Source organism: Scatophagus argus, chromosome 20, assembly GCF_020382885.2.
Source record: "Scatophagus argus isolate fScaArg1 chromosome 20, fScaArg1.pri, whole genome shotgun sequence".
Lineage (NCBI taxonomy): Eukaryota > Metazoa > Chordata > Actinopteri > Scatophagidae > Scatophagus > Scatophagus argus.
The window spans coordinates 16,810,274-16,882,026 of NC_058512.1; the positions used below are offsets into that span (position 1 = coordinate 16,810,274).

Consider the following 71,753-nt stretch of genomic DNA (forward strand, 5'->3'; position numbering starts at 1 on the left):
ACAATACTGTTGCTGCAAGCCCAATTTTTCTGCACAGATTTTTCGTAGATGGCATGTCTGTGACATATTCGTGTATTCATGTATATAAATATATAAGTATAATGTTGCAGGTATGATGTCCCAGCTATCCTCAGATCATTATCATGTTCGATTTTTGCTGAGATCTGCACACAGTATGAAAAAAAAAATAGGTGACCGTCCTCACTCACAGCGTCTTAAATATGGCAGTCCAGTGAGTGCTATCTTATTCATACTTTATTCAGGATGGGCGTTCATTCCATCTTAAGGTAGCAGAGGCACATCCTCCTCTAATATCTCATCACAGATCAGCAGAAACATATGCCCTTCTCCATCTTAAAACCCAGACACACACACACCCATCTCCTCCCTTACTGTTTTCTGCTTTGATACGATGAGGCTTGAAATGAATTCTCTCAGAGCAGTTTTGAAGTTGAAGTGAATTGTCACATCCCTTTAAGTAGTCCATAACTGAATATACATTCATTTAATATATATCAGCCATAGTTACAATTTTGTTTTCAGGATTCGGATTTGTTAAAAAGTCTGCTGTAACACTAGCAGCTCTGTGAGACTGTATTTAAGCACCCCACTGTGCTTTGAGTTAAGTCACACCAGCATGCTGACATGTTCACAATGACAATGCTCCAAACAAGATCATTTGTAGGTTACCATGTTGATAAACCCTAACTTAGTGTTACTGGGAGAACATAGCATGTTTGGATGCTAAAATTTGCTGAAAGTTCAGAACACAAAGTACACGTGAGTCTGAAGGGGATGTCATTACTTTTTCACGTATTTGGTCAGCTTGGTAAGATAGTCATTATACTTTCATTAGTTATACCAAGATCTTCAACATTGTAATTAATATACATCTTTTGATTTTGCAGGGCTGATTTTCTGCTGTCCATCAACAGGACATACGACAGATCCAACTGTCTCATCAACTCCATCATCAGAAAGAACATCATTTTCAAGTGAACCACCAAATTCTCCTCCCATACATGCTGATCATTTGAAATATCCCTTTGGATGTTTCCCTCTTTTATTAGTTTTATAAATGGAATCATGGTCGATATAATTTGGCCTCTTTGATAAAAAATAGCAAAAAAACTAATGTCAAAGTGAAAACATTTTTCGACAAAGTAATGTCAAATAATAAAAAAAATCTACAAAGTAAAGTAAGTAATGGCGTTTCTTCACCTCCTTCAAGTCAGTATTTAGTAGATGCATCTTGGGTGCACATCTGGGCACTGCAGTTTTTCCCCACTCTTCATTGCAAGACAACTCCAGGCCATTCCAACACTTTGTTGTCTTTAAACCATTTTTGTGTAGCTTACGCTGTATGCTTCGGGTTATTGTCTTGCTAGAAAATAAATCTCTCCCAGCTCGGAGTTCTGTTGCACACTGAAACAGATTGTCCTCCAGGATTTCTCATATTTTGCTGTACGCACTTTACCCTCTACCTTTACAAGCCTTCCACGACCTGCTGCCGAGAAGCATCCCCACAGCATAATGCTGCCACAGCCATGCTTCATGGTGGGGGTGGTGTGTTTATGGTGATGTGCAATGTTTCATGTCCACCAAACATCACATCTAGTCTAATGGTGAGAAAGCTTCATTTTGGTCTCACCAGACCAAAGAACCTTCTTCCAGTTGACCTTGAAGTGTCCCACATGCCTTCAGGCAAACTCTAGTTGAGATTTAACACAAGCTTTCTTCAACCGTGGCTTTCTCCCATAAAGCTTTGACTGGTGAAGAACCTGGGATATAATTTGCAGTCTGTCTCATCTCAGCTGCTGAAGCTTTTAATAATTCTGAGCACCTGACAACTCTCACATTCCTAAAACACTATAAAAAAATCAACATTTTAGGCATTAATAAAATCATTTATTTGGTCAGTGCATAGTCTGTCTTGAGCTTCAAACATATTCAAACCGAAATTCATTTCACAATGTATGAGACGTTTGATCAAGATTCTGGAGATGGTTCTGTGTTTCAGTTAGAAATTTGGAATCAACGACCTGTGAAACTCAACTGTGCACTATGTTTGTCCAGTCAGGTGTGGGAAGTATTTACACTAATGATGGATTCTGAGTCTGAAACAAACATTTAAAAGTATTTTAATTATTAATTAATTATTTATATTGTATTTTTTAAATATCATGAGAATACAATGTCTAAAGTTTTTTTGCATATACACATGGAACACCATAAACCACCTCCTTGTTGTATTTTTCTACTATATCCCCAGCTACCACAGCCAAGCCCACAAGCTCTGGTTCAGGGTCTGACCCAACATCTGTGACCCAGTCCACGCAAGCCGGCATCGCAACCACCATAGCTAGCAGCATCAACAGCAGCTCTTTGAACAATGAAACTGTCTCTGCCCTCCATACTCCCCCAGGTAAGTGGTCAAGGCCAAAAGACTTCTGACTGACAAGTCTGAGAGTCTACATTCTTGCTAGGCAGCTCTGTAAGGCTGTACTAGCCACAGAGATTCTTTGGCTAATTGGCAGTTCCAGTGCAGGCCACTCCAAGACTTCGTTGTGTAGCTTACGCTGTATGCTTCGGGTTATTGTCTTGCTAGAAAATAAATCTCTCCCAGCTCGGAGTTCTGTTGCACACTGAAACAGATTGTCCTCCAGGATTTCTCATATTTTGCTGTACGCACTTTACCCTCTACCTTTACAAGCCTTCCACGACCTGCTGCCGAGAAGCATCCCCACAGCATAATGCTGCCACAGCCATGCTTCATGGTGGGGGTGGTGTGTTTATGGTGATGTGCAGTGTTTCATGTCCACCAAACATCACATCTAGTGTAATGGTGAGAAAGCTGCATTTTGGTCTCACCAGACCAAAGAACCTTCTTCCAGTTGACCTTGAAGTGTCCCACATGCCTTCAGGCAAACTCTAGTTGAGATTTAACACAAGCTTTCTTCAACCGTGGCTTTCTCCCATAAAGCTTTGACTGGTGAAGAACCTGGGATATAATTTGCAGTCTGTCTCATCTCAGCTGCTGAAGCTTTTAATAATTCTGAGCACCTGACAACTCTCACATTCCTAAAACACTATAAAAAATCAACATTTTAGACATTAATAAAATCATTTATTTGGTCAGTGCATAGTCTGTCTTGAGCTTCAAACATATTCAAACCGAAATTCATTTCACAATGTATGAGACATTTGATCAAGATTCTGGAGATGGTTCTGTGTTTCAGTTAGAAATTTGGAATCAACGACCTGTGAAACTCAACTGTGCACTATGTTTGTCCAGTCAGGTGTGGGAAGTATTTACACTAATGATGGATTCTGAGTCTGAAACAAACATTTAAAAGTATTTTAATTATTAATTAATTATTTATATTGTATTTTTTAAATATCATGAGAATACAATGTCTAAAGTTTTTTTGCATATACACATGGAACACCATAAACCACCTCCTTGTTGTATTTTTCTACTATATCCCCAGCTACCACAGCCAAGCCCACAAGCTCTGGTTCAGGGTCTGACCCAACATCTGTGACCCAGTCCACGCAAGCCGGCATCGCAACCACCAAAACTAGCAGCATCAACAGCAGCTCTTTGAACAATGAAACTGTCTCTGCCCTCCATACTCCCCCAGGTAAGTGGTCAAGGCCAAAAGACTTCTGACTGACAAGTCTGAGAGTCTACATTCTTGCTAGGCAGCTCTGTAAGGCTGTACTAGCCACAGAGATTCTTTGACTAAATGGCAGTTCCAGTGCAGGCCACTCCAAGACTTCGTTGTGTAGCTTACGCTGTATGCTTCGGGTTATTGTCTTGCTAGAAAATAAATCTCTCCCAGCTCGGAGTTCTGTTGCACACTGAAACAGATTGTCCTCCAGGATTTCTCATATTTTGCTGTACGCACTTTACCCTCTACCTTTACAAGCCTTCCACGACCTGCTGCCGAGAAGCATCCCCACAGCATAATGCTGCCACAGCCATGCTTCATGGTGGGGGTGGTGTGTTTATGGTGATGTGCAGTGTTTCATGTCCACCAAACATCACATCTAGTCTAATGGTGAGAAAGCTCCATTTTGGTCTCACCAGACCAAAGAACCTTCTTCCAGCTGACCTTGAAGTGTCCCACATGCCTTCAGGCAAACTCTAGTTGAGATTTAACACAAGCTTTCTTCAACCGTGGCTTTCTCCCATAAAGCTTTGACTGGTGAAGAACCTGGGATATAATTTGCAGAGTCTGTCTCATCTCAGCTGCTGAAGCTTTTAATAATTCTGAGCACTCACAGGTGTCTTGGTGGCCTCCCTCACGAGTCTCCTTCTTGCATGGACACTCAATTTATGAGGATGGCCTGCTCTATACAGATTTACACATATACCATATTTTTAACTGAACTGCAAGGGATGCCAAATGGAGTGTCAGCATGTTAACAGGTTTGCAGCAACAATGTGAACATGCTGAAATTTAGCAAGTACAATTTACGTAATATCAGGTTAGCATGTTAGCATGCAAACATTTGGTATTTAGCACAACAGCACCAAAACCAATTATACATGAGGTGTAATCGATCTTAATTAGTCACTTTCTCATTTTATTCTTCTGCTATATCCCCAGCTACCACAGCGAAGCCCACAAGCTCTGGTTCAGGGTCTGACCCAACATCTGTGACCCAGTCCACGCAAGCCAGCATCGCAACCACCATATCTAGCAGCATCAACAGCAGCTCTTTGAACAATGAAACTGTCTCTGTCCTCCATACTCGCCCAGGTAAGTGGTGAAGGCCAAAAGACTTCTGACTGACAAGTCTGAGAGTCTACATTCTTGCTAGGCAGCTCTGTAAGGCTGTACTAGCCACAGAGATTCTTTGACTAAATGGCAGTTCCAGTGCAGGCCACTCCAAGACTTCGTTGTGTAGCTTACGCTGTATGCTTCGGGTTATTGTCTTGCTAGAAAATAAATCTCTCCCAGCTCGGAGTTCTGTTGCACACTGAAACAGATTGTCCTCCAGGATTTCTCATATTTTGCTGTACGCACTTTACCCTCTACCTTTACAAGCCTTCCACGACCTGCTGCCGAGAAGCATCCCCACAGCATAATGCTGCCACAGCCATGCTTCATGGTGGGGGTGGTGTGTTTATGGTGATGTGCAGTGTTTCATGTCCACCAAACATCACATCTAGTCTAATGGTGAGAAAGCTCCATTTTGGTCTCACCAGACCAAAGAACCTTCTTCCAGCTGACCTTGAAGTGTCCCACATGCCTTCAGGCAAACTCTAGTTGAGATTTAACACAAGCTTTCTTCAACCGTGGCTTTCTTCCATAAAGATTTGACTGGTGAAGAACCTGGGATATAATTTGCAGTGTCTCATCTCAGCTGCTGAAGCTTTTAATAATTCTGAGCACTCACAGGTGTCTTGGTGGCCTCCCTCACGAGTCTCCTTCTTGCATGGACACTCAATTTATGAGGATGGCCTGCTCTATACAGATTTACACATATACCATATTTTTAACTGAACTGCAAGGGATGCCAAATGGAGTGTCAGCATGTTAACAGGCTTGCAGCAACAATGTGAACATGCTGAAATTTAGCAAGTACAATTTACGTAATATCAGGTTAGCATGTTAGCATGCAAACATTTGGTATTTAGCACAACAGCACCAAAACCAATTATACATGAGGTGTAATCGATCTTAATTAGTCACCTTCTCATTTTATTCTTCTGCTATATCCCCAGCTACCACAGCCAAGCCCACAAGCTCTGGTTCAGGGTCTGACCCAACATCTGTGACCCAGTCCACGCAAGCCGGCATCGCAACCACCAAAACTAGCAGCATCAACAGCAGCTCTTTGAACAATGAAACTGTCTCTGCCCTCCATACTCCCCCAGGTAAGTGGTCAAGGCCAAAAGACTTCTGACTGACAAGTCTGAGAGTCTACATTCTTGCTAGGCAGCTCTGTAAGGCTGTACTACTAACTAACTAACTAACTCGGAGTTCTGTTGCACACTGAAACAGATTGTCCTCCAGGATTTCTCATATTTTGCTGTACGCACTTTACCCTCTACCTTTACAAGCCTTCCACGACCTGCTGCCGAGAAGCATCCCCACAGCATAATGCTGCCACAGCCATGCTTCATGGTGGGGGTGGTGTGTTTATGGTGATGTGCAGTGTTTCATGTCCACCAAACATCACATCTAGTCTAATGGTGAGAAAGCTCCATTTTGGTCTCACCAGACCAAAGAACCTTCTTCCAGCTGACCTTGAAGTGTCCCACATGCCTTCAGGCAAACTCTAGTTGAGATTTAACACAAGCTTTCTTCAACCGTGGCTTTCTCCCATAAAGCTTTGACTGGTGAAGAACCTGGGATATAATTTGCAGAGTCTGTCTCATCTCAGCTGCTGAAGCTTTTAATAATTCTGAGCACTCACAGGTGTCTTGGTGGCCTCCCTCACGAGTCTCCTTCTTGCATGGACACTCAATTTATGAGGATGGCCTGCTCTATACAGATTTACACATATACCATATTTTTAACTGAACTGCAAGGGATGCCAAATGGAGTGTCAGCATGTTAACAGGCTTGCAGCAACAATGTGAACATGCTGAAATTTAGCAAGTACAATTTACGTAATATCAGGTTAGCATGTTAGCATGCAAACATTTGGTATTTAGCACAACAGCACCAAAACCAATTATACATGAGGTGTAATCGATCTTAATTAGTCACCTTCTCATTTTATTCTTCTGCTATATCCCCAGCTACCACAGCCAAGCCCACAAGCTCTGGTTCAGGGTCTGACCCAACATCTGTGACCCAGTCCACGCAAGCCGGCATCGCAACCACCAAAACTAGCAGCATCAACAGCAGCTCTTTGAACAATGAAACTGTCTCTGCCCTCCATACTCCCCCAGGTAAGTGGTCAAGGCCAAAAGACTTCTGACTGACAAGTCTGAGAGTCTACATTCTTGCTAGGCAGCTCTGTTAGGCTGTACTAGCCACAGAGATTCTTTGACTAAATGGCAGTTCCAGTGCAGGCCACTCCAAGACTTCGTTGTGTAGCTTACGCTGTATGCTTCGGGTTATTGTCTTGCTAGAAAATAAATCTCTCCCAGCTCGGAGTTCTGTTGCACACTGAAACAGATTGTCCTCCAGGATTTCTCATATTTTGCTGTACGCACTTTACCCTCTACCTTTACAAGCCTTCCACGACCTGCTGCCGAGAAGCATCCCCACAGCATAATGCTGCCACAGCCATGCTTCATGGTGGGGGTGGTGTGTTTATGGTGATGTGCAGTGTTTCATGTCCACCAAACATCACATCTAGTCTAATGGTGAGAAAGCTCCATTTTGGTCTCACCAGACCAAAGAACCTTCTTCCAGCTGACCTTGAAGTGTCCCACATGCCTTCAGGCAAACTCTAGTTGAGATTTAACACAAGCTTTCTTCAACCGTGGCTTTCTTCCATAAAGATTTGACTGGTGAAGAACCTGGGATATAATTTGCAGTCTGTCTCATCTCAGCTGCTGGAGCTTTTAATAATTCTGAGCACTCACAGGTGTCTTGGTGGCCTCCCTCACGAGTCTCCTTCTTGCATGGACACTCAATTTATGAGGATGGCCTGCTCTATACAGATTTACACATATACCATATTTTTAACTGAACTGCAAGGGATGCCAAATGGAGTGTCAGCATGTTAACAGGCTTGCAGCAACAATGTGAACATGCTGAAATTTAGCAAGTACAATTTACGTAATATCAGGTTAGCATGTTAGCATGCAAACATTTGGTATTTAGCACAACAGCACCAAAACCAATTATACATGAGGTGTAATCGATCTTAATTAGTCACCTTCTCATTTTATTCTTCTGCTATATCCCCAGCTACCACAGCCAAGCCCACAAGCTCTGGTTCAGCGTCTGACCCAACATCTGTGACCCAGTCCACGCAAGCCGGCATCGCAACCACCAAAACTAGCAGCATCAACAGCAGCTCTTTGAACAATGAAACTGTCTCTGCCCTCCATACTCCCCCAGGTAAGTGGTCAAGGCCAAAAGACTTCTGACTGACAAGTCTGAGAGTCTACATTCTTGCTAGGCAGCTCTGTAAGGCTGTACTAGCCACAGAGATTCTTTGACTAAATGGCAGTTCCAGTGCAGGCCACTCCAAGACTTCGTTGTGTAGCTTACGCTGTATGCTTCGGGTTATTGTCTTGCTAGAAAATAAATCTCTCCCAGCTCGGAGTTCTGTTGCACACTGAAACAGATTGTCCTCCAGGATTTCTCATATTTTGCTGTACGCACTTTACCCTCTACCTTTACAAGCCTTCCACGACCTGCTGCCGAGAAGCATCCCCACAGCATAATGCTGCCACAGCCATGCTTCATGGTGGGGGTGGTGTGTTTATGGTGATGTGCAGTGTTTCATGTCCACCAAACATCACATCTAGTCTAATGGTGAGAAAGCTCCATTTTGGTCTCACCAGACCAAAGAACCTTCTTCCAGCTGACCTTGAAGTGTCCCACATGCCTTCAGGCAAACTCTAGTTGAGATTTAACACAAGCTTTCTTCAACCGTGGCTTTCTCCCATAAAGCTTTGACTGGTGAAGAACCTGGGATATAATTTGCAGAGTCTGTCTCATCTCAGCTGCTGAAGCTTTTAATAATTCTGAGCACTCACAGGTGTCTTGGTGGCCTCCCTCACGAGTCTCCTTCTTGCATGGACACTCAATTTATGAGGATGGCCTGCTCTATACAGATTTACACATATACCATATTTTTAACTGAACTGCAAGGGATGCCAAATGGAGTGTCAGCATGTTAACAGGCTTGCAGCAACAATGTGAACATGCTGAAATTTAGCAAGTACAATTTACGTAATATCAGGTTAGCATGTTAGCATGCAAACATTTGGTATTTAGCACAACAGCACCAAAACCAATTATACATGAGGTGTAATCGATCTTAATTAGTCACCTTCTCATTTTATTCTTCTGCTATATCCCCAGCTACCACAGCCAAGCCCACAAGCTCTGGTTCAGGGTCTGACCCAACATCTGTGACCCAGTCCACGCAAGCCGGCATCGCAACCACCAAAACTAGCAGCATCAACAGCAGCTCTTTGAACAATGAAACTGTCTCTGCCCTCCATACTCCCCCAGGTAAGTGGTCAAGGCCAAAAGACTTCTGACTGACAAGTCTGAGAGTCTACATTCTTGCTAGGCAGCTCTGTAAGGCTGTACTAGCCACAGAGATTCTTTGACTAAATGGCAGTTCCAGTGCAGGCCACTCCAAGACTTCGTTGTGTAGCTTACGCTGTATGCTTCGGGTTATTGTCTTGCTAGAAAATAAATCTCTCCCAGCTCGGAGTTCTGTTGTACACTGAAACAGATTGTCCTCCAGGATTTCTCATATTTTGCTGTACGCACTTTACCCTCTACCTTTACAAGCCTTCCACGACCTGCTGCCGAGAAGCATCCCCACAGCATAATGCTGCCACAGCCATGCTTCATGGTGGGGGTGGTGTGTTTATGGTGATGTGCAGTGTTTCATGTCCACCAAACATCACATCTAGTCTAATGGTGAGAAAGCTCCATTTTGGTCTCACCAGACCAAAGAACCTTCTTCCAGCTGACCTTGAAGTGTCCCACATGCCTTCAGGCAAACTCTAGTTGAGATTTAACACAAGCTTTCTTCAACCGTGGCTTTCTTCCATAAAGATTTGACTGGTGAAGAACCTGGGATATAATTTGCAGTCTGTCTCATCTCAGCTGCTGAAGCTTTTAATAATTCTGAGCACTCACAGGTGTCTTGGTGGCCTCCCTCACGAGTCTCCTTCTTGCATGGACACTCAATTTATGAGGATGGCCTGCTCTATACAGATTTACACATATACCATATTTTTAACTGAACTGCAAGGGATGCCAAATGGAGTGTCAGCATGTTAACAGGCTTGCAGCAACAATGTGAACATGCTGAAATTTAGCAAGTACAATTTACGTAATATCAGGTTAGCATGTTAGCATGCAAACATTTGGTATTTAGCACAACAGCACCAAAACCAATTATACATGAGGTGTAATCGATCTTAATTAGTCACCTTCTCATTTTATTCTTCTGCTATATCCCCAGCTACCACAGCCAAGCCCACAAGCTCTGGTTCAGGGTCTGACCCAACATCTGTGACCCAGTCCACGCAAGCCGGCATCGCAACCACCAAAACTAGCAGCATCAACAGCAGCTCTTTGAACAATGAAACTGTCTCTGCCCTCCATACTCCCCCAGGTAAGTGGTCAAGGCCAAAAGACTTCTGACTGACAAGTCTGAGAGTCTACATTCTTGCTAGGCAGCTCTGTAAGGCTGTACTAGCCACAGAGATTCTTTGACTAAATGGCAGTTCCAGTGCAGGCCACTCCAAGACTTCGTTGTGTAGCTTACGCTGTATGCTTCGGGTTATTGTCTTGCTAGAAAATAAATCTCTCCCAGCTCGGAGTTCTGTTGCACACTGAAACAGATTGTCCTCCAGGATTTCTCATATTTTGCTGTACGCACTTTACCCTCTACCTTTACAAGCCTTCCACGACCTGCTGCCGAGAAGCATCCCCACAGCATAATGCTGCCACAGCCATGCTTCATGGTGGGGGTGGTGTGTTTATGGTGATGTGCAGTGTTTCATGTCCACCAAACATCACATCTAGTCTAATGGTGAGAAAGCTCCATTTTGGTCTCACCAGACCAAAGAACCTTCTTCCAGTTGACCTTGAAGTGTCCCACATGCCTTCAGGCAAACTCTAGTTGAGATTTAACACAAGCTTTCTTCAACCGTGGCTTTCTTCCATAAAGATTTGACTGGTGAAGAACCTGGGATATAATTTGCAGTCTGTCTCATCTCAGCTGCTGAAGCTTTTAATAATTCTGAGCACTCACAGGTGTCTTGGTGGCCTCCCTCACGAGTCTCCTTCTTGCATGGACACTCAATTTATGAGGATGGCCTGCTCTATACAGATTTACACATATACCATATTTTTAACTGAACTGCAAGGGATGCCAAATGGAGTGTCAGCATGTTAACAGGCTTGCAGCAACAATGTGAACATGCTGAAATTTAGCAAGTACAATTTACGTAATATCAGGTTAGCATGTTAGCATGCAAACATTTGGTATTTAGCACAACAGCACCAAAACCAATTATACATGAGGTGTAATCGATCTTAATTAGTCACCTTCTCATTTTATTCTTCTGCTATATCCCCAGCTACCACAGCCAAGCCCACAAGCTCTGGTTCAGGGTCTGACCCAACATCTGTGACCCAGTCCACGCAAGCCGGCATCGCAACCACCAAAACTAGCAGCATCAACAGCAGCTCTTTGAACAATGAAACTGTCTCTGCCCTCCATACTCCCCCAGGTAAGTGGTCAAGGCCAAAAGACTTCTGACTGACAAGTCTGAGAGTCTACATTCTTGCTAGGCAGCTCTGTAAGGCTGTACTAGCCACAGAGATTCTTTGACTAAATGGCAGTTCCAGTGCAGGCCACTCCAAGACTTCGTTGTGTAGCTTACGCTGTATGCTTCGGGTTATTGTCTTGCTAGAAAATAAATCTCTCCCAGCTCGGAGTTCTGTTGCACACTGAAACAGATTGTCCTCCAGGATTTCTCATATTTTGCTGTACGCACTTTACCCTCTACCTTTACAAGCCTTCCACGACCTGCTGCCGAGAAGCATCCCCACAGCATAATGCTGCCACAGCCATGCTTCATGGTGGGGGTGGTGTGTTTATGGTGATGTGCAGTGTTTCATGTCCACCAAACATCACATCTAGTCTAATGGTGAGAAAGCTCCATTTTGGTCTCACCAGACCAAAGAACCTTCTTCCAGTTGACCTTGAAGTGTCCCACATGCCTTCAGGCAAACTCTAGTTGAGATTTAACACAAGCTTTCTTCAACCGTGGCTTTCTCCCATAAAGCTTTGACTGGTGAAGAACCTGGGATATAATTTGCAGTCTGTCTCATCTCAGCTGCTGAAGCTTTTAATAATTCTGAGCACCTGACAACTCTCACATTCCTAAAACACTATAAAAAATCAACATTTTAGACATTAATAAAATCATTTATTTGGTCAGTGCATAGTCTGTCTTGAGCTTCAAACATATTCAAACCGAAATTCATTTCACAATGTATGAGACATTTGATCAAGATTCTGGAGATGGTTCTGTGTTTCAGTTAGAAATTTGGAATCAACGACCTGTGAAACTCAACTGTGCACTATGTTTGTCCAGTCAGGTGTGGGAAGTATTTACACTAATGATGGATTCTGAGTCTGAAACAAACATTTAAAAGTATTTTAATTATTAATTAATTATTTATATTGTATTTTTTAAATATCATGAGAATACAATGTCTAAAGTTTTTTTTGCATATACACATGGAACACCATAAACCACCTCCTTGTTGTATTTTTCTACTATATCCCCAGCTACCACAGCCAAGCCCACAAGCTCTGGTTCAGGGTCTGACCCAACATCTGTGACCCAGTCCACGCAAGCCGGCATCGCAACCACCATAAGCTAGCAGCATCAACAGCAGCTCTTTGAACAATGAAACTGTCTCTGCCCTCCATACTCCCCCAGGTAAGTGGTCAAGGCCAAAAGACTTCTGACTGACAAGTCTGAGAGTCTACATTCTTGCTAGGCAGCTCTGTAAGGCTGTACTAGCCACAGAGATTCTTTGACTAAATGGCAGTTCCAGTGCAGGCCACTCCAAGACTTCGTTGTGTAGCTTACGCTGTATGCTTCGGGTTATTGTCTTGCTAGAAAATAAATCTCTCCCAGCTCGGAGTTCTGTTGCACACTGAAACAGATTGTCCTCCAGGATTTCTCATATTTTGCTGTACGCACTTTACCCTCTACCTTTACAAGCCTTCCACGACCTGCTGCCGAGAAGCATCCCCACAGCATAATGCTGCCACAGCCATGCTTCATGGTGGGGGTGGTGTGTTTATGGTGATGTGCAGTGTTTCATGTCCACCAAACATCACATCTAGTCTAATGGTGAGAAAGCTCCATTTTGGTCTCACCAGACCAAAGAACCTTCTTCCAGTTGACCTTGAAGTGTCCCACATGCCTTCAGGCAAACTCTAGTTGAGATTTAACACAAGCTTTCTTCAACCGTGGCTTTCTCCCATAAAGCTTTGACTGGTGAAGAACCTGGGATATAATTTGCAGAGTCTGTCTCATCTCAGCTGCTGAAGCTTTTAATAATTCTGAGCACCTGACAACTCTCACATTCCTAAAACACTATAAAAAATCAACATTTTAGGCATTAATAAAATCATTTATTTGGTCAGTGCATAGTCTGTCTTGAGCTTCAAACATATTCAAACCGAAATTCATTTCACAATGTATGAGACATTTGATCAAGATTCTGGAGATGGTTCTGTGTTTCAGTTAGAAATTTGGAATCAACGACCTGTGAAACTCAACTGTGCACTATGTTTGTCCAGTCAGGTGTGGGAAGTATTTACACTAATGATGGATTCTGAGTCTGAAACAAACATTTAAAAGTATTTTAATTATTAATTAATTATTTATATTGTATTTTTTAAATATCATGAGAATACAATGTCTAAAGTTTTTTTGCATATACACATGGAACACCATAAACCACCTCCTTGTTGTATTTTTCTACTATATCCCCAGCTACCACAGCCAAGCCCACAAGCTCTGGTTCAGGGTCTGACCCAACATCTGTGACCCAGTCCACGCAAGCCGGCATCGCAACCACCATAGCTAGCAGCATCAACAGCAGCTCTTTGAACAATGAAACTGTCTCTGTCCTCCATACTCCCCCAGGTAAGTGGTCAAGGCCAAAAGACTTCTGACTGACAAGTCTGAGAGTCTACATTCTTGCTAGGCAGCTCTGTAAGGCTGTACTAGCCACAGAGATTCTTTGGCTAATTGGCAGTTCCAGTGCAGGCCACTCCAAGACTTCGTTGTGTAGCTTACGCTGTATGCTTCGGGTTATTGTCTTGCTAGAAAATAAATCTCTCCCAGCTCGGAGTTCTGTTGCACACTGAAACAGATTGTCCTCCAGGATTTCTCATATTTTGCTGTACGCACTTTACCCTCTACCTTTACAAGCCTTCCACGACCTGCTGCCGAGAAGCATCCCCACAGCATAATGCTGCCACAGCCATGCTTCATGGTGGGGGTGGTGTGTTTATGGTGATGTGCAGTGTTTCATGTCCACCAAACATCACATCTAGTCTAATGGTGAGAAAGCTCCATTTTGGTCTCATCAGACCAAAGAACCTTCTTCCAGTTGACCTTGAAGTGTCCCACATGCCTTCAGGCAAACTCTAGTTGAGATTTAACACAAGCTTTCTTCAACCGTGGCTTTCTCCCATAAAGCTTTGACTGGTGAAGAACCTGGGATATAATTTGCAGAGTCTGTCTCATCTCAGCTGCTGAAGCTTTTAATAATTCTGAGCACTCACAGGTGTCTTGGTGGCCTCCCTCACGAGTCTCCTTCTTGCATGGACACTCAATTTATGAGGATGGCCTGCTCTATACAGATTTACACATATACCATATTTTTAACTGAACTGCAAGGGATGCCAAATGGAGTGTCAGCATGTTAACAGGTTTGCAGCAACAATGTGAACATGCGGAAATTTAGCAAGTACAATTTACGTTATATCAGGTTAGCATGTTAGCATGCAAACATTTGGTATTTAGCACAACAGCACCAAAACCAATTATACATGAGGTGTAATCGATCTTAATTAGTCACCTTCTCATTTTATTCTTCTGCTATATCCCCAGCTACCACAGCCAAGCCCACAAGCTCTGGTTCAGGGTCTGACCCAACATCTGTGACCCAGTCCACGCAAGCCGGCATCGCAACCACCAAAACTAGCAGCATCAACAGCAGCTCTTTGAACAATGAAACTGTCTCTGCCCTCCATACTCCCCCAGGTAAGTGGTCAAGGCCAAAAGACTTCTGACTGACAAGTCTGAGAGTCTACATTCTTGCTAGGCAGCTCTGTAAGGCTGTACTAGCCACAGAGATTCTTTGGCTAATTGGCAGTTCCAGTGCAGGCCACTCCAAGACTTCGTTGTGTAGCTTACGCTGTATGCTTCGGGTTATTGTCTTGCTAGAAAATAAATCTCTCCCAGCTCGGAGTTCTGTTGTACACTGAAACAGATTGTCCTTCAGGATTTCTCATATTTTGCTGTACGCACTTTACCCTCTACCTTTACAAGCCTTCCACGACCTGCTGCCGAGAAGCATCCCCACAGCATAATGCTGCCACAGCCATGCTTCATGGTGGGGGTGGTGTGTTTATGGTGATGTGCAGTGTTTCATGTCCACCAAACATCACATCTAGTCTAATGGTGAGAAAGCTCCATTTTGGTCTCATCAGACCAAAGAACCTTCTTCCAGTTGACCTTGAAGTGTCCCACATGCCTTCAGGCAAACTCTAGTTGAGATTTAACACAAGCTTTCTTCAACCGTGGCTTTCTCCCATAAAGCTTTGACTGGTGAAGAACCTGGGATATAATTTGCACAGTCTGTCTCATCTCAGCTGCTGAAGCTTTTAATAATTCTGAGCACTCACAGGTGTCTTGGTGGCCTCCCTCACGAGTCTCCTTCTTGCATGGACACTCAATTTATGAGGATGGCCTGCTCTATACAGATTTACACATATACCATATTTTTAACTGAACTGCAAGGGATGCCAAATGGAGTGTCAGCATGTTAACAGGTTTGCAGCAACAATGTGAACATGCTGAAATTTAGCAAGTACAATTTACGTAATATCAGGTTAGCATGTTAGCATGCAAACATTTGGTATTTAGCACAACAGCACCAAAACCAATTATACATGAGGTGTAATCGATCTTAATTAGTCACCTTCTCATTTTATTCTTCTGCTATATCCCCAGCTACCACAGCCAAGCCCACAAGCTCTGGTTCAGGGTCTGACCCAACATCTGTGACCCAGTCCACGCAAGCCGGCATCGCAACCACCAAAACTAGCAGCATCAACAGCAGCTCTTTGAACAATGAAACTGTCTCTGCCCTCCATACTCCCCCAGGTAAGTGGTCAAGGCCAAAAGACTTCTGACTGACAAGTCTGAGAGTCTACATTCTTGCTAGGCAGCTCTGTAAGGCTGTACTAGCCACAGAGATTCTTTGGCTAATTGGCAGTTCCAGTGCAGGCCACTCCAAGACTTCGTTGTGTAGCTTACGCTGTATGCTTCGGGTTATTGTCTTGCTAGAAAATAAATCTCCACCAGCTCGGAGTTCTGTTGTACACTGAAACAGATTGTCCTCCAGGATTTCTCATATTTTGCTGTACGCACTTTACCCTCTACCTTTACAAGCCTTCCACGACCTGCTGCCGAGAAGCATCCCCACAGCATAATGCTGCCACAGCCATGCTTCATGGTGGGGGTGGTGTGTTTATGGTGATGTGCAGTGTTTCATGTCCACCAAACATCACATCTAGTCTAATGGTGAGAAAGCTCCATTTTGGTCTCACCAGACCAAAGAACCTTCTTCCAGTTGACCTTGAAGTGTCCCACATGCCTTCAGGCAAACTCTAGTTGAGATTTAACACAAGCTTTCTTCAACCGTGGCTTTCTTCCATAAAGATTTGACTGGTGAAGAACCTGGGATATAATTTGCAGTCTGTCTCATCTCAGCTGCTGAAGCTTTTAATAATTCTGAGCACTCACAGGTGTCTTGGTGGCCTCCCTCACGAGTCTCCTTCTTGCATGGACACTCAATTTATGAGGATGGCCTGCTCTATACAGATTTACACATATACCATATTTTTAACTGAACTGCAAGGGATGCCAAATGGAGTGTCAGCATGTTAACAGGTTTACAGCAACAATGTGAACATGCTGAAATTTAGCAAGTACAATTTACGTAATATCAGGTTAGCATGTTAGCATGCAAACATTTGGTATTTAGCACAACAGCACCAAAACCAATTATACATGAGGTGTAATCGATCTTAATTAGTCACCTTCTCATTTTATTCTTCTGCTATATCCCCAGCTACCACAGCCAAGCCCACAAGCTCTGGTTCAGGGTCTGACCCAACATCTGTGACCCAGTCCACGCAAGCCGGCATCGCAACCACCAAAACTAGCAGCATCAACAGCAGCTCTTTGAACAATGAAACTGTCTCTGCCCTCCATACTCCCCCAGGTAAGTGGTCAAGGCCAAAAGACTTCTGACTGACAAGTCTGAGAGTCTACATTCTTGCTAGGCAGCTCTGTAAGGCTGTACTAGCCACAGAGATTCTTTGGCTAATTGGCAGTTCCAGTGCAGGCCACTCCAAGACTTCGTTGTGTAGCTTACGCTGTATGCTTCGGGTTATTGTCTTGCTAGAAAATAAATCTCTCCCAGCTCGGAGTTCTGTTGTACACTGAAACAGATTGTCCTCCAGGATTTCTCATATTTTGCTGTACGCACTTTACCCTCTACCTTTACAAGCCTTCCACGACCTGCTGCCGAGAAGCATCCCCACAGCATAATGCTGCCACAGCCATGCTTCATGGTGGGGGTGGTGTGTTTATGGTGATGTGCAGTGTTTCATGTCCACCAAACATCACATCTAGTCTAATGGTGAGAAAGCTCCATTTTGGTCTCACCAGACCAAAGAACCTTCTTCCAGTTGACCTTGAAGTGTCCCACATGCCTTCAGGCAAACTCTAGTTGAGATTTAACACAAGCTTTCTTCAACCGTGGCTTTCTTCCATAAAGATTTGACTGGTGAAGAACCTGGGATATAATTTGCAGTCTGTCTCATCTCAGCTGCTGAAGCTTTTAATAGTTCTGAGCACTCACAGGTGTCTTGGTGGCCTCCCTCACGAGTCTCCTTCTTGCATGGACACTCAATTTATGAGGATGGCCTGCTCTATACAGATTTACACATATACCATATTTTTAACTGAACTGCAAGGGATGCCAAATGGAGTGTCAGCATGTTAACAGGCTTGCAGCAACAATGTGAACATGCTGAAATTTAGCAAGTACAATTTACGTAATATCAGGTTAGCATGCAAACATTTGGTATTTAGCACAACAGCACCAAAACCAATTATACATGAGGTGTAATCGATCTTAATTAGTCACCTTCTCATTTTATTCTTCTGCTATATCCCCAGCTACCACAGCCAAGCCCACAAGCTCTGGTTCAGGGTCTGACCCAACATCTGTGACCCAGTCCACGCAAGCCGGCATCGCAACCACCAAAACTAGCAGCATCAACAGCAGCTCTTTGAACAATGAAACTGTCTCTGCCCTCCATACTCCCCCAGGTAAGTGGTCAAGGCCAAAAGACTTCTGACTGACAAGTCTGAGAGTCTACATTCTTGCTAGGCAGCTCTGTAAGGCTGTACTAGCCACAGAGATTCTTTGGCTAATTGGCAGTTCCAGTGCAGGCCACTCCAAGACTTCGTTGTGTAGCTTACGCTGTATGCTTCGGGTTATTGTCTTGCTAGAAAATAAATCTCTCCCAGCTCGGAGTTCTGTTGTACACTGAAACAGATTGTCCTCCAGGATTTCTCATATTTTGCTGTACGCACTTTACCCTCTACCTTTACAAGCCTTCCACGACCTGCTGCCGAGAAGCATCCCCACAGCATAATGCTGCCACAGCCATGCTTCATGGTGGGGGTGGTGTGTTTATGGTGATGTGCAGTGTTTCATGTCCACCAAACATCACATCTAGTCTAATGGTGAGAAAGCTCCATTTTGGTCTCACCAGACCAAAGAACCTTCTTCCAGCTGACCTTGAAGTGTCCCACATGCCTTCATTATGGAGGGGATTACCAACAAACATAAGGGTCATTCCAATACACTAATCATAATAAATAAACACAAAAAAAATAAATACTGCATTATATAATTTATCCACACACCAAATATTTACACACCATACAATAATTTTACACAAACACCACATAGCCAACACCATAAGAAAATAAAAACCCCCTGAGTGCAATGGGCCGTGCCCCCTTGCCCTGTGCCCAATAAAGTCCGCCCCTGCAGCCGCGCGCGCTTCCGCAGAGGAGCAGTGGAGCTGGACCGGGAGTGCAGGTGGCTGTGTGAATGTATGGCAAACCAGAGTCTTTACAAACTGAAATGAAGAGGTGGACGAGTAGTGGGTACCTCACCACACGCCTGGATGCTAGACCGGGGAGAAAACTGACACGGGTGAGTTGTGGTTGTAGTGAGTGAGCGATGCAGCGGGCTGAATATTCAGCGCCGAAGCGTCCATGGCGTACGCCACGCCAAACATGTCAAAAATTAAGCGTCTGGCCAGTAAAGTACAAAAAGCTATACTATGTTGTGCTTCCCTTGTAAAGGCGTTAGTCTGTGGAATACCAAAAAGAGCTGGTAAAGGGTGGGGGTCAGCTCCCACATTATAGGCTATGTGGAGAGTATCAAATATTTTAGACCAAAAGTCTATCAGCTTTGGACATGACCAAAACATGTGCATAAGATCGGCAGGAGACTGGTTACATCTATTACAGATGTCTGCGACATTGGGATAAAATTTTGACAATCTATGATTAGTGTAGTAGATTCTGTGTATAAATTTGCATTGGATTAACCCATGTCGGGCACAGATGGAGGAATGGTGTACTAACTCTAGAATGTTAGCCCACTGGTCTTCTTCAAGAGTCATTCCTAGATCCTGTTCCCATAGATTCTTTGTTTGTTGGGGGAAGATTGCAGTGATAGAATCAAGTGCTCTAAAAATATATGAAATATTCCCTCTCTGATTGGGGTTTAACACAAGAAGTGAATCTAGCAAAGTTTTTGAGGGGAGATTTGGGAAGTCAGAGTAGTTTTTCTGAACGAAGTGTCTAATTTGAAAAAAACGAAAGAGATGGGAAGGAGGGAGCTTAAATTTGGTTGACAGATCAGTAAAGCTCATGAAAGTACCATTATCAAAAAGATCATTAATAGAGGTTATACCCCTTTCAAACCACAGCTGAAAGGCAGGGTCCATAATTGATGGTTTGAAATTATTGTTGTGTAATACTGGAGCATAAATAGAGCAATCTTTCAGGCCAAAATGCCTCCTGAATTGCAACCATATTTTAAGGGACTGTTTGACTACTGGGTTAATGCTTACATCAGTGGTTGACACAGAAAGTGAAGAGCATAGCCATGACCTCAATGAGACTTGAGATGAGGAAATTTCAATTTGGACCCAGGCGGGTTGATTGGTAGTGGATTTGTCAGTCCAATACAATAGTTTATAAATATTGGCTGCCCAGTAATAGTGCAAAAAATTGGGGAGAGCAAGGCCCCCCTCTCTCTTAGGAAGTTGCAATATTTTTTTCTGCATGCGCACAGGTTTACTGGCCCAAAGAAACTTTGACACTGATTTGTCCAATTTAGCAAAAAACTTTTTTGAAGTAAGTACGGGAATATGTTGAAAAAGGTAAAGAAACTTTGGCAAAACAGCCATCTTGATAAGGTTCACCCTGCCAGCCAAAGACAAAGGCAAGGTGGACCATCTGGTAAAGTCTTCCTCAACCTTACCAAGCAAGGGAACAAAATTTTTACTTAAAGTATCTGCCAGGGGCCTTGTAACAAATATCCCTAAATATTTAAAGCCTTCATTTGCCCTCCTAAAAGGGGCGATGTTGTTTGGGAGATCCCCAACCAAGTTATTTATTGCAAATAGCTCACTTTTCCCAAAATTGAGTTTATAGCCAGACAATTGGCCGAACTGATTTAGAATATCTAAGACATAAAGGAGTAGATCGTCTGCATATAATGATAGCTTATGCACAGTACCATGGCGAAAGATACCTTGAAATCTAGGTTCAGATCTTAACCAGATTGCCAGAGGTTCAATGACTATGGCAAACAATAAAGGGGACAGTGGACAGCCCTGTCTAGTACCACGGTGGAGCTGAAAAGGGGGTGAGATGGTATAATTTGTTTGTACAGATGCAACTGGAGATGAATATAACAATTTGACCCATGAAATAAAACCTGAACCTAACCCAAATTTATCCATTATTTCAAAAAGAAAGTCCCATTCCACCCTGTCAAAAGCTTTCTCAGCATCCAGCGACACCACAACCTCTGGGGTGCTGGAGCTGGGCATGTTAAGTATATTAAATAGTCTTCTGGTATTGTGAAATGAGTGTCTTCCTAACATGAAGCCTGTTTGATCCGATGAAATGATTCTTGGTAAAATCAGCTGGAGGCGAAGAGACAAAAGTTTGGCTAGAATCTTGTAATCCACGTTTAGGAGAGATATGGGTCTGAAACTACTACAAAGTAAAGGTTTGTCTTTTTTCAACAAAAGAGAAATAGTGGCGTTAGTTAGGGTTGGAGAGAGTCGACCAACAGACAGTGCCTCATTATATACATCGCAGAGAAGTGGGGCAAATTTCTTATAAAATTCTACCGTGAATCCATCTGGACCCGGTGATTTGCCACTTTGTAAAGCCCTAATAGCATTTGCAACCTCATTTGGTGATATTGGGCTGGCTAAATTTTCTACTAACTCACTCTCTACTCTGGGAAATTCAATAGTATTGAGCAGATTGGTTGTATTAATCTGTGGATGATCTGATGCATATAGATCAGAATAAAATTTAGCAAATGTTTCATTTATATGTTTTGGGTCAGTAAGGGTAACGGCAGATGGTGACTTAACACTTGGAATAAGCCTAGAAGCAGCTGCAGATCTAGACTGCTGGGCAAGGAGTTTGCCAGCCTTATCTCCTGACTCAAAAAAACGTTGTCTAGATTGGAGCAATTGTCGTTCTGCTTCATTAGTAGTTAGACAGTCAAACTCAGATTGAAGTTGCAGGCGTTTTTTGTATAGTGCAGGGTCTGGGTTTGTAGAATAATTGTCATCAACTTCTTTAAGCATTTGTGTTAATTCTGACTGTCTGGCCATATTCATTTTGTTAAGATGAGATGAGTAGGAAATTATGTGACCTCTTAGATATGCCTTGAAGGTTTCCCATAAAGTGCCTCTTGACACATCTGGGGTATCATTAATTTCAAAAAATAGCTGTATGGAGGATGTTAAAGACTCAATAAAGGGGTCATTAGCTAATAAATATGAACTGAATCGCCATGGCTTTAAAGGACGTCTGTAAGTAGGAAAATGTATGTCTAGAGATGTGGGTGCATGATCAGAAATCATAATACTATGGTACTCACATGAGTGGATAGTAGAAAGTAATCGATTATCTAGGAGAAAAAAGTCTATTCTAGAATAAGAACGATGGACGTGTGAAAAAAAGAGAATGATTTTTTGTCAGGAAATTTAAACCTCCATGGGTCTGAAAAACCCAGCTCTGCTGCAGTGGAAGCAAGTTGTTTAGCCGAATTTGAAAGGGAATATGGTCTGGAAGAGGATCTGTCTAAGTCAGCATCTTGAACAAAATTGAAATCCCCTCCTATGATTATGTGGTATGTTTCAATATTGGGAATGGAGGTAAAGAACCTGGATATGAACTGTTCATCATCCCAATTTGGTGCATAAACACTAGCTAAGATAACTGGGATATTGCACAGCTTCCCCGACACTATAACAAACCTACCAGATGAGTCCGCTACAACTTTTTCTAACTCAAAGGGGATATGATTTTGAATTAAGATTGCAGCTCCCCTAGCCCTAGCACCAAACTTGGAGTGATACAATTGACTAAACCTACCCCTCTTAATGCGTAAAATTTCATCACTACGCAAGTGTGTCTCCTGCAGAAACACCACGTCTCCTCTAAGACCCTGAATATGTGACATTATCTTATTTATTTTAGTTGCTTGGTTTGCCCCCTTGACGTTCCATGATATGAAACGGATATTATTCACAGTGTTTGTACTTTCCATACAGGCAGTGGAGTTAACTGTGTATTATATGCATGTTGTGGTATATGATATAAATGTGCATAATATTGAAACCTGAAGACATATGCTATGGCACAATATCTGAGAAATAAAAAGAGGAGGAGAAAGAAAAGAGAGAGAGATAAAAATAAAAAATAAAATAAGAACCCTTCCCCATCCCTCCCCACCCCAAACATGCAGTCACCCACCCCCACCATTCCCAACCACCTCCCCAACCCTTGCACAAACGTGCGAAGATCTCTTAACAAAATTCTCCCGGGGCTCCTCTCTACTCTCTTCTGCCCCGCCACACATTATTTGAAAGTATTAATGCAACAGTAATTTCAACCATTCTGAACATAACGAATCTAAAGGGGTTCAACTTAACAGCTGATTTGCGAAAGACAAGAGAAAAACAATGAGTCACACTTTGCACGTCACATCGGTTAAATTCACGCATTCTGTAACTCCAATAAGAAAGCAACACACTCAGTCAACAGGACTGTCATTAACTGCGCCACCCGGTGGCATCTTAGGAAATAAAACACTAATGAAAAAACTTGTAACATAAGCCTACTTTTTCAGATTGTTAACGTTACTCAACATTCCTGCTTTCAGATTCGTATAAGTCCATACTACAAGAAAAAACAGTAGCAAGAAAGGTGAACCTGTAAACACCGGCGTTGATCAACATCAGTCCTCCATCGGCGAAGTAGGTTTCTGGTACGCGGCCAAAAACTGCTGAGCTGCTTTCACTGAAGACAGGCGCCGTCTTCCTCCTCCGTTTTCGGACCTGATAAATAACCGCGCCGGGTAGAGCAGTGAAGGCTTGAATTGGAGGGTGTAGAGTCGATTCATTACGTCTTTGTACTCTGCACGTTGATCCAGCACTTCAGGGCAGTAGTCTTCGTAAATGTATATCGACTTACCATCATACTTCAGCTCACCTCGCTTCCGACGGGCAGCACGAATCACAGTGTCTTTAGTTTGAAACTTGTGAAAACAGATGATTGTAAAGCCCTAATAGCATTTGCAACCTCATTTGGTGATATTGGGCTGGCTAAATTGGTAGATGGTAGATGCCATGTTGGCTTGTAAAGCACTTAAAGGCAGGTTTTGATGTGTCGAAGTTACTAAATGCACCAACTTTAAGATAATTTGTGGTCAAAATGGAAAATGCGTGGCGGGAGTCTAGAAAAACACCACTACTCCATCCCGCTCACCAACCGGAAGTCCCAATAAATAATATTTTAAAGTGTCTAGAGCCCACTTCACGGCCAGACACTCAAGCTCAACGGCTGCATACCTGGTCTCGCGAGGAAACAGTTTGCGGCTGATGTATGCCACAGGCTTCTTGTTGTCCCCCTCTCCTTGGAGCAGCACTGCCCCAAGGCCAACAACGGAGGCATCAGTCTGGACAGTGAAGGGTTGTTCAAAATCAGGACTCTGGAGCACTGGGTCTTTGCAGAGCGCCTCTTTCAGGTCCAGGAACGCCTGCTCTTGCTTCTCCCCCCACTGGACCTTGGAGGATCCCGACTTCCGGGTCAAGTCTGACAATGGTGCCGCTCGCCGTGCAAAGTCCGGCACAAACCGACGGTACCACCCCACTAGGCCCAGGAATGACCGGACATCCTTCTTGGTCTGGGGCTGTGGGCAGTCCAGTACCGCCTGAACCTTCTCTTTCTGCGGCCGAATCACCCCTCGGCCCAGAACATGGCCAAGGTACCGCACCTCCTCCTTCGCCAGGGCACACTTCTGCGGGTGGATGGTCAAGCCCGCCTGCTGGATGCGCTGAAACACCTCACCTAGATGACAGAGGTGGTCCTCCCAGGTTGCGCTGTACACCACAATGTCATCGAGGTAAGCTGCAGCAAAAGAGTCTGTACCAGCCAACACAATGTCCATCAGTCTCTGAAAAGTGGCTGGTGCCCCCTGCAGACCAAAGGGCATTACCCGAAACTGAAACAGCCCCTGAGGGGTACGAAAGGCTGTGTAGGGTCTGGCCTCTTTAGTCAGAGGTACTTGCCAATATCCCTTGCACAAGTCTAATGTGGTTATAAATGATGCTTTGCCCAGGCGCTCAATCAAGTCTTCCAGCCTCGGCATAGGGTAAGCATCAAAGTGGGACTGTGCGTTCACTTTTCGAAAGTCGATACAAAAGCGCATGGTGCCATCTTTGGGCACCAGCACTACTGGGTTGCTCCACTCACTAGACGATTTCTCGATCACCCCCAAGGCCAGCATCTCCTCCACCTCCACCTTGAGGCATGGCAGGAGACGCTCAGGTACCCGGTACATCCGCTGCCGCACCGGATTTGTTTCCTTCAGAGGGATGGTATGCTCGACCACTGTCGTGAAGCCCGGTCTCTCCTGGAAGAGACCTGCAGGGATGACCGCTTCCATCCCTCTCTGCTGCTGAGGAGTCAGGTGCGACAGGTCTAGGGTGGTTGACTGCTGGCTGATGGGGAAGAACTGCTCTGGACTCTCCTCCCCCTCTGCCACTGCCAGCATACTGAGTTGCAACTCCGGTTGCCTCTCATGCCACTCCTTCAGGAGATTGATATGAAAGATTTGCCTGGGTTTTCTCTTCCCAGGAAGGTCAATCTCGCTGGACCCATCTTCCGCACCACCTTGTACGGCCCCTGCCACCTGGCAAGCAGCTTGTTCTCAGTGGTGGGCAGAAGAAGCAGAACCTTCTGTCCTGGTTGGAGACTCCTCTGCCTGGCTGCCTTGTCGTACCAGGACTTCTGGTGAGTCTGGGCCTGCCCCAGGTTCGCTCGTACCAGCTCTGCCATCTCCTCCATCTTGTCTCTCATCTTCAGTACATGAGCCAAGATGCTGTGAGTCTTGGGAGACCTGGGTCCCTCCCAGGCTTCTCTCAGAATGTCCAAGGGACCACGAACCTGTCGGCCATAAAGCAGCTCAAAGGGTGAAAAACCCGTGGAGGCCTGGGGGACCTCACGGTAGGCAAAAAGTAAGAAGGGCAGCCAGCGGTCCCAGTCTTTCCCATTGGCTGCCACAAACTTCCTCAACATGCTTTTAAGCGTCTGGTTGTAACGCTCTACCAGGCCATCGGACTGAGGGTGGTATGGAGTGGTTCTAATGCCCTTAATACCCAGCAAACTATAAACCTGTTTCATGGTTCTTGAGAGGAAAGCCGTGCCCTGGTCAGTAAGGACTTCCTGTGGAATGCCCACCCTGGAGAAGAGTTGCAACAATGCCTGTGCTATGGGGCGAGCTGTTACCTTGCGCAGAGGGAAGGCCTCTGGGTAACGGGTAGCATAGTCACAGACTACCAGAATGTACCGGTAGCCTGTCTGTGTTCTCTCCAGGGGACCTACAATGTCCATAGCAATACGGGTAAAAGGCACCTCGATGACAAGAAGTGGCTGAAGGGGATAAGGGCTAGTCTTTCTACGACTGGTCAGCTGGCATTCTGGACAGGTCTTACAATAATTTAAGACATCACTGTAGAGCCCTGGCCAATAAAACCTGGCTGCAATTCTCTCGTGGCTCTTGGTGTTGCTCAGATGACCTGCCCAAGGGATTTTGTGACCCATAGCTAGCACCTGTTCCCTCAGCTGTTTGGGAACCACTAGCTGCTCAGTCCTGCCTTCCCCTGGCTGGTGATATAATCTTCCGTCTCTCAAAACATATCTCTCCCCGGACAAAGCAGAAGGGACTTCTGTCTGGACATCATCAATGTGGGTGACCTTCTCGTAAGCTTTCTGCAGAGTGGGATCCTCTCTCTGCAGCTGCTCAAAATTATTTTCTACCTTCACCCACTCATCATCTGGTAGGTTAACCGGTAGCTCCTCAGATCTCTGCAATGTCCCCACTAACCTATCCTGTCTGCGCTGCCTGCGGGTCTTCCTGCATTTCACTTGGGCAGGAGAAGTGATGTCCTCCTCAGCAAATGGCAGCTCTGACAGGCTAGTGGACTCATGCTCATCAGCAGGCTCCTCAGGACCCTGTGCCCTGCTCTGGGCCCTTGTCACTACCATGCTGATGGGTCGGCTTGTCTGCACTAGCTCAGGCAGGACAGGGAGGTCTTGGCCAATGACCACAGAATGGCTCAGTCTCTCAACCACCCCCACCGTCATTTGATAAGTCTGGCCTCTGACCTCTAGGTATACTTCAGCTACCGGGTACTCATGCTCATCCCCATTTACACAAGAGACCCTCAGTTTTCCATCCGGTAAATAGTCTCTCTTTTCTACGACGTGGGGCTGTACTAATGTCTGGGTGCTTGCAGTGTCCAACAGGGCAATAACCCTCTTCCCACTAACCACAACTGGTTCAGTCTGAAGCCTCCCCACCAACCCTGTGTCACCTTCTTCCCGTCTCGGGACACAGCAATGGCTGGAGTGCTTGGGCTTCCTGTTCGGACATTCAGGCTTAATGTGGCCCTCTTGATGGCAGTGATAGCAAACCACTGTTGCAGTAGGTTTCTGTTCCTGGGCCTCTCTGGACCTAACTGTGGGCAACAAACTTCGAACAGGCTGTCTACTGGGCTCACTAGTCTTTGAACCACTCCCATGACCAAACCCCTCAGACCTACCTCGAGCTGCTGGTCTTGGTGGTGGCTCCATCCGGAAGGTCTTGTGGCCCCGCCGAGCTGCCATGAAGTTCTCCACCAGTTCTGCTGCCCTCTGACCATCCTGCGGATTGTGCTCCTTCACCCATACTCTGATGTCGGGGTTCAGGGTTCGCAGGAACTGTTCTAAGACAAGGGTTTCCATCACCTCGTCAATTGTCTTTGTTGCCGGCCGAATCCACTTGTTGATGAGATCCTTGAGGCGGGTGTACAGCTCCCGAGGCGTTTCTCCTGGCCTGACGTCTGGTTCACGGAACCTCCTCCGATACACCTCCTCGTTGATCTCATATTTATTTAGGATGGCCTCCTTCACACGATCAGGTATTGTTCGATGTCATCCCCTTCCTCAAACCTGGGGATCGCCGCACTGGACCAGGCCCTTGGTGCAGGGGCTGGTCCTGCTGCTGCTGGAGATACTGGTGCTGCTGGAGCTACTGCTGGTACGTCGCCCAGTGGGGAATGGAGACCCCTGGCTGATGCATAGGTGGTGCTGGAGGTGGACGTCTACGGTCAGCATCAACATCTTCCCTGAGTTGATTCAGCTGGAGCTGGACACCCCTCCATCTCTGTTCCTGCTTCGATGCCTCCCTGTCCTGGGCTTGAAGGGTCCTGACCAGGCGCTGATGCAGGGTGGCTAGGTCACACTCACTGGGCTGGTCTCCGCCCGACGCCTGGGCCCCGACCTCACCGTCTGTCTGCACCTCTCCTTCCTCCTCTGTGTCCACTGGGGTCTGGATGGGGAAATCCATGCTCACCCCAGTTCGGCTGTCTTGCGCCCCACGGCCTCGCTTCCCTGCTCGACCTCTCATTCCAACTCTTCTCTCCAGCTTCTCCGATGGCCACAGATCCCACCGCTGCCACCAAATGTGAGGGACCAGAGTGGTCTCCCCGAATAACGGGATCTCGGCAAGACCGGAATCAGGCAGAAGAGGTTGAAAATAGGAGCCAGCAAAGCGTCAGGTGCCAGGAAAAATCCTTTTTATTCTCCCGGAACACAAGGTTTTCACAGGCAGACAAAAATGCAGGAATAACGCGGGAACTAAACACTGATAACCAACTCTCACAACAGCACATAGTAGTTCTCCCAAGGAACCACAAGAGCAAAATGAGGCTCCTTTAAATAGGGCTGCTTGTTGAGCCCAAATGGACCAGACCATTATGGAGGGGATTACCAACAAACATAAGGGTCATTCCAATACACTAATCATAATAAATAAATACAAAAAAAATAAATACTGCATTATATAATTTATCCACACACCAAATATTTACACACCATGCAATAATTTTACACAAACACCACATAGCCAACACCATAAGAAAATAAAAACCCCCTGAGTGCAATGGGCCGTGCCCCCTTGCCCTGTGCCCAATAAAGTCCGCCCCTGCAGCCGCGCGCGCTTCCGCAGAGGAGCAGTGGAGCTGGACCGGGAGTGCAGGTGGCTGTGTGAATGTATGGCAAACCAGAGTCTTTACAAACTGAAATGAAGAGGTGGACGAGTAGTGGGTACCTCACCACACGCCTGGATGCTAAACCGGGGAGAAAACTGACACGGGTGAGTTGTGGTTGTAGTGAGTGAGCGATGCAGCGGGCTGAATTTTCAGCGCCGAAGCGTCCATGGCGTACGCCACGCCAAACATGTCACCAAGCATTTAAAACATATATAAACTGACGACAGAGTCCATTTCTCCGTGTGTGTGTGTGTGTGCGCACACACGCGTCAGCGTGTATATGTGCTACAAAGTCCGAAACGTTTTTTTTAATTTTAATTGTTCGACGCTGCCTCGCAGGCCACGTTATCAAAACGCGTCCCTCGTGGGAGACAGTGAGAAGGAGGGTGCTCACCTTCTCACACTCATCTCAGCTGCTGAAGCTTTTAATAATTCTGAGCACTCACAGGTGTCTTGGTGGCCTCCCTCACGAGTCTCCTTCTTGCATGGACACTCAATTTATGAGGATGGCCTGCTCTATACAGATTTACACATATACCATATTTTTAACTGAACTGCAAGGGATGCCAAATGGAGTGTCAGCATGTTAACAGGCTTGCAGCAACAATGTGAACATGCTGAAATTTAGCAAGTACAATTTACGTAATATCAGGTTAGCATGTTAGCATGCAAACATTTGGTATTTAGCACAACAGCACCAAAACCAATTATACATGAGGTGTAATCGATCTTAATTAGTCACCTTCTCGTTTTATTCTTCTGCTATATCCCCAGCTACCACAGCCAAGCCCACAAGCTCTGGTTCAGGGTCTGACCCAACATCTGTGACCCAGTCCACGCAAGCCGGCATCGCAACCACCATAGCTAGCAGCATCAACAGCAGCTCTTTGAACAATGAAACTGTCTCTGTCCTCCATACTCCCCCAGGTAAGTGGTCAAGGCCAAAAGACTTCTGACTGACAAGTCTGAGAGTCTATATTCTTGCTAGGCAGCTCTGTAAGGCTGTACTAGCCACAGAGATTCTTTGACTAAATGCCAGTGCTAGCATTTTAACATGCTGGCAGCAACAATGTGAGCATGCTGTTATTTAGCACAGATATTATTAATTATTAAACAAACCTTATTTAACATCAGGTTTGCATGTGAGCATGCTAACATTTGGTATTTAGCCCAATGGCACCTAAACCAATTGCCGTTGTAGTGTCTCGTCTCATCTTCCTCTGGGGGCCAGCAGCCTCTGCCGGGAAGCCCAGATTGTCCCCCTCCCAACCACATTTACCAGCTCGTCCGAGGGGACACCGAGGCTTTCCCAGGCCAGGCGACCGATGTAATCCCTCCATCATGTCTTGAGTCCTCCATCTTTTACTTGTGTTATCCACGTTGCAATTTGACCACCAGCAGTTCAATCATATATTTGTGTATGTTATGTTAACAGTGGCTCCATGAAGCCCAAAGCCATGAGTATTTTTATGAGATGATGAGTGGGTTTCAGAGGTGTATCATCTCAACTGCTTTTAACTGTTTTTCATATATTCATAGATCATCTCTATTTTGACTCCCAGATCTCATTCTAAATGTATGTGCTGCCCTCTGCTGGCTCATATTAACAATTACAACTGAGATGTCAGTCATTTATATTTTAAGACGTCACATGCAAATATTCCAAAAACAAACAACAACAACACAACAAGTTAGTAAGTAGTTAGTAAATATTTCAATATATTTCATTGGAGTATATTATAATATAATTATTCACCTATTAATTCGTGAGACCATTTTGAACAGTAGTACAAAAGTCTGATTGTTAACTTAAAGAATTTTTGCAAGCAGTTCTGAAAATATACCATTAATATGGTTTGTCGCTTTGCAGTGCAACCGGTCTTTAGTTTTAGGTCTGCATTACAGCTTCGTGACTGGGCGGCTGTGTGAGGTTTTGAGTGTGACTCAGTCATCATATAGTCTCACCCTGCGGCTCTGATAATCAGTCACCTACAGTCACAGGCAGCCACACATACTACAGCTGCCCACAGGGAGCAGAAAGCAGAGATTAAAGAAGTGTTTGTAAAGATATACATGAAAAGGAATACAGTGATGAGGCTCAGCCTGAAAACTCTGATAACATGTAAGTAAGCTGCTATTTTATTTAGTAACTAGCCTTTAAGTTTGATTTTTCTCTTTCTCAATTTATGTACCTTAATGTCTTGAAGAAGTCAGAAAACAGGAAAGGTCAGATTTCTAGTATGAAGATAATTAACTAAATTGAAGAACTGAAAAAAGTTGAATTTCAATCATAGATGGTGAAATTTTGGCTAATGAAAGGAATGCAGACATACCAAAAGCTGACAAGCCACCTGAACTACCATAAAAACTCAGATTTTATTATTATTATTTTATTGTTATTATTTATTATTCAGGCTGCTCTTTTTATTTGGTGTAGCTCTAAACCCTGTTGTTGAAAATCTCTTTAAGTTGGCATTCGGGTGAGCTAATTTCCTGTTTACAGCAGAGTCAGCCTTGTTTCACTCAGTAAGACATTTTTAACAAAGTCACAGCGTCTTGTTAGAACAGACTTTTTTTTCCTCTTGTTTAAAAATTGTGTTCCAAGTTTATTTGTATTAAAATCACAAGCCGGCTCTCCCTGATGGATATTAAGGCTATACAGAATGCTTCTTTGATGTTTGATTTGAGTTCTAAATTCTCACAATAGATACTTCAAGCCATGTCAGTCTCTATATAGCACAAACTGTTTGGTCTTCATGACTTAGTGCGAAGGAAACAGATTTGTGTCTGTACACTAAAGCTCGGAGTAGCTGACTTGGACTTTGGTGAAGAGCATCATGCTGTTCTAAAATCTGTGGGTAGTGATAGTGTGGGAAGAATATTGTGTTAGCAGTTAAATTATTTCAGAAAAAAATGGGGCTTCCTGTCACAGGATGACACTGAACAACTTTGTAATCCTGTAGAACTGTGCTGTGGCTTTCTAAAAAGACAAAATTTAAAATAAGTATACTGAGAAGACAGGAAAACCTTGAGTGCGTCATACCTGAACTCTGCCCTGACTTCCTGTTCAGTGAAACCATGAAATGAAACTGTGCTTCTTGTCCTAAAGCCTGATATGATCCTGCTCCACAGAACTTAAGTCTGCCATAGCTGTTTACTGTAAAAGTGATGTTAAAGGTTAAGGCTGCCTGCCATTATTCATTTATTTATTTTATTGTCAGCAAAAAAAACTAAAGCAAACTATGTGTCAGTCCATCTCTGACTACTTGCAGATATAGGGCACTGTATTTTTTATCACAGGAATACAACTGTTTTCACTGAATTCACTTTAAATCTACTTTGACAATAGACATCATTTGACATCATTTGTCTTGAATTGCAGGTGTACTGTTGAGCAGTACAGTAAGAACACAGAGCCCAGATCGGGCTACCACAATAACATTCTCTGCATTGACATCTTCAACAATGGCACCTTCCTCTGTTGGTGCCACTGAACTGGCCTCTCAAACATCTACACAAGTCCCTGGGAGTATTTCTGTGGATTCATCATCTACCCAAGTTATCAGTACCACTCTGTCTACAACCAACAATACGGCTAATACGTCAATGACAGCCAGCACTGGGACGACAGCTTCATCAGAAATAAACCCCAGCCCCACGGCCTCTCCATCTTATTCCTCCTCCCCATTAACGGTATCTTCCAAAACAACTCAAGACTCTAGCACAGGTATCAGCACCATCAGCTCCACCTCAAACATTTCCCAAACCAGTAGCTCCTTCATCACCACCCAACCCACCAGCTCCACCACCAGTGCTATGACCAGCACTAGCACCACCAGTGCTACGACCAGCACCAGCCCCACCAGTGCTGCGACCAGCACTAGCACCACCAGTGGTAAGACCAGCACCAGCACCACCAGTGCTACGACCAGCACCAGCCCCACCAGTGCTGCGACCAGCACTAGCACCACCAGTGGTAAGACCAGCACCAGCACCACCAGTGCTACGACCAGCACCAGCCCCACCAGTGCTGCGACCAGCACCAGCACCACCAGTGGTAAGACCAGCACCAGCACCACCAGTGCTCTGACCAGCACCAGCACCACCAGTGGTAAGACCAGCACCAGCACCACCAGTGCTCTGACCAGCACCAGCACCACCAGTGGTAAGACCAGCCCCAGCACCAGCACCACCACTACTACCACCAGTATCAACCAAACCTCCAAACCTGTACAGGTGGATCACAAGATCGGGCCCCCAAGCTCAGGTAGGTAACAGAAAAGTTGTTTTCTGCATTTAGCATTAGGAGATAATGGATTACAAGCAGCTAAACACACACGTGTGAATGATGATTTCTCGAGGATTAGTGATGGCACAGTAATAGTATACATTGGCTAATATGATGTCCTTCATAAGGCTTTTGATATTATAGTGAGAAATAGGCTACATTGTGCTAAAATCTTTGATTGGCACTGCCTAATTTTACAGTTTTACCCTCACATTTGTTAAAGTCTGAGAAGCTGCTGTGGGGAAACATCTTTTGACAGTGAATGACATTTATTTAACCTTTACGCTGGATGGGTCACATCATGAACGCGAATTGTGGTTGCTTTAACGACCAAAAAGAGCAAGCATTAATAACACGAAAGAAGCTGCGTTTGTGTGGGCACATTGCTGCATGTACTGGTGAGAATATAAAATAGTTCAAGGAATTCCAGTTTGAGTTTGATTGAAACAGGACAGTAATGCTGTGTTGACATTGTGCTAATGTCTGTCTTGCTGTTTATCACTGGACTCACCTTTGCAAACCAGCTCTAGCTGCTTGTCACTCATGGCCTCTGATGTGCCAGTCGCACATTGCCTAACACGCAAAGGAAACCAATGACGTACAGGTGCTCACATCTCTCTCTTTAAGAGGTCAAATGCTCACTTGCACAGGCAGTGTGTCAGATTATATGTTCCTCCTTCCTCTTTGATCTATTTGATGCTGTCAATTTGTGGTCAATATGTGACAGGATGGTTTCCTCTCATACTTCCTTGTGTACTTTGCAGGTTAGTCTTTAGTTGCTGAGTGAAAACTGTTCAAGCACTGACCTTTTTGATAACATCCTTCCCACCTTGTCATTTATTGTGGCAGCACAAGCTAATCATTACGGTAAATGCTGTGAGTTATACAGGCAATCCCGACACAGATCAATCCAATATCTGGATTGATGATCCTTCACCTTTACAAAGATATATTAGCAAGTCATACACCTCCTTACATGTATCGATTCTTAATCCTATTTGCTGTATATTTTTGCCTGGCTTACATGCTTTTTTTCAGGACACTAAATCTCCAACAACTCCAGGTTGTAGCTGCTGTCCTGTTACTGAGTTTGAACTTTGTACTGTGTGAGCACTAACTGTTACAAGAATTTCTTTCATAAGTTATCTTTATAGAGGGCAATAAGAGTCACATTGAAAACACTAAATAGGGCTGTGATGATAACTGCATGTCCGCAATACCACAGTATTGCTGGTAAAGGCCACAGGAGTGCATACAGTGTTCAGTGTGAAATATGATAAAAAACAATAATCATTACTAAATTAGTATGAATCACTCTCTTCATTCTATGTTCAGGGCTTCTGGAAAAAAAAATTCAGGTGCTCATCATTTCAGCTTCATGCACGAAAGAAGAGGGACAGTCCATTAAAAGTGATTATTTGGTTTGAGGTTTGAGTGGTTGTGATATTCACACATTTAGATTAGATGCAAATGCTCAAAGCAAGCACACCTCTAAGCTTCATACAGTTGAGGCTAGTCAGTTGACATTACTGGATTCCTCCATGCTGGTCAGTGCCTTGATGAAACTTCTCCTCCATTCACTCGCAGTAGCCTTTCTCACCAGTTCATCTCTCCATAAGTCAGATGACTATTGTGAATAAGTTTTGTGACTTTATTTGAACAGCCCTTAACAGCATTTAACAAGAAGCTAACTTTGGGCCCACGTGACCCATGAACTTAGATTTGTGTCTGCTTGGAATATCATGCTTACCTTAGGTTAAATCACCTTATTGGTTGACAAACTCAAACTAAGACAACCATGAACTGACAGCTTTAAACATGGAAAAATGAATAATCACTCAAGACATTCAGCGCTGAATTTATCGTCATGGTTTATTTTACGAAGTGCCCAAAAAGAGGAGGATGGATTACAAAGCTTCTGAAAAGGATATGATCACACCAGAGCCCATCTAATTTATCCATTACCTTGGTATATACATACACCTGCAGAACTGTTGACATTTCTATGTTGTGCCACCTGCCATTGAGCGGGATAGCTTCACAGAGTATGTTACCAGGTAAACAGAGCCAGAGTTTAAGAGATCTCTCATTCTTCAATGGAAAACCCGGAGTTTATAAATCTAGTTTATTATCTGATGTTTGCATTTTGATGTAGCATGGCTGCAGTTGTTTAAGTATCAGTCGGAATAGGAGTGAATTTTCAACCTCCACCTCTGGAATGTGTAGCACAAACCTCTTACCTTCCACCCACGTAATACAATGTGGTATTAAAGATCAGATAGCTCCGTTCCATGATGAGTTGAAGAATGATAATCTACAGTCAACAGACAAAAAGTAGCAGGTCATTTGTTGCTTAAGATAAGACCCCAGATTTTGTCAGAACAACCAACAGAGCCCCCAGATCTGCCATGTGTTTGGTCCAGTTTCCCATGAAGAGATTACTAATTACCACAGCTCAAAGGCCGGTTTGACCATTAAATCTTACCTGATGTAGTTAGAGATTTAACAGCTCAGCATGAGAGTCAGCCACATGGAGTAGTATCAACAGTTGAAGCCAGCCATGTATGGCATGGGTTAGACCAGTGCTTCTCAAATAGTGGGGCGCCCCTGGGGGGGCGCGGTGCGATGCCAGGGGGGGCGTGTGTGACCCTGGAGAACATGCTTTTTTGCCGTACTAGAATAAAGTGTAATTGCACATCCACTACAGTAGTTGGCAGTGGCGCTCTCATTGTCAAAGTGTGCGCAGGGAGTATTAGCTCTATGGTGTAGCGGGTTTTTTGCACCGAGCAGGCGATATGAAGTGCAGTAAACGAACCCTTAAGAGACAACATGAAGAAATTTTTAACAGGGATGAAAAGAAAGGCGGAGAGAGACGAAGATAATGAGACAAAAGTAACTCACCCGAAAGCTAAGATGAGGAAATATGACGAAGCATATGTAGCGCTTGGCTTCACTGTGACTACAGTGGGAGACGAGGAAAGACTGGTGTGTTTACTGTGTCTAAACATGCTGGCAGCGGACAGCATGAAGCCAAATAAATTAAGGCGTCACTTGAAGACATTACATCCCAATCATGCTGATAAGCCGCTGGAGTTTTTTCAGCGAAAACGTGCCGAATATTGCCAACAATCATCCCGCTTTGTGAATGCTACTTCAGTAAACCAGCGAGCACTGTTAGCATCATATTATTACATATTATTATTACTATTATTTATAGTCGCGGCGGAGAGTTGGGGGGGCGCGAATTGTTTTCTTCTTGCTGGGGGGGGCGCAACAGAAAATAATTGAGAAGCACTGGGTTAGACCAATCAGGAAGGCATGAACAGATGATGACATGACTTGCAATCTCTTTAGCTGTAATCACTTTGGTGATTCCTTAACTTTCCATCTAGTATCATAGTATCAAAACAAGTTGTTTTGTGTTGATATGTTAGCATGCTAAACTGAGAAATTGAGCATGATCATAACAATTTTAATAATATTAATGATCTTTATCGTTAGCATGTTAGCCACTGTGAACATGTTAGCAGGATGTTAGCTCAAGCGCTGCTTGTTAAGTTGCCAAGGTAAAACCTCACAGAGCATGCAGTACTGCTTAGACTCTTAGTCTTGGTGTTGTTTTATAAGTAACGTGTTGCTTAGAATGGTGATATGATTACTTTATGAGTAACAAGAAATTTCATCACAGCAGTCCCAGTAATTGTTTGTTGTCTTATAGAGTTCGATGGGGGCTCATTTCAGTTTGGTCTCTCTATGTTCACTGGAGAGACTGGGATCCACTAGCCTGGCACAGTGGCTTGAAGTGGCAGAAACTAGCAGCTAGCCTCTGCCAAAAGAGAAGAAATGTGCCTCCCTGTGTTTTTAACAAGACTTTTAACATTAGCCACAGGCACAGATATTAATTTTGTTTTGAGGGTGTGTGAACAACTGAAGCAGTGGTAGCTGTTGGTCCCTGCCAGTTGTAGGATGGCCTGCTTCTTGTCTTTTTCCATTTAATCACATTTTATATGTTTTGGTTGGTTTTAACTTAATTGAACAGAACAGCATTCCAGTGTTTGTCTACATAGATGGGTAGCATATTTCCATGCAGCCAGACAAAACTCAGTGCTGGACATTAGTAACATCTTCATTCTATCATATGACATTTGCACATGACATGACATTTGCAGGCCAAGTTTGTTGTCTATATACTGTAAGACACACTCTGCAGCTGGCCACCTCAAAATACCTTTTTTAAAATTCCTTTCAACAATAAAAAGCTATTAACTTTACATTAAAACACACACTTAATATTTTGGACTGCCAGTGGAGATGACGAGATACAAATTTGACTGGACAGTGAATGAAGAGGCAAAGTAGATTATTAAGATTAAGAGCAGTAAGATTTCCCTTCACTGGAATTATGGTGCCTATAGCCCATCCCCTGAAACAGCCCCATACCACCCCTGAATTCAATAATAAAGAGGTGTGTCAAAATACTTGAAAATGTTTGAGAACCATTGTCTTAAATCACTGGACTGTTGGCCTCAGTGGAGGAACGCACTTTCCAAGTGCCACTCAAGTTGGTAATTTAATTTAATTTAATTATTAAAAATCAGTAACTGATAGCAGTTTTCAAGTAACTTGCAGAGAAATAAATAAATATAGAAAAAATATGTGCCAGAGGACTAAAACATTTTTGAGATGAAATTTTAGTCTCTCTTTCTCTTTCTCTTTCTCTGTCTCTGTCTCTCTCCTCAGGAATTATTGCAGCCATTGTGTTGACGTTCATCCTAATTGTCAGCTTCGTGTCGGGATTGTACTACTACATAAATAAGTGAGTGCAGAGCTCAGACATATCTCATGCAAAGCAAATACCGGTAAACATGCTACTGGTAGTGTACTGAAGGTGAACTGATGACACTTTATTCTTATTCTTGCTGCGGTGGTGAATGAAAACTGTTTAGTTGAGTGTTTGTATAACCATAAGAGCCGTTCTTTATATATCTCCACTATTATTCATAAAAAAGACTGCTGTAATCTAATCCTTGATAGTGAATAGAATGATTCCCTGTCACATCTTCATCTCTCACTCGTATTCACTATTTCCTCTCTGTTCTAGACGTACATCCTATGGACGTCTGGAGAGTGACCAGAGCGCTTTCTCAAATTTCGACAACCCCATGTATGACCCCTGAATTTTAACTTTTGAACTCCAACCCAGAAAGTGACCTCCTAAACTTAAACCTAAGTCCTCAGTGTGAAGAAGAAAATGTTCTGGAGATCTTCGTTTGGCCCCGCGACCCTGATGGATAAGCGGTATAGAAAATGGATGGATGGATGGATGGATCTTCATTTGAGTGTGTTTATAGTGACCTAGTAACTGTGACCTGTAGCCTGTAGTTTGATTGCACTGAATTGCAAAATACTGAACAAATGTTATCTTTCTATTAAATCTTTGCCTCAGGAAAGAAAAGTGTTTTGTATTTGGGTAGCTTGTCTAACAGTTCAAGTTTTACCACAGGAAAACAAGCATGTTCATGAGAGGCATCATGAGTCTCACAGGATATTTGTAATAAAAGAAAAAATATTCTGTATGATATGCTTAAAACTTGAATACTTGCATAAGTGAACTCAACAAGGACTACTTTAAAGTTAAAAAAATGTTCCCCTGTGTTCCCCGTGTGAGCTGCTTTCTCTGCATTCTGTGTCGTTCTTTTTTGCTATTTCCCTGAATTTCCTTGTGTTCCCTGTGTTCGTTGTTTCCAGTGTTCCCTGTGTTATGTGTATCAGTGTCCCCCCTCCTGGATAATTCTTTGTCTGAACCTTTTTACCTGCACTCCCAGCCAGTGGAGTCAGTTCATTTAATAAGTTTCTACTGATTGCCCTGTCTGTGTCCTCCACTTTGTGACTTTATAACACTGAAGGAACCAAAAGACAGAATTTCTTTACAGCAACCATGAAATTTGAATGCTAATTTATTCTAGTAAGATCATTCCTGATCAAACTACTATCCATGGTTGATTATTTTTAATATTGAAAGTTATTATTGTGAAGTTATTTCATTTTTCAGTGTGATTTTTCTGTGCTAAGCAGCTCAGCCAGACTGCATTTCAGATTATAATTTGCAAGACTTTAATTTTTGAAATAATATTGTTTGTTTTTTTTTTTGTTTTGTTTTTTTTGCATTCAGATAAAGAATAATGTGACAGTTGTGATGCTTTTGACACAATTTTATTGTGTGATGTGTGTTGTGTGCAATTATATTGATAAAGGAACAATGTGAGTACTTGTGTTGTTTATGGTTTTATATAGACACGATGAAGAGTGGCATGTGTCAAATACAAGCATACACTGCATTCATATGCATTTCTAGCCAACGTATTGGCATGGCTCCAGGGATGGAACTGTAGTTGTTGCAGATTGAAATATCTCAACTACAACTAGATGTACTGCCATGAAGTTTTGTAAAGACAATGACGATGTCCTGAGATTGAATCCGACTGACTTTGGAGATCCTCTAACTTTTCCTCTTGTGTCATCACGAGGTTGACATTTCTGTTTTTTAATGGAAGGTCTCAACAACTATTTTAATGATTTTGTCAAATTGTCAAAATTTCCAGACACGATTACTTGCTTTTACTATTGTGATCTCCTGACTTTTTATCTGCTGTCTGTTTTATATGTCCGAGGGAAAACATGCTAGAAGGGCCCGAAACATTTCCATTTACAGAAACTTACTGCATCTTTAGAAACGGCACCAATTCAAAAAGACATGATCGGGGCAATATCAAAAATTTGTGTTGCCTCTTTGCTTCAAACACACAGTCTTATCTCATTTCCATTTTCTTATTTGTTTTATATCGTTGTATACTGAATTATTTTGGACTGCTGACTGAAATCCAAACAAACATTTGTTGGAGCTTTGGAGCAAACTGGTGGTCTAACAGGATAACATTTGTGTCCTCCAGTATCACCGCTACAAGGTTCTTCTGCTTGCTGCATTAAATCAACTTACAGCTCCCTCCATACATGTCAGAGTAGATTACAAAAGTATGTAACACACACATTTTACAATGCTGAAATTGAAACAAAAGTGAATTACAGCTTGTGGAGTCATGAAAAATATCTTTGGAATGTAACAATGGTGTCACAGTGGAGGTTCAGACCCTTCGGTTGTTCGGACCTGTCTGCCCTTCGGTTGTGTGCCATCCAAATGCTGAAGTGTGATAGCTGTTTCACAAACAAATGAAACAAACAAAGTGATACAACAACACAGCGTGTGCACAAAAACACAGATGGAGGTTCAGCACAATGTCTTTCTCTCCGCTCCTCAATGGACTGCAGAGCATTTATTAGTGGAAGCTTTAATAACGGTCCTGTCATCACCGCCCTCCCATCGTAACTGCTTCCATCCTCTTTCTCAAGCTCTCTTTCCCATGAACTCCTCCATTTCTGCCCACACTTCTCTTTTCTCTTCCTACTTTACCCCACACCAGCTTCCTGGTGTTATTTTTCTAACCTCCAATCTTCTTTCTTCATTCCCACTGAGATTCTAAAACAGTCAAGTCCAGCTTTATAATTTTGTTCATATAGTAAAGACTTCTGATGTATTGTTGTCTTTTTGCCAAAAGAAAAAAAAACTCATGGTTGCATTTAACTACAATACTGTATTTAAACTAGAGGATTATTGATTGTTTTACCTCAGCAATGTGCAAATCAGCATTTACCTAATCCATGATGTTCAATTGCTCAGGCAGCACTGCAATAAATATTAACATGTATAAAAAACGTTACTACATGGGATCAGAAAATCATCGATGTCATTTACCAGCTCCAAAGCCAGCTTCTGTGATGGGTGTGTGTGTTTGTGACCTTTTCATGGTTAACTTGCAAGTCTGTGAAGGCACCATTTATTCTGAAAGGTACACCCAGGTTTTGGAGCAACAAATGCTGCCATGGAAGACATCTTTTTCAAAGTCATCTTTGCTTATTCCATTAAGACAATGTCAAGACACATTCTGCAGGTGTTACGGCAGCATTGTAGCTTTGTAGCTAAAGAGTGGAGGCACAGCCCAGACCTGTCTGCCACTGAAAATGTATGGCATATTATGAAGTACAAAACACCACAACAGAGACCTCAAACTGTTGCGCAACTGAAGTCATATATCAAGCAAGAATAGGAAAGTATTTCCCTCGCAGAATGTCAGCAGTTATTGTCCTTAGTTCCTACACGCTCTCTGAGTGTTGTTAAAAGAGCCACTGGTGGAACACAGTGGTAAACATACGTGCAGTAGACATCAAATTCCAAGTGACTGAATGTTAAATATGTTTAATTATGCTGTGAATAATTTGCAAATCAATGTATTCTAGTTTCATGATTTATGCTTTAGCCACAATCCTTTTTCTAATCTGAGAATGGAAATAATCAAGTAGAGGAAGGTACCTTGGAATGTACAGATTTCCACCACTGGTACATCACCTCTCTGTTTCATTGCTGGGCAGCAGCAGTGATCATAGAGGGAGCAGATTCTTGGGCTGCACTGTTATTATCAAGCTCTAAATACGTGTGTGTGTGTGTGTGTGTGTGTGTGTCTGCGGCGCTTTATAATTACACTGAGGAAAGGGTGAGACCCATTTTTACATTAGAAACATCTGGACAGTACAAGTCCTAAATAATATGCAGCATGTGAGCTTTTAATTCCAAATTTACTACATTTATATCAAAATTATGCAAAATATACAGTTCTTAAACTGAGTCTGTCACTGTTACTACTGTGGAGGTTACATACATCGTAGTGCAATTATGAGATTATATAAAGAGTCACATTCAGGGCATTCTGTACATTCTCTTCGTGAAGAACGACGAGTAAGCTGGTGGTTTTTCTTTAGCTCATTCACTGCCCTCATTATAAAAGCAATGGTGTCAGACTCTGAGAAACAGGAAGAAGTCTTTTCCTCTCAGTCTGCTCTTGCTCACAACTGTTTGAAACCACAGTCTGACAACATGCAGTACACACTGATAACAGAGAGGTGTGTTACTTACTGCAGATATTCACAGCTTAAAACTATGACACATACTGCTTAAACAAAGTGGTTTTACGAGATTGAGAAATTATCATTTAAAATCGCAAACCTTGTATATCAGTCTTTAAATATGCAGTTTATTAAATTAATTCACACAAAAATTCTGTATTTTGTCTGTGTGATACCCACTTCACAATATTAGAGGAGCCACTAGACATAAATTAATGATTCAGACCTGCACTACCTTACTGAGTGTCGCTTATTATCCTTAAACTAATATCAAATCGATACAGGTCATACATAGTTATCAGTCTAACCCCAGCCTCGTCTTTTAGTGGACTGTGCCTTTAGCCTGTACGCTTCCCAACTTTTTAAAGCGATGATGGTTTTCTCTTCTTTGCACTAATGTAACATTCTGCTCTAATTATCCTTAAGGTTAATTGCATGTATCAAATCACTCCATGCTACCAAAGTCAGTTGTGTTTGTTACTGATGTAGGCCTACATTCGAATAAATATATCCACACCACGCCGCCCAGGAAGAGTGCCAGGCTTTGATACAGCGGCCAAACCATGTACTTACAACGTCACATGATGCACAAACTTCTTCCCAAGTGCTTACATTGTGAAACAGTGGATACATTATTTGGAGCCCCACCATCCCCATGAAATGACTCACTGACAGCATTTGGAGACCTGTGTGATTAAATTATTTTATTCCTCAAATTAGTGGACACCCAAGCTGGAAACTGCTCATCTGGCATATGTTGTATAGGCCACACAATGCAGAAGATTTGGGTAATTTTCAACCTGAGAAATATTTGGCTTCATGTGCCACTGAGCAACTTTCAGGGAAATGAACAGCACACTGTCTCCAACACAATATCAAGATTTTCCGAATACATCCTTTGTCAGCACCCATTATAATATTTCAAACATCATGACAGGACTTTTTTTTTATTATACAATTGTACTACCAAATAACTCTAGTTTTTGATGTAGTTTTTCCATGTGAGCTGCTCTTTGAGGCTTAGGCATTCTTGGAGCTAGGATCTTTATTTTTTTAAGAAATAAAATCAGCATGCTAAAATGCTTACAATGACAATGGTAGCATGTTGACATTAAACACATATAATGTTTAACATGTTTACCATCTCAGTTTAGTATTGGCTCATTTGTGTTAAAACTCAAAGGACAGCTGAGACTGATGGGAATGTCTCTGGTTTTGCATGTATTTAGTTATGAATCAAGGTATCGTACAGATTTACATTCTGACCTCAGGGCTGGACATCGGTGAGAAATTTCATGGCAATCCAGATGTTGAGATAGTGTGGATAGTGATAGTTTGGAAGTGGTGGAAAAACAGATAGAATGACAATTCAAATATTTAAATTATTTAAAATGCATTTACATTTTGGGGTTTTGAAGTAATAATGCTGAAAATTTTTGTTACAGACACTGATATCAAGTGAAAACTGTATCAGCTGTAATGGGGAAACCCATTACATTAGTATTTTTGAAGGGCAAACACACACACACACATAGTACATTTGTCAACAAACGAGACCAGATCCACCAACGTCAGCATCCACTTGAAAGGTCTTGCTGGTTCTAGAAATACTTGGGAAAATGAAACATTGCAGGGCCTGTTTGATGAGCTATAAATCGCAATGTAATAAAGCTACATGTCCACATGTGCAGCAACAACAACTTTCAGGTTCAACTTTTAAAGTGTTGCATTCAAAGTCACGTTCAGGCTGCTTTTTGTTTGCAGTAAGTCCATGATTACACTTCAAATGTTAATAAATGTGGTCAAAAACAAACTAACTGACGTTGAGGTAGAATAAAAACCATGTGGACAAAAACATTTGACTGGATGACATCTGTGCATTTTCTTATATGCTGCGCCATAAGGTGATGAACGCAGCAGTCAAACCAACACCGTCAGGGTTACGTGTCATGTTGTTTTTCCTCCTCACGTGTCGTCACGTTCTCCGAGTCTCTCCGAACGTGACGACACAGCGAAGGCGCTCGTTCCAAAATTCATAACACATCAAATCACCAGTCAGAGTGCACGAAAAACACCGAGCCGGCCGTGTTTTAGAGACAAAGAGAGAGAAAAATACATGTCAATAACAGCAAAAACTACTTAACTGTCGTTACCATGTCGTGGTAAGTGTGTGTTTTTCTTGTGTTTTGCAATATTTAGGTCAGGTAAAACAGGTACATCGTGTAGGACATCTGTGATTCTCGGTCTGTCTTCAACTGTCTTTTTGTTAATATTTTGACCGCTACTGACAGCTCCTCATGATGGGAGTTATGTACTTTATGACACCATTTATTTCATATTTTTAAGTACAATGAGAGGCTCAAGTCAGCTTCTATTACACATTACCTTCCTAGCTAGCTGTCTTGATGTGGCTGTGCGTGTACATATACATTATGTAAACACATGTCATGACTAATGTGCTAACAAGCAAATGTCCCTTTTCAGTTCAGTGAAGAGCCGATCTCCAGTCCCAGATGTAACCAAGTGTTTGGGGATGAGCGGTCCAATCACTGAGGCTTTGCCTGACGAGGATGAGTTAATCCACTCAAGAAAACTGGTGGAAAGTCTGAGGTCCTATGGCGTGTTCGAGGACGATGTGGAGCTTCATCACAGGTATGATTGTTTTCTGATTGTGGTTAATACAAGTTAATACAGGTAGTAGACCACAAGTGCAAGGCACCAGAGCATGAGAAATGTCTGCTCTGAAAATGATGATGTTTCATTTGCAGAGAACAAGTCATCAAAAGGCTGGAGTCTCTCTATAGGGAGTGGCTCCAAGAAATCTGTGAAAGGATGGTAAGACATCTTATGTGGAATGTTTGAAAGGTAACTCCAAATATGATTCTGAAAACACGATTTTGCAGACATAACACATATTTTGCATTATTTTAGAACGTACCAGAAACAGTAATGGCCCACGTTGGAGGCAAGATCTTCCCGTTTGGCTCATATCACCTGGGAGCCCACTCAAAAGGTAAATTCCTCTTTCCTGAACTTTGTCAGTCATAATTTTCACGTGCGACACTTTTTATTCAAGGGACACACACAGCATATGTTCCTTCAGTGGTGGTTACCTCGTCTGAAAGAACACGGTGAAGGGAGTGGATCACAGCATATTGTGGACTTGTCTTATCGTTCTGTGCTGTGCTGACAGGTGCTGATATTGATGTCCTTTGTGTTGGACCTGGATTCCTGGAGAGGGACGACTTCTTCACCTCCTTCTTTGAGAAGCTGAAGGCTCAGGAGGAGGTCAGAGACATACGAGTAAGCCATGGAAGTGCTTCAGTATTCATCACACAAGCTGAAGGACATTTTTCTCCCAAGTGCAAGTGATTGACCGTTTTGTTGTCTGTAGGCCATCAAAGATGCTTTCGTCCCAGTGATCAAACTGACCTTTGATGGGACTGAGGTGACGTGTTTCTGCTCTTCTGTCTGCACTTTGCCTCCCTTAAAGTTTTGTTTGCAGGAGACTTAATCAGAGTTTTGGTGCTCTTATTTTCTAGATGGACTTGGTCTTTGCACGGGTGCCACAGAGGAGCGTTCCTGACAGTATAAATCTTCTCGACGACAACTTGGTGAAGACTGCAGACAAACGCTGCGTCAGGAGTCTCAATGGTGAGCAGTTTTAGTACCTGACAGCTGTACTCCCCCGGACTGTTTTGGTCATGTATGACAGCGTACCATCTTGTGTGTTTGTTCCTGTGACTTTCTGTTTTCATCTTTTCCTTATTCTGTGTTTTGTAGGCTACAGAGTTACAGAGGAGATTCTCTGCCACGTGCCAAACGTTCACACCTTCAGGCTGGCTTTGAGAGCCATCAAACTGTGGGCCAAACGTGAGCGGAACGCACACAACTAGTTGAGCTCAATTAAAAACTCAAGAGACTGTGAGCAGGTGGACACTTACTCTGAACCTTTCACTTTGCATGATAGATGCACGCATGTCGATGGCTGCATCTGAAATCATTCCCAATTTGCTATCTAGTGCACTGTATGTATGTTTTCGACTGGAATATTTATTTTAAAAGAACTGAGAAATGTGTTGGCCAAGGTGAGTGAATCTTGTCCTTTAGTGTCCAGGGTGCTGGGATGAAGTGTTTGTATGGTGAGAGATGTTGAACGCAGGTTTTGTTTGACATCAGCTTGGATGCTAACTTCATGCTGTGTCAACAGAGTGTTGACAACACGGCTAACAAAAAGCTTACAACACTTTGGGTGATAATGTTTATTGGTAATGTTGAAACGCCCTCTACTGGACAGAATGTGGAACAACCACATGCTGATGGTGTCAATTCATAAACTTGGGTATACAGTGTGCAGGTACACAGGAAATGGTAATAATGAATTAAAATTCTAATATGATGTGGATATTAAAAATAATATGGAATTAAATTCAAATAGGATTTTAGAAGAAGACTGACTGCATTTGGGTCCTTAAAATTCCAGCTACTTTTACCAAAAATCAATTACAGTTAAGTGAACATAGCAACTGTCAGTGGTACAAAACGTTAACTTCTGTCTCAGTTTAGTATTCACCATGGGGTTAAATATTGAGTATTTATTATGAGGGGGAAAAGGTGTCTAACAAGAGTTCATTCAGTTCATGTGTCTGTGAACACATAATGTAACTTAATCCATTCAACTTAAACTGAAGCCGATCACTCATGCCAGGAGCTAAAACATCTCTTGGGCGTTTTGTAGTTCTCCTGTATGAACGTTGTACTGTATATGTTTGTAAGATTTGTTATTATCTAATGTGCTGTACTGCATGTTTGTAATTCAACATCATATTTGTAGCAATAGTTGTAGGAAGCAGAGGTAATGTGAAATAAAACGGAGGTAACCAATATTAGATCCACACTGGTCTTATATATTACATTACATGACATGTAGCACTTAATTAAAAACTTGTGTTGTCAAGCCCATTAAAGCAGGCCAGTGTGAAGGTCAGGTAACATTTTGAACTGGAGATCTTAATCATTTTTCTCGTCCTCTTATTTCCCTTCAGGTCGTAACATTTACTCCAACATGCTGGGATTCTTGGGCGGCGTGTCCTGGGCCATACTGGTCGCCAGAATTTGCCAGGCGTACCCGAATGCTACAGCGTCCACCCTGGTGATGAAATTCTTCAAGATCTACTCCATGTGGTGAGTTGTCCCTTTTCTGATGTCTTTGTGAAATGGAAACAAACATTGAATTGGGTTCACTGAAAGTCACTTGGCACTGAGATCGTCTGTAGTCAGAGTCACCTTCCTCGATCATGAGTGGGTCTAGTTGATCCTGCGTTCCCATTACAAACCGTCTGTTTGAGCTTCTCTGCGTACAGACTGCATGATACAAAATAAACCGTATGCACCTACATGTCATCGATATCCGCGCTGGAATCGCAGCTGCCTGCTTTGGAAAAGATTCAAATGAGGATCAGTTGATCTGAAAATCTTGTGTTTTGTTTCAGGAAATGGCCGATGCCAGTTTGTTTGAGGCTGATAGAGGACTGCTCAGACTGCGGCCTTCCCTTCTGGGATCCCAGGGTAAGGCCTCGGCACGATTTTTTATCAGCATTGTCGGCTACGGGATCACAGCAGGCAGTTCAGGATCAAACGATCAAATTTGCTCTGAAAATGTTGTGACTTTCTGCATTTCCAGGTTCATGCAAATCACCGCCTCCACATCATGCCCATCATCACACCAGCATTCCCACAGCAGAACACCAGTTTCAACGTGTCTCCCTCCACCTTTGCCATCATAAAGGAGGAGATCGCGCGAGGTGTGTCGTCTCAGTCTGATATCCACCAAATGCTCACAGTGCTGCCTGCATCGCTGGGCCAATTAGCTTCACCCTGACAAAGTTGATTTAACACAACTTAACTGCTCAGATACAAAATGAGTCATGAACAGGCTGTGCTGCTGTCACGATTCAGCCAAACCACGTTAACATGACTCTGCACTTCAAGGTTACTACAAGGATTCAACAAGCTTTCTCTTCCTCATTCACAGGTTTTGCCATCACTGAGGACATTCGTCAGAAAAAAGCAGACTGGTCCACATTGTTTGAAACACCAGACTTTCTTGGGAAGTACAAGTATGTATTAAGCTGCCCAAAGATGAAAATGTGACTTTCCATTTACAAAATACACTCAAATGTTTATCATTTGGATATTTTGATAAACATGTGCTTCTGTTTTCCTCATAAAACTGTAAACTTTCTTCTTCTGCCTTGTATTTGAAGTTTTTCGGTTGTCTTAATGAACACATGCATGTACTTGTTTGTAAAAAAGTAAACCCTGTGAAAATTCTCCTGTTTTACCAAAAGCAAACGATCCAGTTCATGTTTCGTCCTGTTGTTTGAACACATTGTGCTTTAAAGTGTGTGAATTAGCATTGGTGACTTTTCTGCTGCTTAAGGCAAATTGTTTGCTCATTGCAGAATGTGACTGCTCTGGTTTTGTTGTGGAAACTGATTGCTCTTGAATGTCTGTTGTGTAATGAATGTGCCAAATACAATTTCTTCCACATTGTTTTTGTGTGACCAACTTGAATTTGTACCTAAATGCACCAGCTGAATGCTGATTGTTTTATGAATGTACAGACCAGAATTTGGTGTTTGTTGTTAATTCAAAACTTAAATTTGTTATTTCTGCGTCAGTCTAGAGTTTCTGTTATTTCTATTGTACAGAGCATCCAGAAAGTCGCTTTTCCCACATTTTGTTATGTTACTGTCTCATTCCAAAATGGATTAAATTCAATTTCTCCCTCAAAATTTGCCACAAAATACATCATAGTAACAAAGTGAAACAAGTTTGCTTGAATTTTGTGCAAATTTATTAAAATTTAAAAACAAAAACATGTACCTCAGTATTCACACCCTTTGCCATGACACTCAGAATTGAGCTCAGGTGCCTCCTGTTTCCACTGATCATCCTTCAGAGGTTTCTACAGCTTGAGTTGAGTCCACCTGTGGTAAGTTCAGCTGATTGGACATGATTTGGAAAGGCACACCCCAGTCTATATAAGCCCTCACAGTTGACAGCGCGTGTCAGAGCACAAACCAAGCCATGAAGTCAGAGGAATTGTCTGTAGATCTGAGACAGGATTGTTGAGGCACAGATCTGGGGAAGGGTACAGAAAGAATAGAAAGAAAGATTTAGAGAGAGAGATTTAGAAAGATTTCTGCCACTTTAAAGGTCCCAAAGAGCACAGTGGCCTCCATAATCCATAAGTGGAAGATGTTTGGAGCCACCAAGACTCTTCCTAGAGCTGGCTGCCTAACTAGACTGAGTGTTTGGGATAGAAGGGCCTTCGTCAGGGAGGTGACCAACAACCCAATGATCACTCTGACAGAGCTCCAGTGTTGCTCTGTGGGGAGGGGAGAACCTTCAATAAAGACAACCATTTCTGCAGTACTCCACCAATCAGACCTGTATGACAGAGTGGCCAGACAGAAGTCACTTCTTTGTAAAATGCATATGAAAGCCCACCTGGAGTTTGCCAAAAGGCACCTGAAGGGCTCTTAGACCACGAGAAACAAAATTCTCTGGTCTGATGAAACAAAGATTGAATTCTTTGGCATGAATGATAAGCTTCATGTCTGGAGGAAACCAGGCACATCACCTGGCCAATACCATTCCTACTGTGAAGCATGGTGGTGGTAGCATCATGCTGTGGGGATGTTTTGTGTCAGCAGGAACTGGGAGACTAGTAAGGGTCGAGGGAAAGATGACTGCAGCAATGTACAGAGACATCCTTGCTGACAACCTGCTCCAGAGAGCACTGGACCTCAGACTGGGGTGAAGGTTTATCTTCCAATGGGATAATGACCTTAAGCATACAGCCAACATCACAAAGGAGTGGCTTCAGGACAACTCTGTGAATGTTGAGTGGCCCAGCCAGAGCCCAGACTTGAACCCTATTGAGCATCTCTGGAGAGATCTGAAAATGGCTTTATTTTAAAAATAAATTTGCAAAAAAAATCAAGCAAACCCATTTCACTTTGTCATTATGAGGTATTTTGTGTAGAATTTTTGAGGGAAAAAATGAATTGAATCCATTTTGGAATAAGACCATAACATAAAATGTGCAAAAAGCAAAGTGGTGTGAATACTTTCCAGATACTCTGCAGTGTGCAGATAAATCTGCAGTGTGTTCTGATCTCTTTGATTTAGACTGAAACTCTTCATGGCACTTTTTACTCGATGAGGAGGTCAGAACAAACAGCCATGACGTGATGATGATGATGATGATGATGATGATGATGATGATGTAGTTATCAGGTTGATGAACAAGTGATGAGACAGTTCTGTGCAGTTGAGGTTTACAATAAATTAAACAGATTCAAGGTTAACTTGTTAACTTTAAAGTGTGTAATGATATCATGAAGACGAGAGGCCACCTTTGTTTAGTGATGTTCCTCATGCTGTAGCTTGGCCTGCTGTAAATATTGCTGTCACTATGACTTGGTGAAACAGGAAATATGATGAATGGAGTGAGACTCCAGCCTGTATGCAAAGGCACAACGCTGTGACATTGTTCTGTCTCGTATGTGTCAAGGCATTACATTCTGCTGCAAGCGTCTTCACCTGCAGAGAAGCAGCACCTTGAGTGGTGAGTGCACACAGCAAAGGAAATGACAAGTCAAGCCTGAAGGAGAAAACACTTTTAATATTTTATTTCCAGCAGCTGTGGGCTTCCTTTTTCTCAAAACCGTTTTGATCACTTTGTCAGGGTTGGCCTCGTGGAATCTAAAATCAGACTCCTGGTGGGGAGTTTGGAAAGAAATGTGAACATTTCTCTGGTCCATGTGAATCAGCAGTCCTTCACTGGACCCACGCAGGGCAATGACGAGTAAGGACACGCGGCTTTAGGTTTCTGTTTTATTATGGCAGGGATTCCTATTGAGCATTAGCCCATTTCTCATATGGTGACCTTCTCTATCAGCTCATCACTACCTTCTGTTCTTATGCCATATGTTTACTTTAAGTTTGGAGTAAAAAGTACTAAAAACTTGCTCTTTTAGAGGTGCTGAGTTTTACTTCGTCAGCTCATTGGCCTTATTTCTGTCTGTTTCAGAGGGGGAATGAGCACAACGTGGCTCATTGGTCTAATCTTCAATTTGCAGTGGTCTAGAAACAAGAATATTGACCTGACCTTTGACCTCCAGTCCTTCAGTGACACAAGTATGTTTTCTTTCTTTTAAAATTCAGACAAACAAACAGAACAATGTTGTGTGACATTTTAAGTCATACTTTCACACTGTGCTGTTGCAGTCTACGGCCTGGCAGAGCGCTGTAAGGTCTTTGAAGAAGGCATGATCATATCAGCCATGTACGTGAGGAGAGATTATCTGAGCTGGGCGCTGCCTAATGATGAATGGAAAAGGTTGTTCACTCCTAAACTGAAGCCCACAGTGAGCCACCAAAGCTCAGCCAGTCCCTTTCACACAGCAGCCGTCAGCGCAGGCCGAGCAGCCACAAAGACAAAAGGCTGCTTTGAGTCTGACATGTCAGCTAAGAGGCTCAGAGATGACAAAGTATGCCGAGCCATTCCATGCCCTGTCCATATAGTAGTTTAAATACTTTCTGATGTGATTTTGGCATCTTAAATGCTGTCATTTGAAAGGAATTACACCACATATTCAAAATATGCAGATTTATTTTCTTTCTTCAAGAGTTAGATGAGAAGCGTGATAAAACTCTCATGTCTGTACGGTTTATATGAAGCTAAAACCAGCAGTTACCTTATTGTATCTACTTCTATTTTATTTAACTCACCTGTACAAAAAAAAGAGTGAAAATGCAGAAAATGCATCTGTATAAGGAGCTCTGTGCTGGATATTTCTTGGCTGGGTCCATTTGCTTCTTGGAGTGTCCACTGAATGTCTGTCAACCTCAAAGTGATGACAAGACTCCAGGAAGTTACTGTGACTCAGAAATAGTAGTTTAATAGTTCGGCACACAACTGCCTGTAAAACCCCAACGAGACACTTTTACACTTCTGATTTTGTACAAACGAAACATTTGGACACAACTGGCTGTTTTCCTTGTTTCAAGTCTTTGTGCTAAGCTAAGCTAACAGGCTGCTGCTGGTAGCTTGATATTTATCACACACAAGAGTGTTAAGCTGTCAGTCTTCTCTTCAAACTCTTTCCACGAAAGCAAATAAACATATTTCCTATTTCTCTAATGTGTTCCATACTTGTGCTGAGATTAAATCAAAATGAATTGTACCAACCAGAATCTTGTCAAAAATGTTACAACAAAATAAGATTTTTCTTGTTCTTTACAGGAAGTGCTGTCTGTGACAAATGTCTCATCTGTCCAGGCGTCCACTCCCAGCAGACAAGGGACATCGTCCTGGCTTCCCCAGACAGAAACAGAAACTCAGAGTCCACCTCCCAGTGTGGACTCACAAAGCACAAAGAGACCCAGCAGTACTGAGCCTGGGCCACCAAACAAAACATTCAAACTTGACCCGGTATGCTAAAATATTTTTTAAGGTCTCCCGTGAAGTCTGCACACATTAATGAACTTAAACTGATCTGAGGATTCCTGTTCTGTGACTAACCTGTCTGTCTGCTCCGTCCCTCTCAGAGTGCGTCCACTGTGGAGCTCTCTGATTCGCCTCCCAGGCCCACCAAGCCTGTCACAGGCATGAAACGAGCCATCAAAATTCAGCTTCTCAGGTACAACACAGAATTAAGAACAGAAACTCCTGAGATCCCTCTAACTGCACACACTTCTTCTCTTTCCTACCTTGTCATGTGCTCCAAAGGACACACATCCTCAAGTATTCATGCTGAGATTCAGATAGACTGATGCAGCTGAATGAATGTTATGTTTTTTCACCACAAGAGGGCAGCAGACACGCAGTTCAGCAACGTGTCGCTTGTTGACAGCGAAACCTGCTGCAGATCAGCGTTAAGGGAGCATCTTTACCTTCAGTAATCTTTTTAGAAAAGGTCAAGTCTTAAAAGAAAGAAAACAAGGATTTTGTATGCTTATTTTTCGCCTTAGAGTGTGGATTTGCAGATAATAGTCATAAGGTACTGATGAATAACTTTGTGATCCAGTTGTGAGGATGGAACAAGTTGTGTGTGGTTTATTTAAAGGTATAAACCTGAAAATGCCTCAGTGTTTTCTCTCATTACTCCTTTATACTTTATGGACCGCAGTAGCTGATCACTTTCTATGTACCATTTTTATGGCACCCATGGGTGACCCTCTGAGGCAAAGGGGTGTCACCTGCTGCTCTGCGAACTTTTAAGTGTTACAACTCTGTTCCTTCTTGTATCTCTTTCAACAGACGTAGCTGATTCGAGCTGGTGAGGAGTTGATTTGAGGGCGGATGGCAGCAGATGTCACCAGCAGCTCTGACAGAAAACTTGAAATAAACTTCAAAAACATGAGACTTTGTCCTGCAGGCTTCTTATAAGGTTTATCGGGTTTACCAGAAGTAATGCAGATGTTCTGATGTCATTAAACACAAAGAACTTCATGACAGAAATATAGCAATAAAATCACTATAAAACAGACAAAAGAATAAACAAGAAATACTTTTCCTCAAGTTAATCTGAGAAAAACCTGATCAGTCCCTGACCAACCTGACCAATCTGATGGAGTGAAGCTTTGAAGAAAACTGAAGGATAACAAACTGAATCACACAAGACTGTTTGAGAGTAACAGAAGCAGAAGTTAATGAGAGTGACATGAAAATATTTGCTGAGTGATTCTGACAGCTAAAATGCAGGCAGTTTGTAAAATGTAACCTGATTTAATAACTGATTTTCACTGGCATTGAAGACCATCTTGACTTAAAAATCACGTTTTCATATTTTTCAGGATGGCAAGAAAAAATCAGCATCCTAAAGTAGAGATAATGTGACAGAAGTCTTGTGTCACAATGTGTCATTAAGTCCATGGTGTCCCAAAAATCTCCATGAAATATCTACAACTTTACCAAAACTTCTATCAGCTCGGGATGTGAGCTCTACATTCTTCTTTTTAAAGATCACTTATTAATTGGGAGGAAGGTGTAGCACTGTGGAATCTGCAGTCTTTAAGGAGCTCAATGAGCTGTAACAGGGCTTAGAAACACCATCACACTGTGCTGTGTTTAGTTTAGCTTATTTAAGGGCTGATTTATCACAGTTACTACATGATGATGCTTTGTTTTACTTAAACAGTAAATGGCATAAAGTCAATCAGTAAATGCCAAAAAATCTTTACTTCAACAGTCAAAAATCTCATTTAAAGGAGTATTGAAACCACTGATAACAAGAGCTTAACAGAATAAAAACAGGAATAAAATACCCATAAATAATTCATTCCTCTGGACAGAACAATTTATAACGGATGAAGATGGTTTTAATACCAGAGCCTAAAAGGAATTAAATTTAAGATGCCATTTTGGGGTGAGGTCAAAAATAGACTTCAAGTTTAAGGCACACACACCCTGTTCAGTGGCACAAGCAACATGGGAGTTGATATCACCAGGTAGGGAAGCTTTATGCAAGGCTAAGAAAACATTTGTTTTAGCCATTTATCAGCCAGTCATGTCCAGATTATGTCAAATCATGCTAGACAATGACCTGATGATCTTATGGTCTATAAAACTGATGTTATTGTCATTGTTACCATAAAATGCTGCATTGTGAAGGTAGTGGAAATAAGAAATGACCTGGAGACAACAAAAGCACTTAAAGCAATGAGGTGATGATCAGTTATAAGTTTTTCCACAAACCTGGAGACCAAAATGGATTAATGACCATCAGTTTCCTTCTCCTTCTCCACGTGTTTTATGAACATTGTAAGATGTTGCAGCTCAGGAAACTTTGGATTCTCCATGTTTTGCTCATTTTCTGGAAATTGTTTGAAAACTTTCACTAAATTTGAATGTAAACTGTTCTACTGTTGTCATCCCTCCTAACCGCCACTTCATGTTAAGATACCTGATCTAACACTGATTCCTCTCCTGTTAGGGGAGAAAGAAAGCTGAAGATAACTTACTATTTGAAGGTGTCACCTTGGAAAGTTCCTGCTATACACTTTGGCTTGTTACAGTTTAGGCAGACTTGCAGCTGACGTTAGTTAGCTCCTGTAATGTTACACGCAACAGCCTTGCAATCAGAATCAGAATCAGAATTGACTTTATTGCCATTGTAAGTGAACAGGTTTCACATTACTAGGAATTTGTCTTGGTGATTGGTGCATACATAGAACATAACAAGTAACATATAATAGAAGAATAAAATAAAAATAAAATAGAATAAGGTAAAACAAAATAAAATAAGATAAGTAAAATAAATATGTTTCTGGAGGTAGTCCAAAAGTGAGGTATTGCAGGGTGGAGTATAGTGCAAGTGGGTGAAGTAAACAGTGCAAATGAAGTGCGCAATGACTGCAAGAGAAATAATTACTTAACACACCAAATGTTAAATTATGTATGCAAGTGTGTGTTGTTGGTGTTGTGTCAATTCAGGTTTGTGAAGCTGGTTGGTGGTGTTATTTTTAATTTCAACTGAACTACAAGGCATAATTTCTCAGTAGACCATGATTTTATTGTTATGACTGTTTTGCAGCAGCATTGGGACATGGGAAACATTATTATGTTGTGGGTTTATGTGGGTTTTCTCCTGGTACTCCGGCTTCCTCCCACAATGCCAAAAAACATGCACATTAGGCTAATTGGCTACTCCGCATTGCCCCTATGTGTGAGTGTGTGTGTGTGTGTGTGATTATCTGTCTTTGTGTTGGCCCTGCGATTGACTGGAGACCAGTACCCTGCCCGTAGTCAGTCTGGATGGGCTCCAGCCCCGCCACGAGCAGCCTCGTTCTGTCCTCCTCCCTCACAGCTCTCACTGTTACGCTACACAGAAACACAACAGACCTGCCTGCAGCTGGCAGTTTGTTTGCCAGTGAACATTACTTATGGTTGAAATGCAGAAAGTTGGATAAAACTGAAAACTAAAAATACTACAACCACCAAAAGTTGCCACAGCAGAGATGAGATCCCATAATGCAATTCAAAATGTCGATAAACAGAAAAATGTCTTTAACTCATGTGCTACAGAAAATTTTTGTTGAAGTATTCACTAATATCACTGGTAATACAGACATGTTTTTCGAAATTTCTATAATAAACACCATAAGCTACAAGCGACAATTATGATGATGATGATGATGATGATGGGGAGAAAAAACTGTTTAAGCAGGCGGTATATTGGTGGTTTTCCGTTAATGTCCAAATCAACAAGTGGAATCTTGATACTGCTGCAGTATCTCGTATTTCCAGTGCCGTGACTGGACTGAACTAGTATACATGATTCAGTTAATCATCATCATTGTTACTCATGAAGACAGGAACGCCTATAAAAGTTGTGTCATTTCAGGTGTATGAAGCTGGTTGGTGACTGTGAGGCTTGTTGTTTGTCATTACAACAAGGACACATAATGTAGTTTCTTATTAGAGCATGTTTTTATTGTCAGACTCTATTTAATATCATTTTCACAGCAGTAGAAACTATTAGCATACTTTATCAAGGAGTCCACAAGTATTTTTCTTCAGTAAAAGTTGTACTCAAGTAAATACAAAAAGTATGATCAGTATTGTCACACCTCTCATGAGATGTGTTGCGCTGCATTGTAAGGTGTAATGTTATTTTCAATAACAAGAGAAGTACGACGAAGCTTTGTGCTGTTAAGTAAGAAGTGCTGCTCCTTCAGGAAGTGTTGTAAGGCTGTCCTCTAGCAAGACACTTACGGGAGGTTCTCAGAAGCAAACAGAAAGCAACATTGTGAGATTTAACCTAATTTGTAACACTGAACATGTTGTAAGTGAATGTGTTTGCAGTAAGAAAGTAGAATCATGTCTCAGGTTGTTAAAGATGAGCACTGTGTGTACTGTGATGATGATGCTGATGCTGCTGATGATGATCATATAGATATGCATTTTTCTGACTGGATTTCTTTGGGAACTGTGAATGTGTGTACATTTTTTGTGCCAATCCATTCAGCAGATTTGTTCCAAATTTAAAGATTTTCCCTAAAGCAAAAATGTCACCCTCATACAGGAAAAGTAAAAGATCACCAGAATCAATAAGATTCATCTTTTGGAGATCACAAATATTAATACTAAATGTCGTGACAATTCACCCACTAGTTATTTCATTGCACCAAGCTGGTGGACCGACTGACGGGCAGACAGTTGCCACAGTTCCTGTCAGTTTTGCATGTGGTTCACATTGTTTTTAACTTGAAACCTTTTATGGTGAGTTTTTATTTTTTTTGATCCATTCTGAGGTGTTTTTGTGTGTGTGATTTTCGCAAGGAGAAGAGAGAATGACGAAGGATAAAGGTGTGATGAAGTAACACAGTGGCGCCACATGCACGTAGGCACAGGTCTGATCAAAGTGTTGCTCCACTCTGACTCGACTGCGACATTCCTCTGACTGTTCAGCACTCCCACATTCAGACTGTGTGTTCACTCGTGCTTCTATCACCACTTTCGGACTTCCGACCCAATTTGAAGTTTCTCGTTCACGTCCTGTCGTCATGTTAAATCTCAGTTTTCTTTTCGTTTTTATACTCGCTATGTGTACTCCTTTTATGTAGCACCATGTAGCATTCCAGAGGAACATTGTTTCATTGCTCTATGTACTACATATACAGTATATGGTTGTAATGACAATAAAAACGCCTTCACCATGACCATGATCCAATTCTTTCTGTCTTAAATATCTGTACATAGCAATTATTCTGTGGTAATATTTGGCAAAGATTATGGTTACAGTTAAAAAAAAAAGGCAAACATTAGCCTATAATAATAAAGACTTGCTACATGTCCATCCACTATAGTTTACTAGGGTTTACCCTCAAAAACCTCACTGACATGCCATTATAAATTCATGCAGCCAAACACCATTCAAATCCCTAAAACTTCATTCTTAATTTTAGCGGAGATCCTAGAATTTTCAAAGCCATCAAACACGTAAGGCTTATTTTAAAAACATCTGTGCCAATAAAAATACACAACTCTTTAAACAAAACAAATAACAGTGCCGTTGATTCAGCCTGTGGGTTATTGTAAGTATGGGGTTCCCCTTTGACCAAGTAGAATCACACTTCCTCCTAGCCCCAGGCAACCAAATCTTGCCCAGTCCTCCCTCTCATGGCCTCCTGTTTGTCCCAGCCCAGCCCAGCCCAGCCCAGCCCAGCCTCTCTCTCCCAGCAGCAGATATAAGCAGCAGCCAGTGGTGAATGGATGTCAAACTGAAAGAGAGAGTAACCACAGCTGTGCAGTATCCCACAGATTCTATTGAGATTATTGAGAATTCAAGAACAGATCAGGTGCTACAGAAAACTAGTAAGTTGTTTTTCTTTCTTTTTAAACTTACAACAAGAAGTTTTTAACTTGTTATCAAAGTCTGAATTTAATACTGATGCCTCTTTACGACCTACAGAAGGAAACAAAACCATCAGCAAGGAGATTGGCTATTTCCATCTAGTTATCATTGATGAGTGTTGGTTTTGATTCCCCATGCAATCAGATGGAACAACTTACAGGCTGCGTACTGGAACCATCTATGTTTACATTTTCCCAGAAATGCTGTGATTATGACTAATCATAATCGAGGGGGGGGGTCAGTAAAGAGAAAAAGATTTGAACAAAGAACAAAAGAGGCTAAGAAGGTTGGAGCACAGGCGGAAACACAAGCCAACTCTGGTTGATCATTCACCAGATGGAGAGAACTGAGAGAAAATGATTCAAAAGGGATCCTGAACTGGCTCTCTTTGTCTGAGAAAAAACATGCAATATGAGGAACGCTGAACTTTCTCAAAAAAAGTACAATTACCAACCAAATCCAGTTTTTGTAAGAATACAGGTAACACAGGTAGAGTGGTAGTAAAGCTCACCTTGTTTCACCAATGTCTTCTTACAGTTATTAGTTATCTTAAATAGCCACAATGTTACCTTATCACTATGTACCCTTAAAACATGTACGCTTAAAAATATAAAAAACAAAAATATGTTATGTATTTCTGTCACCCACTTCCAAAAAAAACTACACATGCTAGTCAGATCAAGACCTTGGCAACACAGGACATTTCTGCACACACTGGTTTTCCTATGGGAGTCCCTGTAGATGTATTGATCTCAACAAGCATGTGGATATCTTTTTAAAATACACAGATGTCTTTGTTTCCGTTACATGAAATGCTTCAAAGCAACGTTCCAGTTTAAATCTCAGTTTTTTTGTTTGTGATTTCCTTCCTTCAGAGACAAGAACCAATCACAGATGGAGCTTCTCACAACCACCCTCATCATCGTCCTCCTCACAACAGCCTCTGCGAAGCCGGTAATCTAACCACAAAGTTGCACATGAACGTTCCATCATCCTCCCACGCTGCTCTTTCTATCACACTGACTGTGCTGCAGTTTTTGTACACATTAACACTTCAACATATTGGATGTCTTATCTCTGTCAACAGTATAATTGCTGTACATTTATTGATGCATGCCTGCTTTACAGTTTTGATTCTAATGATTACTTTACCTTTACTGTGGTGACTCCTAAAGAGTTTTTATCCCACTACCTGTAAGCTAACAATGTAGAGTACAGATACTGAAGTTTATTTCAGCCAACATTTTCCTGTCGCGATATGTAACATCATAACCTCTAGAAGAGCTTTTGGTTGTTGCTTAATTCCTACCCATTCCATCAAGTTGTGTTTATGGCTGCTGTGAAGTTTGCGACCCCATTTACTTGAATACGTGGTAAAATGATATAACTTACAAACACAACACAAAGCAAAGCAGGTGGAGGTGTCTTCATTTGCTGATGGTACATCAGCAGCACCAGGCGTGCTTGTTGAAAAAGGGGTGAAATGATACTCAGACTTCTGTTTCAATTGACATTCCCTCCACAGTTTGCTTGGCGACAGAGTTATGATGCTGACATCCCTGACAGGAAACAAGGATGGATGAACAGGTTTACGTGGTCTCGTGGTGAATCCTCCCGCTACAAACACTCTTCTTCAGAATCAGATCAATCACTGGAGTCGGGGGAGTCTAGAGAATCTTCAGAAAGTCAAGCTTCAGACGAGTCCTCTGAGGAAGTCCTCATCATCGATCAGACCACACCAGTCATGAGCACCACTGCTGTGTCGGCCATCACTACAGGAGCTGTGAGTACGGTCACCCCAGAACCAGGCACAGCGAGCACAGATGAGCCAAATGTTACACCTCCGCCAGCAGCAACACCTACACCTGGTGTTGCCACAACACCTACACCTGGTGTTGCCACAACACCCAACATCGTGACTCATTGTGTTACTGAGGAAATTCCAACAAAATCTCCTATCACAGAAAACAGAGGAGACAACTAAGCAACTGTGATCCCTCTTAACAACAAACAAGCACAATTCTATTCAAAATGTGCCATTTTCAGGACATTTTGAGTTGTGAGAATTAAATCTTATCATTTCAAGAATCAAAAAGGTTATTGTACAGATAATCAGTGGAAATCATTTTTTTTCTTTAATATATCTTCAATAGCTAGCTTTTCTTTGGTTTTTCTACTGCTTTGTGGCAATTTGAAAATTGTTTTTCCATCAGTAACATATAAATGCTTGAAGAAGCAGCTGGCAGGTTTCTCAGTTAATAGGCCAACAGCAGTGGAGGTCTCCCGCCCTGTTTCCAAATTTAAATGTTCCAGTAACTTACAATGATGTTTACAGACAGAAAGTCTTTGGATCCACAGATTTCGATTCAGCCGCACTAATCAAGCAGCTCCACCCAATCACAGCACAACCCCAGAAAATGTCTCTACAACTAAACTTTAAAGTTTCATGTTCAGGCCAGTAATATTGTTCTAAGGTTTGGACATTCAAAGTAAAAACAGTCTCACCACTGGCTTACAGATTCACAGTTTTAATGTTTGATGCCACTGCTGGTTATCTAAAGTTGAATGTTCAGTAACACGTGTCTGCACATATTAATAGATTATATTAATAGGGGCATTATTGAATACTTAAATACGTACATTGTTGTTATATATTGTTAAAAATCAACAAAATAAATTTGACAATGTGTATTTATACATATATATATATATATATATATATATATATATATATATATATACGTGTGTTATTTGGTTTTGAATCCACCTTCAGATGTATTATTGATATAACATTTTTTTGTTTGTTCAGTTTTTCTGTTGATGATATCCAGCATTTTAACCACTAAATGGTGATGTTGCAAAGCAATTTTCACAGAGGAAGGACAGTTTTGAAAAATGATGTATAGTGTCATGAAGTAATCTATGGCTCTGTCATGTTACACCTCAAGTATTAACTGGCTAGGAAAATAGAAGCAGGCTACTTCAGTGGATCCAGTGTGCCAAATAAAAGTTGTACAAAAAGTATTATCAGTATTAGCAGAGCAGATCTATGTGGAAGATCTATGTGGACAATCTATGTGGAAACTCAGTGTTTCCACATAGACCTTCAGTGTTTCCACATAGATCCTCAGTGTTTCCACATAGATCTGCTTCTGAAATACTATTTAAAGTGATTTTCTCAAGCTTGAGCCTGTGCAATAAATTTGTTGAAATGTAAAAGATAGAAGTAAAGGCATAAGTAGATAGACAAGTATCATTACATAATGAACTGAAATCTGATGCCAAAAAAGTCAACCTTCTGTATGAAGCATCCAGAGTATGTAGTCCACAGTCTGCAGACCATGGAGGGCGTGTCCTGTTTGTCTTTTTTGCTCTCATCTATTGTCTGTACATGCTGAAGAAGAAGAGTTATTGCCATAGTGGGTTGTTTTAATTATGGGCTATCTTTTCCCAAATTAAACATGACTTAGAGGGCTGAAGACAATACCTTAATGGTGGTTTGCATGGTCTTAAACATGTGTTGTACTTCATTGTGTTGAATTGAATTTGCTGTGCATGATTGAATGTTTTGTATACAGTATTGATTTTTCTTCTCATGAAAAATAAAGTATCTAAATTAGACTGAACTTGTCATGTTTGTAAAAGTAGACTGAGTTAAGACTAAGGTTTAAAGGGTTTTTAAACTTTCTTGGCTTATGATGATGTTTACAAAGTTGTAATTGTGCTGTATTGCTAACATTAGCAAGCAGCTTTGCCTGCTAATACAACCTAACATCCATCCATCCATTTTCTATACCGCTTATCTGTCTATCTGGAGCTGGAGCCTATCCCAGCTGACTACGGGCGAGAGGCGGACAACCTAACATTATCAAAATATAAAAGTTATTTTATTTTAGGCATTTAGGCATTTTAGACAGTTTCAGGAAAAGAACAGGAGACAGTGTAAGCTGTCTAAAGGGGCCCAAGAAGTGACTGAAGGTTGTATGCATCAACAGTAATCACAAAAACACAAAGTAACTGATAAGGCTGTCTGAGGTTGATGTTGTTTTGGTTTGTGTGTTACTGACAGTTGCTGATCAGGCTAATTATCTAACTGCTCAGCAGTATTGCAGTAAATGGTTTACCTTTGAAAACCATGTAAAAAAGTTATTTTTGTGACTGCTCTTATGCTCATACCTGCATGTGTGTTGAAACCTGTTAGTTCCTGTTACTCTCAGCCCATGTATTGACTTTATATTATCATTCAAATATTGATAATAATTTATGAAATGTTAAAGAAAAAAGAAAAACATGAAAGAGCTTTTATGCAAAAGACTAGAGATTTGTGGGCCCACTATGGACAACTCACACAACACTGAGGCAATTGGTAAAATGAATAACAGTCTTTATTGTACAGAAGAGGTTCAGTAAATTGTTTGAGTGCTACCACGGTCGTTGGTGTGGCAGGTGAGGGAGAGAAGGCAGGCTGTGAGGGATGCTATGCCGGCAGAGGTGGAGATCCAGAGAGACAGATGATCCATGGAAACCCAAGGAGAGCTGGATGTGGCACTCGGAGACCTGTGGGATTAGACCTAGAGTACAAGGAAGTTTAGGTTACTTAGAGGTAATTTACTGAAGCAAAGTATTACACAAGTTGCAGGCCTGAAGTGTAAACAACTGAAGATAACTTTATGATCACTTGAGAGTGTGAAGCAGTCCTTTTACTGCAGACTGGAGGTGGAGTTGATTAGGAGATCAGTAACAGCTATGCAGGTGAGTTGGCGCTACGAAAATTAGGTAGCCATGGCAAGCTCTAGACGCACATACAAACACACAGAGACAGATGGAAAAGACAAACAGGGACAATGTGAAATAGAGGTGAGAACAGAGGACACTAGAAACATGTCTTGCAGCACCCTGACAACACTTGGTGGTTTGTGTCAAAGAACATCCACATGATTAGCGGAACCCAAGGTTTCAATACAGGACACTGCATTGTAAATATATGATTACTGTTATTCACGTCACCTGACTGATTGGTGTATTCATCATACAAAACATGTAGTGCAAAGAAGACTGCTCTTTTACAGAACTTTTACCTTTGTTTAAGGCCGTGAATTTCTGTGGCCTCTGAAATAACATTCAGATGCCGATCTTTTCAAGGAAAACCAGAGTATCTTCTATGCATCAGATGTATGGAGATACAACACTTAACACAAACTTAGAAAACCTTTTAATTAGAAACTTTTTGTTTGGAACTGAACACATTAAGACAGCAAAATAATATCAATGGGTTGACTTGCCTGTCCATCAATGCCAGACACTGAAGGTGTGACTTGAAGAGGTCTTCCCTTCATGGGAGTTAAGTTGCGGGATGTCTCTCATGCTGGAGAAACAGCAGCAACGTCAAGTAAATAAGTGCAACATGACACAGTCACATAACCCTGTAGTACATTCTGTTACATCCAACAAATAAATATTAGCTATCAAGTCTGTTACAGGCACGATCATGTAGCGTCTGTGACGTTGTGAACGTAGTCCATAGGTCCCCTCCCTTTTGTTCACTTGCTCAAAGTAAGCCAAATGTTTTGTTTCAGTGTGCACAGTAGAGAAAATAATGAAAAAACAACTACTTTTCCACCTGCATTGCACCTTTTACAAATGGCGCAAGTAAACAATATTTGTCACTTTATTGATGGGCACATAGGATTTTGATCTAATAATTAACAATAAGCGTTATTTAAATTTTTCCACCTGGACTGTAAACTGTAAAGTTTGGTTATGTTAGCTGTCAGCTGCACAGGCTTCAAAGCTTATGATTTAACATCACATATCATTTGGCAATACTTTTCAGCAGCTGTGGGCTGATAGCACTCATGTCTCTACGTCTTTAAGTTCCCAATAACAAAGATAAATTGTGATTTAAGTGCATAAATGTAAAATTACAATCTGATAGCATTTAGATATTTTTCAAGAATGATATATATATATATATATTTGCAACTTTGTTTATTTTTGGCTTCCTCAAATTTCTCAACAACATGGTAAGCCAGCACCAACAACCACTTATTCCTTTTTAATTTTCTTGTTATTCTTGTTAAAACTGCCACTTGAACATAACAACAGCAACCCTCTATAGAGCCAGTGTTTGGTTTGTTCATTCTGGGCTACTGTAGAAACACGGTGAAGCAACATGGAGGACACTGTGAAAGAGGACCCTCTGCTTCAGTGGATATAAAGGTTTCATTCTGTGGTCATGAAAACACAATTCTTTATTTCAGGTGATTTAGTGAAAACAGAGTTAACATTAGTTAATATTATATTCCTTTTTTTGTCATACTCGATCAAATGATGTAAAGTAAGATGAAGTCATATGTACTGTAATACTATCTGTATGTCAAACATGTGACTTTATAGGCCTGAAAGCTATTTGCTGAAGATCTGAAAAGTTTTAAGAAGAAACACTTTCAATGACTCCCATCTAGTGGACAAAGTCATTTATAACAGCCAAATCCATGAAATAATAGATTACACTGAGCTCTGATCCCCCCCCCCTCATCCAACATCTTTGATGAACTGGAACACCAGCTCTAAATCAGACCTGATCAGCCAACATCGGGGCTGGAGCTCCCTAATGCTCTTGTGGCTGAATGGGAACAAATCTCCACAGCCAGGTTCCAACATCTAGTGAACAGAAACCAGAAGAGTGGAGGTTGTAATAGCAGCAGATGAATGCCCGAGCTTTTGGAATGACATGTTTCACAAGAACATATGAGTATAAAGATGTAATCATAAGTTTATATTTTAATTCTGGCATGCAATATGAGCAAGAGAAAATACAGCACACATACATGCTGGAAGTTTGCATGCCTTCTGGATGGATTCACTTCATTCAAACAGAAAATTGGCTAATTTAAATCAGACTAATAAGTAAATTACAGGGTCTCTCTGTGTTTACAGACCTTCAATGACATGAAGTCAGTGACAACAGTTCAGTTTCTGTAACCAAAGTGCTTTAAATTAGAGACTTTCTACCCATGAGGGGTAAAGCTACTCATCTGTGGTAGGTTCCTTAAAATCATACATGTTGTTTTTCTTTTCTTTTTCATGCTGGATTGATCTTTGAACACTCTACTCTGCTCCTACCAAGTGACAGCTTCAAAAGACTTGATTTATTGATCTTCTCTTTATGTCTCAGATCATACTGAATTACACAGCTCCCGCTATGACTAATGGATAAATATAATATATCACTATTAGTCTGTCATCCCATTATGTTAATCATCTACGTAAAAGCACAGTGCTGGATGAGCCATCAGCAACACTCCCTGAAGGACTGGCATGATGCCGAGGTGAAGAAGGCAGGAAGGATAAACCCATCCATCATTCAAGAGCTAAAAAGCTGTTAAGAGACCATTTTTAAAAGTCTGAGAGGGGCTGCAAAATTTTGAACGACCAAGAGGTCAGCCCAAACCATTGATCTTCTTTCTGTTTCACTTGTCTGTCTACATTTACAGACCAATGATGAAATAGAAGAATCAAAGTCCTTAAAATTCTCACATGTAAATACTTTAAACTTATGTCTCATTCTTATCTCTCACACTAGTCTTTTAGCACAGTGTGGTCTGCAGAAAACTCTCTTTCATTGCTGCCAACAGAGGACACTCGATCCCAGACCTTCATTTCTCACAGTTCTTGCTTCAGAATAAAGGCTTGGTCATGTCCTAACACAAATTTCAGTCGCTCGCAGTCCACTTCAGTTGTTTTTGAGCATTTTTGTCATTGTTCATGAAGTCTTTTTTGCTTTAGTTTCTATACCAGCGATCGATCTATACCAGCCTTTCATCTCACTAGGCTTCCTGTTACATCTAAAATAAATGTAACCAAGCAACATGTGATTTTATGAAAAAGAACTTTATTAATACTTTAGAAATGGTACAATATGATACATTACAGTAAACAACATGGGACAAACAACATGTAGTGTAGGCAGGAACTGTGCAAATGAATAAAGACTGTGGTGTATGTATGTTTGTATGTGTGTGTACTGTATCTATACCTGATTGAACCCTGTGCTGGATGCTGAGTTTATCTTTGTTTACATCCTTTTATCTACACCAGCAGATCTGATACTAGCGAGCAACAAAGCTAAGCCACACAGGCAGCAAATGTATGGTGTAATGCCAGGTATTATGCTTGAAATGATTGCGAGTATTTAAATAAACCGTGCACTTTTTTCTCTCTTATTTCATAAGCACAGATACAACGAAGGATTGCATGTTGCAGTTATTAATTAACGATTAAATGTAGTGTTGTGCTGGCGTAGATATCAGGACTCAACTGTGTTTGTTTCTTTGTTCTTTTTCAGTTTTGACCTTTTACCCCGCTGTAACAGAGGGAAGGGGGCAAAGGTCATGAGGTCAGGCAACCTCCTGTTGCAGGTAGCAGTCGTCAGTTTCAACATCCTACAAAGTTACATTGACTACTTTTCCCCTGCAGGGTCAAACACGGGATTTATCAGGGCAATAGAATACAGGAGTTATAGCCCAACATTTCTGCTTCCAAACAGATGCACAAATAATCAGAGAAATACTGGCTGAGCATATTTAAGTCATTAATAATTAAGGTTTGGCTGTCCCTGTTTGACCCTGCAGTAGAAAGTGGCTCTTGATGGGACTTTATTGCACCTGGATGCAGCGTGCGCTCTTAATGTGAATGTAAGTGACACCACCATCCACTCCATTTAGTGGTCAGGGCTTATTTGGCAGTGATGACCACCGGCATGTCAGTGGTGGTGTCATTACCTGCCGCTTCCTCATCTGAGTCACTCTCATCTGATTCGCTGTCAGCAGCACCGGGCGTGGCTGTGGTCTCCTCGCTGCTCTGACTATCCTCGTCCTCTGACTCCTGGCTGGTGCTGGTGCTTTCGCTGGCACTGCTGGCGCTCTCCTCCTCCTCTTCTTCCTCTGGAGTGCTGGAGCTCTCACTTTCGCTGGTGGTGGTGCTCTCCTCCTCCTCTGGGATGGAGGCCTGGCGGTTGCTGACGTCTTGATCCTGAGAGGTGCTTGAAGAGCCGTCCAGGCCCTGGCTCTCCACCTCAGGGGTGCTGGTGTCCTCCTCCAGGAGATCTGAGTGCACCTGATAAGCCTGGAGGTGAGGCAGAGGAAGGATAGGAGGGTTATCTTTAGTTAGTTAGTCTTTCTTATTGTCTGTCTGTCTACACTTTTCTTACATCTTGCCAGGTTTTTGTAAAATGCAGTGAGTGAGAAAAGGTCAGAGAAGAAAAATGAAAAACTGCAGCTGAAACATTTTGTTTGAATATCTTTTATTTTTATGTTGATGAGTGCTGAAGCAAACAAAATGAAGCCCTGAAAGAAGCAGAAGCTGAAAAATTTAGAATGGATGTTAAGCTAGAACTTTAGTAACTGTAGTAAAGAGACAACTGAAGCCCAGGCATTGAAAGGAGATGAAGTAGAAGTCCTGAAATTAGTTAGTGTCAGTTTAAGCGAAGAACTGAGTGAGTGCGAGTGACAGCTGAAGTATCGCATGGTAGCTGATTTCATGCTATCATAAAATACCAGATTTGAATCAAGAATTAGACAAAGCAGAACAGGAGAACTTATTCATGCTGGAGGGTTTTGTTGAGTTCAATTACATTTTTGAGCACCAGCTCCTGTTCACCATTTTGTAAACACCACCCACATGTGTTGACACTTTGGCAGAGTTGTACAAGATATAAAGTATCATTTTTGTGATCACTGGACAGGTCGACAGTGGCAGTTGCATGCAGCAGCACATCAGCCGTAATGACAAACTGACCTGTACCTTATACACCTGCAGTGACTTCTCCACCTCATTGCCGTCTGTCATGTCGTAGGCCATCTTCTTTCCTGTGCCAACAAACTCATAGGACTTGTAGGGAGCAGGAGCCTTGTGGTAGGATTTGTCCTCCACATAGACAATGGACTTATATTCACTGGGGTATCCTCCCATGCTGTCACCACGGCCCGTATCAGTGTCGGTCACGATGGTAGGCGCAATGGGCTCGTCGGTGCTTTCAGACACTGGTGCGTCTGTAACGATCACAGGGGCGATGGTTGTGGGAGCGAGGGTGGACGTCTCGCCTGACTCTGAGCTGTCGCTAGATTCATCCTCATCCTCCTCGGTTTCCTGGAGACACAGAAGTGGGAGGTGAGCTGTCAGAGCTCTGATAGATGGTTTAGCATTTTTATGATGTTGATGGTTTTTCATTTTCGGGATTTAGTCACTGAGGTTTATTCTACAGCTGACATCCGTACAAAACACATCACCTGCGCGCTGTGGCCATATAAGCTTTTGAGGTGTTTTTACTCACGCTCTCCTCTGCTTCATCGTCATCATCATCATCACTGTCTTCACTGTCCTTGCTGTTGACAGAGGCTGTATCAGAGGATGAAGCTGTGTCCGTGCCGTCAGATTTAACTTCAGCTGGAACCTCTACTGCATCCTGCTGCAAAAGCCATTAAAACACTGGCGTCAACAACTTCATCAGAACTGCAGTCTGCAACCCAACACGTCGGAAGAACCAGACGATTTAACAAGTTATGTCCAGATAAACTGTGACTGTTTTGTTAAAATTATCGATGTGACTGATCTCTCACCTTGTCTTCATCTGAACTCTCCGTGCTCTCATCCGAGCCGGCAGCAGCAGCTGCTACAACATTCTGCAAAGTCAAAAGCAATTTATTGATTTAAGAAATTCTCATTTTACGTTTCAATGTTTCTTTTTAAAACACATCTTCATTCATGTCTCAGTCAACAAAAACTAATTAGTGGAGGCTCTTTGCATTTATAGCATCTCCAGATGTTCTCCCTCTAAGACGTTTAAGCTCCCAAGAACTCTAACCAGTTAAGGTGATCACATCATACCTGTTCTCGTTGTTGTTGGTTGTTAGTGTGTTTGAAACAGGTTGCTGGATTTGAAGCCACTGGCCACAGTAAACTGGTTATTTTTTATGTTCTTCTCTTAATAAAGAGTAAAATGAACTTCATATGTACAATTGGTGGCACACCCCTTAAAACCCATTTTCATTTCAGTGTTGTACTTGTGAATAATTCAAATTTAATATCCAAGCAGATTTCTCAAATTTATTTTCAGTGGCATGAACTAATTTTGGGGGCCCCTGGGTGTCTAGGGCCCTGGGGTGGCTGCCTGTTTTGAGTAGTTGAGTCAACATTGAGTGAACGTATTGTTAAAGAAAATAGTGAAAAAGTGGATAATAAGAAAAAAGAAAAAAAAACACATTAAGCTAAACACAATTTGTGGGTGTGGATGTGGATGAAGTGAAAGAATATTTTACCTGTACAGGTGCTACACGGCTCTGAGGAACCACTGCAGCCTGTTTGCTGAGAGCTGGAGCTGCTGGTCGTCTCTCCTGTGGACAGGACCAACATCCGTCAATGTCAGTGTGGAAGTCAACCTTTTCTCTGTCTCTCTCTGTCTGTCTGTCTGTCTGTCTATCTGTCTCTCTCTGCAGATACTCACCACTTCCTCAGAGCTCTCTGAACTGCTGTCAGAAACCTTCTTTGCCTGCAAAGCAAACAAACAAAAAAAAATGTCAGAAGTGGAACATAACATAAGTTTTATTGTTCTTCATTAAGCAAAAGTTATTTTGTACTTTTGACTTGACAGGGAAAATGACTCACCGGCCGGCAGAGAACTGTGGCGAAGAGCAAAACGAAAACAATGGCCACTTTCATTGTGTTGAAGTTTGGTGTCTGCATGTGGAGAAAAAACAGAAACACACAGGTTGAAGACACACAATGAAACATCATCTTTGAGCACAATAAAACAATAGAACAATCATGATGCACACAGTTGGTACGACACCAAAATACTTGTCCGGAGGCCATAACTTCACAGGAATCACAATGACCTGTCAAACTGTAGATGAGCTGCAAATCTCTTTAGTAAATCCCCTCGGCCAGATTCCTTCCTAAAAATGGAGGTAGTCACATGAATGTTGACTATCAGTGGCACTTCCTGAGGCCTTGGTATGGCACAGGAGGTCATTAACTTCTTAATTACAGACCTAGAGGAGTGGTTATGTCCCTGACAGCTCTGTTTCAATACAGTAAAATTGTTTCTCTGTCATCAGTGTGAGAAAATCACATCGTTTTGGTTTGTGGTTTGTTATGAGACAGGATGTTTCTGGCTGAGAAAAAGGTGTCAGAAAATAATAGCTATCATTTATAAACAAATATCATAAAATGAAAAAAAAAAAAAAAATCAAATCACCCTGAAAGCCACATGAACCTGATGTTTTCAAATTTGTTCTACCAAAGCATGTCAGTATATTGAAATATCCTGAAATAAATCGAAATACTAGACTTGGAAAAAGAAAATTACACTTTAAGGATAAGGCTTGAGTTCTATATTCTATATTTCTCCTATTGTCAGCACATCTGATTATAGGGCCAAAACAACAGTGTGTTCAATATTTTCTGACTTCTCTGCCCTGACTGTGGCTGTCAGCCCATTGGTTGCTTCTGAAGATGCAAACCTTTAATTAAAAACGACTCACAAATATAGTTTCATTTCCTGGACATGAAACAGCTGGGCATTGTAGTATGCAATAAACATCACTCAAACAGAAGGAAGTGCATTTTTGGACAGTTATTTTCGTGCACATTTCATAGTGAATATTTACAGGAGCATATTGGTGTGTTTCCAGTTAAGTCAAAATAAACTACAGTATGGGCTTAAAAATATGTCACTCCATGCACCAGTGTGGATCACTGATGTGTTTTTTTAGACAAAAGCGGAGCTCTCTGACAAGAGGAATAAGATATGTGAGACATTTCTTTTCTGTCTTCTCTCACTATAACAGGATCTTCTTTTCATGAATGCTGTGGGAGCAGCAGACTGAGACTCTGCTTCTGTCTTTAATGATGGACTCTTCCTATACTGTGTAATTCACCAGGTTATAACTGGAAAGCCACAGTGCAGAAACATGACGCCCACATAACTGTACGTGTGTGTGTGTATTTCTGTATGTCTGGCTTTATGAAAATTAGTAGGAGTTTTAGATCTTAAGAGTGGACATAACTGGAGACAT

At 42.1% G+C, this 71,753-nt stretch overlaps 4 protein-coding genes across 5 annotated transcripts in view; 3 read left to right on the forward strand and 1 right to left on the reverse strand.

Annotated features, from left to right (window-relative positions):
• The first annotated feature begins 2,064 nt into the window (after positions 1-2,064).
• On the forward strand, positions 2,065-39,422 carry LOC124052106 (serine-rich adhesin for platelets-like). The gene is made up of 19 exons (XM_046376027.1): positions 2,065-2,080; positions 2,273-2,425; positions 3,492-3,644; positions 5,738-5,890; positions 6,761-6,913; positions 7,884-8,036; positions 9,009-9,161; positions 10,132-10,284; positions 11,255-11,407; positions 12,566-12,628; positions 13,697-13,849; positions 14,822-14,974; positions 15,947-16,099; positions 17,070-17,222; positions 18,185-18,337; positions 29,716-29,868; positions 32,324-33,208; positions 37,970-38,045; positions 38,331-39,422. The coding sequence occupies exons 1-19, from the start codon at positions 2,065-2,067 to the stop codon at positions 38,404-38,406; spliced, it is 3,258 nt and encodes a 1,085-aa protein (XP_046231983.1). The 3' UTR covers positions 38,407-39,422.
• Positions 39,423-44,163: 4,741 nt separating this feature from the next.
• On the forward strand, positions 44,164-52,960 carry LOC124051449 (poly(A) polymerase type 3-like). Its single transcript, XM_046374828.1, has 17 exons — positions 44,164-44,406; positions 44,729-44,896; positions 45,013-45,079; positions 45,176-45,257; positions 45,438-45,547; positions 45,639-45,692; positions 45,787-45,898; positions 46,028-46,117; positions 47,290-47,428; positions 47,737-47,812; positions 47,928-48,048; positions 48,279-48,363; positions 50,829-50,882; positions 51,003-51,122; positions 51,348-51,454; positions 52,563-52,751; positions 52,868-52,960. The coding sequence occupies exons 1-16, from the start codon at positions 44,399-44,401 to the stop codon at positions 52,712-52,714; spliced, it is 1,545 nt and encodes a 514-aa protein (XP_046230784.1). The 5' UTR covers positions 44,164-44,398; the 3' UTR covers positions 52,715-52,751; positions 52,868-52,960.
• Positions 52,961-58,503: 5,543 nt separating this feature from the next.
• Positions 58,504-62,298, forward strand: LOC124052035 (protein PRRC2A-like). The gene is made up of 3 exons (XM_046375903.1): positions 58,504-58,637; positions 59,553-59,631; positions 60,203-62,298. The coding sequence occupies exons 2-3, from the start codon at positions 59,572-59,574 to the stop codon at positions 60,659-60,661; spliced, it is 519 nt and encodes a 172-aa protein (XP_046231859.1). The 5' UTR covers positions 58,504-58,637; positions 59,553-59,571; the 3' UTR covers positions 60,662-62,298.
• A 4,253-nt stretch (positions 62,299-66,551) lies between these two features.
• spp1 (secreted phosphoprotein 1) overlaps positions 66,552-71,753 on the reverse strand; it is a 6,868-nt gene continuing 1,666 nt past the window's right edge. The window contains exons 2-8 of one of the 2 annotated variants that reach the window (XM_046376050.1): positions 70,342-70,413; positions 70,181-70,225; positions 69,996-70,070; positions 69,297-69,359; positions 69,011-69,145; positions 68,476-68,826; positions 66,552-67,803 (exon numbers count right to left, since the gene is read on the reverse strand). In XM_046376050.1, coding sequence (XP_046232006.1) covers positions 67,414-67,803; positions 68,476-68,826; positions 69,011-69,145; positions 69,297-69,359; positions 69,996-70,070; positions 70,181-70,225; positions 70,342-70,395 — 1,113 coding nt within the window. In that variant the 5' untranslated portion in view covers positions 70,396-70,413 and the 3' untranslated portion in view covers positions 66,552-67,413. The remainder of the gene's footprint in view (positions 67,804-68,475; positions 68,827-69,010; positions 69,146-69,296; positions 69,360-69,995; positions 70,071-70,180; positions 70,226-70,341; positions 70,414-71,753) is intronic. The other variant, XM_046376051.1, reaches the window with a different exon arrangement.

Excerpts from the sequence above, each read along its gene's own strand:
- LOC124052106 (XM_046376027.1), top strand. Across the intron at positions 6,914-7,883 it reads TGCCCTCCATACTCCCCCAG|CTACCACAGCCAAGCCCACA; the intron begins GTAAGTGGTCAA and ends CTATATCCCCAG. Across the intron at positions 14,975-15,946 it reads TGCCCTCCATACTCCCCCAG|CTACCACAGCCAAGCCCACA; the intron begins GTAAGTGGTCAA and ends CTATATCCCCAG.
- LOC124051449 (XM_046374828.1), top strand. Across the intron at positions 44,897-45,012 it reads GATGTGGAGCTTCATCACAG|AGAACAAGTCATCAAAAGGC; the intron begins GTATGATTGTTT and ends TTTCATTTGCAG. Across the intron at positions 47,429-47,736 it reads TTCAAGATCTACTCCATGTG|GAAATGGCCGATGCCAGTTT; the intron begins GTGAGTTGTCCC and ends GTTTTGTTTCAG.
- LOC124052035 (XM_046375903.1), top strand. The coding sequence starts at position 59,572 with ATGGAGCTTCTCACAACCACCCTCATCATCGTCCTCCTCACAACAGCC. Across the intron at positions 59,632-60,202 it reads CAACAGCCTCTGCGAAGCCG|TTTGCTTGGCGACAGAGTTA; the intron begins GTAATCTAACCA and ends TTCCCTCCACAG.